Source organism: Lissotriton helveticus, chromosome 3_1, assembly GCF_964261635.1.
Source record: "Lissotriton helveticus chromosome 3_1, aLisHel1.1, whole genome shotgun sequence".
Classification (NCBI taxonomy): domain Eukaryota; kingdom Metazoa; phylum Chordata; class Amphibia; order Caudata; family Salamandridae; genus Lissotriton; species Lissotriton helveticus.
Genome location: NC_136061.1, coordinates 1,996,861,378 through 1,996,933,466, shown reverse-complemented (window position 1 = coordinate 1,996,933,466; position 72,089 = coordinate 1,996,861,378).

Here is a 72,089-nt window from a genome sequence, read left to right as displayed (position 1 = left end):
TCATCCAAGGGATCAACATCCACTGATGTTTCAATTACGAGTTCAATGATGAGGTCGAAATCAACTGATTGCTGATTGTCGCTCATGTTGATGTTGTCTTTATCTTTAAAGAAAGATAACAACAATGAGATGTTGCAGAGTAAGAGACAAATCTCAGAGATTATAATAGTAAAATTGTTTAACAAGAGTAACATTTTGCAGCTATTATTTAACCATGTCCAACGATGCTGAGGAGGCAGCCGCGGGCCGTGGAGGGAGTTACGGTGGAGCAGGGAGGCGGGGAGGGGGAGGGGCAGGGTGGAGGGACCTAAAAACTGGCATATGAATAATTGCAGGTAAGTACACAATTTAATTATTCAAACGAATTTCGTAGCGCGCACAGCATCGCAAAATGCGATGCTGTGCGCGCTACGAATTTCGTTTAAATAATTAAATTGTGTACTTACCTGCAATTATCCATATGCCAGTTTTTATGTCCCTCCACCCTGCCCCTCCCCCTCCCCGCCTCCCTGCCCCACCGTAACTCCCTCCACGGCCCGCGGCTGTGAGGAGGTGAAGCCTATCTCCAATTTTTCACTGAACAGGACTCATCTCTTCTTAACCTTGGATAAACCTCACCGACTCTGTGTCCCCTGCACATAATTAAATGTAAAGGGGCAGATTTATATTAACTAGCACATCCCCAGGGATGCACCAGTTAACGTGCACCGCTGCTCTGCCACCCACGGTGTGCCGCATTTACAATCAGATAGGACAAAGCTGCATCAAAACCCTGCGCCTGCTTGAAGCAGGCATAGATCTTGACGCAGGTAGGCTGAAAGCTAAAGCAACAACTAAGTGTCGTGTGCAGAAGTTGCAAAAAAGGAAAAATGGCGTTTAAACCAGTAATGAGCCCATGCTAACTTAACACAGTGTAAAGATATCCAGGATCTACATCAGTTTGGGGTTCACGAACCTGGCAGGTACAAGGCACTGAGGCTTTGCACCGTGCATGTCTCATCCCAAATCATATGTTGTTTGTGAATGAAACAATTTCCCAGACCAAATGCTTTGGATTGGCTACTTCTAAAAAATTAAACACCCCTACTATCCCGGAGTTAGAGGAATATGATGGTTGGAGTAATTTTACTCGGTTGTCCATTAAAGATTTACAGGCCCTACTCCGTAATTCTTCCTTTAACATTTCCAGTATAAATCCAAAAGGTTGGCTGCTTTGGCAACGTGCCTTATCCATGGTTTAATAACGCTGCATTTTGCTTTATATAAGTTTTCAAATTGTATGAAATATATACCAATAGGTCGTTATGAACCTTTAGGTAGTGGTTTTCTTCATGAGGTCTGGTCGCTTCCATACACATACAGATTTTCAAAGATGATCAAGAAGTTTATCTGAATGGAGAGGAATGCACTGAGACGCCAGATCATTCACTAATGTGTAGGCACATACAGTTACACGGTTCATGCAACAAACACCGACCAAATATGGCTTGCGTGTTGCAAGGCACGCCAGTTCCTGCTATCATCCCCACGTTCAAGTTGTTGGAAAATGGTAGTTATTTGATGCTCAATAATGAAGATTGTTCTGGGTTAATTAAAAGTATTCCTTTTATCGTAACAGTAAGTGAACGGGTTATTTGCTGCAGAAATGTTCTATTTCCTCCCACACATGAACATAGGGAGTATTCAATCTGGCCACAAATACCAACCTTGGGAGCAGATTTCAACGGCATGGCAAGAATAAGAGCTCTTTTGTCTCAGAGAGAGGTGGCCTTGAGTTCGGCCCATGAAACTTTCATGCTTCACATAGCGAACACCCGTACAGAGGTGCAGACCCTTTTAAATACTGATTCGCCTTTCCATTTCAGCAAGATGGTTCGGACTATCTTTAACACGTCCTCCACAAAGGGCCTGGCGCACTTTTTTAAAGTTGTTACCAGTGGTCTCGTGACTTCATTTGAGAAAATCTTTGGAGTCATCCCTGCTTTCTTTCATTCTATTTTTTCCACTGTGCTTGGTGGATTCCCATTTTTACTTGCATTACCAGCGGACGCTCTTGTGCTTTTTTCATTTTAAATATGGATGTCCCTCCTGTGCAAGCTCCCGCCCTGTAGCTGCTGACGCTGTTCCGCAATCGCATGCTTGAATATTATGGCACAATGCCGTTGGCGATATTAAGCACGGCATATGGATTATCTTTTCGATTCTCCTACTTCACCTGTGTCCAGCCTGTATTTCACTGCCTGACCTGTGATTTCGATTGGGCCATTGATTTGTGTCTCTGCGGACCGGTTTCTCCTGACGTCGACTTTAATCAGCTGATGAGTCCTATCATTACTCACAAGTTGGTTTGTCCTGGCGAAAGGATTATGGCTGTGGCATTGATGCATGGACTAATTGGTCCCTGGAATTTACTGGCGGCAACACAGTCTTTCTTGGAACAGAGCTTTCTTGAAAACCCACCGAGCTGTCTTCTGATGGTGATAGAGGATCCGGTGCTAGGAGAGCACGTATGTTCTTTTCCGCTTTTAAATTGGATGGCTGAACTCTTTTCGGATGAAGACGGTGACTTCCTATTGGAGGCTGTTGCAGCTTATTTTGCATACACAGTTATGTCATAGACCTTTTTCATGTTTGATATGCTGAGTACTAGCATTTCATTGACAATTCATTGACTTATTTGTCAAGTTTTTATTATTTAGCTTGCCTATTGGCTTAAGCCTCGATAAAGTAGTTGGCTGTTTTATTTTTCTTTAGCATTACATTTTCCTAGTTTTTAATGTTTTACCTTGCGGACCGTCCACATATAAAGTTGCAATCTGCTCTCATGAGATGGCACTTCTATTATCTTATTCAGTTCGTTTCCGGATCATGGGGAGGTGTCATCTAGATCCTGGATATCTTTACACCGTGTTAAGTTAGCATGGGCTCATTACCGGTTTAAACGCCATTTTTCCTTTTTTGCAACTTCTGCACACGACACTTAGTTGTTGCTTTAGCTTTCAACCTAGTAGTTCATCGTGGTTTACATGAGAATAATATGTTATTGCTCTACTATCTGCTTTGCTTGTTAAACTATATCTGTACAGCGAGTGCTGAAGTTTCAAAGAACAACACGATACAGAATTGTTATGAGGTCTGATCTCCACGACTTCATACTCATAACATAAGTGCAGCTTCTGCCAATTCTGGGCATGAGGCGGGTTTTATATTGCTTTGCCGAACACACATACACAACACTTGATGCGGTTCACATGAAGAGAGAGCTGGTGTATGCTTATGTGATTCCTTCAAATCTAAGACACTAAAGTATGGGCACGCCCTAAACCAACACAAAGAGACCTTCTTAGCAAATAATATAATATGTGTATTAGGGAGGGTGAGATATAAGCAGCCGCGGGCCGTGGAGGGAGTTACGGTGGGGCAGGGAGGCGGGGAGGGGGAGGGGCAGGGTGGAGCCCTCTCCACCCTGCCCCTCCCCCTCCCCGCCTCCCTGCCCCACCGTAACTCCCTCCACGGCCCGCGGCTGCTTATAAGTGTTGCTAACTCTTATTCATTTACAGCATGTTAACATACTGTCACCATTCGCTTTTTATGTACTAGTAACTATGCTGGTAATTTTGCTACTGATAATATGTGTACTTGTATTATCTAAGATACTACGCCTGAGAAGACGGCATTAGTAAATAAACATTTCAAATACACATGTGTTCTTCTTAACTCCATGTTCTGGTTTGTAATAAATATATAACGACCGAGTGTTCATGAGTTCCACGTATCCTGAGGTACTATAAGTTCATATTCTGGATTGTCTAAACATTGAGAGTTTGTTATATCCAATGTGACACTGTACCTAGCTTGCTAAGGGGTTTTTGATTACTAAGGTGAGTTTTGGGGCACCCTAATTCGCCAAGGTTCCAATCCTCTGTCCACAGTTCTGTCTGAGAACAGAAACCCTGCGACAGGGGCACCCCTGAGCCTTGCTGGAGCTTCATCACACTTGCGATACAACTCCAGCAATGCGCCACCTTTACGGCACAGATACGTCACGCATCTGTGCTGTTTTTGCCCCATGATGCGCCGCATTGTAAATGCAGCACACCATAGGTGGCGGAACAGCGGCACAGGATGACTAACACATCCCTGGTGATGCGCCAGTCATCATAAATCTATCCCTATGCTTCTTATCTTGTTAGAGATGAACCGCCATATGTATCATCAAAGTTTTTTGCATTTCCTAAATAGCAAACTTTAAGGAATAAATAGCGATTCTTTACCATTCCTAGTTTGCGATGAGCTATTTGCTAATTACAAATTACCCATTCATTTCCATGGAGCAGGAGGCCCATAGGAATGAAGGTGCAATTTGCGATTAGCAATTACCTCATCGCAAATTACGAATTTTTCCGAGGGTGCAGGGGTGTCTCAAGAACACCCTGCTGCACCCCTGAAAAAGAAATTTGGGGGCATATGGCGCACATACATTTTGAAAACATTCCTTTACCTCAAAAACGATTTTCAACTCATAATTTGAAAACACTGCCCACGGGGAAATGACTTAAAATGTCCTCAAGACACATGAAAGTGTTTTTTTAAAGCCTTTGCAACTTTTTTGGGTCACTTTTAACATGACTATGTAACTCAAACAGTCAAAATCTAAATTTACCATGCACAGGTGGGAGCATATTTACAAGGAATTTGCTCCACGGGGAAAGGTCTTTTAATTTAATATTGGAAAAATAACATCAGAGACACTGAAATGCCTTATAAAGAACCATACACCATTATGTCCTTGTCATAAATATTAAAACCATTGCTTTTCCTCAAAAACGATTTACAAGTCATAATTTGAAAACACTCCACAGCTCCTATGCACATAAAAACCCTGTCAGTACTAATACTTCACATTTTCTCCAATTACAATTTCTCAAAGAAACAAAATCTATTTGTAAAACACTTGAGACAAACCAACATTTGAAAAACACAACTTTCTTCATAATTTTCTCCTTAAAGCACACTATTTTCTATCTAAATTAAAGAAATCTTTTCTCACCTTAGCAAATACTTTGAGTTTCAAAACAGTCTCAGAAACACACCAATTTGTCTTCAGCAGAGCAAAAGGTATGCACTCCAGAGTCTGCAGCTATCAAAAGCACAGAAATGCAGTAATTCTTCACACATATCTCTCATGTCACCCAATCAAAACTCTTCCCTCACTTTTTTTCAAATCAAAACCCTTCTCCCCTCTGCCCCCTCTCTGCTTTTTCTGCATAGCAACCACCTCTTGCAAGACCTCTGGTGTTTCCAAGTTCACACAACAATGTTGCAATTGAACTCTGAACTCTCAGTGCACCTGCATATCCAGTGCATACTTTCATTTAATGATTTTTTCTTCGCCACTCAAAATACATCTTTCAACGAACTCATCCATGCACCCTAACTTTCTGTTTTCAGCAATCAAAATCCACCAATCACTCTTACTGCTTCATTAACACAGAAACTCCTCAGTTTTTTTCATTTTACACTCTCATTTTTTCAACTGCCATTTCATTGCCACACTTCATCTGACTGCAGGAGAACCTTCTCTCGCCATGTTTTCTGTCTGGATTGTTGGACATAGTTACATCTATTGGGCTAAGAGGTACGCTGAAAACAGGAATTTACCTAACCTCAATTTACAAGATGTGGAAATTAAGTGGTTTGGCCACAGAGGATTAAAATGTCACCAATTGATACCATTGGTGAAAACCTTTATGCATTTGCCAAAACCTGACCTGTTAATTGTGCACTGTGGAGGTAATGATTTGGGCACTTTGACTGGGGTAGGTCTGGAAATGCTTTTAAAGGACACCTTTGAGCAATTGATGGCACTTTTTCCTCAGACTGCCTTGGTATATTCAAATATATGCCAAAGACAAAAATGGAGGTGGTCGAACCAATTTTGTCCACAAATTGAGAAATCGAGGAAGCATGTAAACAAATCTGTTTCAGCTTACATGAGAGACCATGGAATGGGCTCCCTGTACAACAATAACTTGCGTTACTACATGCAAGATATCTACAGAGGAGATGGAGTTCACTTCTCAGATGAGGGCAACAGAATTTTCACTCTGAATTTAAGACTGTGCATTGGTACCTACTTATAAGTACCTAAATGTACCATAAACCCAAAAGCTCTTCTCAGAGCTACCCTACATCTGATCACTCACAATTATTATTTTACTCTAACTTTTTTCACTAATTTTCAAGAAAGTACGCTCCCCAGAACGCTTCCCGGTTCGCGAACCGGGTGCACTCCACGCAAAAAAACTAAAAAAACGATATATTTTTTTTTTGCCCTGCGAGACCCTTTTAAAGCCTCCACATCAAACCTAGGGGGTCAGGGAGGATCTACTATGCCCCCTTATGGTCATTTGCCCCTTCGCTTTGGCCTCCTCTTGTCTCTCGATCCTACCGAGAGACAAGATGGCGGCCGCTACGGACTGTTTGGAATGTTTACAGACGCCGAAGAACCAATCAGCTTCGCAAAGCTCCGTAACGCGAAAAGTACGCGAAGCGGAGCGCTGTTACAGATATATATCTTTTTTTGAACATTAATTTCTCAAAATCCACTGGAGCACATATATTGAGACCTAGCAAAGGCACATCGGGCTACCAGTCCCTACAATTTTGCCAATTTCGTGCGAATCCATTCAGCCGTTCCATTATTATTATTATTTTTTTTTTTGCCCCACGGGGCCCTTTTAAAACCTCCACATCAAACCTAGAGGGTCAGCGAGGATCTACTATGCCCCCTTATGGTCATTTGCCCCTTCGGTTTGGCCTCCGCTTGTCTCTCGATCCTACCGAGAGACAAGATGGCGGCCGCTACGGACTGTTTGGAATGTTTACAGACGCCGGAGAACCAATCAGCTTCGCTTCACAAAGCTCCGTACCGCGTAAAGTCCGCGAACCGGAGCGCTGCCCGGTCCGCTGTTACAGATATATATCTTTTTTTGAACGTTAATTTCTCAAAATCCACTGAAGCACATATATTGAGACCTACAAAAGGCACATCGGGCTACCAGTCCCTACAATTTTGCCAAGTTTCGTGCAAATCCATTCAGCCGTTCGGGCTAAAAGTGAGGCCAACCGCCCTATGGAAAACTCAATGTTAAAAACACATTTTGGGACCCCCCTTTTTTCTCGGCCCCCCCCTTGATGAACCCCCCCCCAAATTTTCAAGGGCTGCTCAGAAACAAAACGTGCCATTTTCCTGAAAATTTCAGCCAATTCCGTCCACAAACGCCAAAGTTATTAGACATAGAATTTTCAAAAATCCCATAGAGAAAAAATCCTAACTATATATACCTACTGGCGACCGCCAGTAGGTAATATATATATATATATATATATATACGGTCCACACCATATTGAAGTTAGGGTGCTCTCACAATGAAATAAAACCCTGAAACTATTTCACAGTTTAGACCAGGCTAGACATTTTCTTAAATAGCTAGATGGGATTAAAATCTTTATCACATAGTCCTTTGACTTCCCTTGCATTACCTACCTGGTTTACCAACAGTGTTCTGGGACTTGCAGTTTACAGGCATACGGTGGTCTGCTACAGGTGAGCATAGGGGCGAAGCTGATTACGTTGCATCAGTTTGAGGCGGGACATTTAAATGTGAGAATGACGTGCTTACCACACAAAGACTGCTGGCGCTGAGGAAGTCTGAATATGCCGAAATGTATTCGCCATTGCTGTTTGTCTGCCGAATAAAGGTGTCCGCCAAAGTTTCCCCTGCTGTGGCCTCTTCTCTTCCCTGGAGGAGTTTTGTTTGGATATTACACCGCGGTGACCGGAGACGCGCCTAAGAGGCCACCGCATTGTCAAGTGGCTTGGCTTTTCTGGAGACTCTGCTGCGGCAGATTATTTCTGTACCATGGTTGTGGATTGCCAGTGCCCACGCCCGGAGGCAGGAGGAATGGAGGCGGTGTAGGAGTCATTGACTCTTTGCTGGGCGACATGGATTTCCATTTCTGCCCCCGCTAATTGGAATCCTGCACTGGGGGTTGATGCGGTTGGGGACCTGAGGGGGCGCCTAATTTGACATTCACACATGCAGGAAGTATGGTGACACTTACATCGGAAGTCCCCGCATATCGCATAGTCCTTTGACTTCCCTTGCATTATACCTGGTTTACCAACAGTATTCTGGGACTTGCAGTTTACAGGCATACAGTGATCTGCTACAGGTGAGCATAGGGGCGGAGCTGATTTGACATTCACACATGCAGGAAGTATGGTGACACTTACATCGGAATGCCCCGCATATCACATAGTCCTTTGACTTCCCTTGCATTATACCTGGTTTACCAACAGTATTCTGGGACTTGCAGTTTACAGGCATACAGTGATCTTCTACAGGTGAGCATAGGGGCGGAGCTGATTACATTTCATCAGTTTGAGGCGGGACATTTAAATGTGAGGATGACGTGCTTACCACACAAAGACTGCTGGCGCTGAGGAAGGCTGAATATGCCGAAATGCATTCACCATTGCTGTTTGTCTGCCGAATAAAGGTGTCCCCCAAAGTGTCTCCTGCTGTGGCCTCTTCTCTTCCTTGGAGGAGTTTTGCTTGGATATATATATATCTATATATATATCTATATAATATATATATATATATATATATATATATATATATATATATATATATATATATATTACCTACTGGCGGTCGCCAGTAGGTATATATAGTTAGGATTTTTTCTCTATGGGTTTTTTGAAAATTCTATGTCTAATAACTTTGGCGTTTGTGGACGGAATTGGCTGAAGTTTTCAGGAAAATGGCACATTTTGTTTCTGAGCAGCCCTTGAAAATTTGGGGGGGGTTCGTCCAGTGGGGGCCGAGAAAAAAGGGGGGTCCCAAAACGTGTTTTTAACATTGAGTTTTCCATAGGGCGGTTGGCCTCACTTTTAGCCCGAACGGCTGAATGGATTTGCACGAAACTTGGCAAAATTGTAGGGACTGGTAGCCCGATGTGCCTTTTGTAGGTCTCAATATATGTGCTCCAGTGGATTTTGAGAAATTAACGTTTAAAAAAAGATATATATCTGTAACAGCGGACCGGGCAGCGCTCTGGTTCGCGGACTTTTCGCGCAACGGAGCTTTGTGAAGCGAAGCTGATTGGTTCTCCGGCGTCTGTCAACATTCCAAACAGTCCGTAGCGGCCGCCATCTTGTCTCTCGGTAGGATCGAGAGACAAGAGGAGGCCGAAGCGAAGGGGCAAATGACCATAAGGGGGCATAGTACATTGTCGCTCACCCCCTAGGTTTGATGTGGAGGTTTTAAAAGGGCCCCGCGGGGCAAAAAAAAATAAAAATAATAATAATCGAACAGCTGAATGGATTTGCACGAAACTTGGCAAAATTGTAGGGACTGGTAGCCCGATGTGCCTTTGCTAGATCTCAATATATGTGCTCCAGTGGATTTTGAGAAATTAACGTTCAAAAAAAGGTATATATCTGTAACAGCGCACCGCTTTGCGTACTTTTTGCGTTACGGAGCTTTGCGAAGCGAAGCTGATTGGCTCTCCGGTGTCTGTAAACATTCCAAACAGTCCGTAGCGGCCGCCATCTTGTCTCTCGGTAGGATCGAACAGCTGAATGGATTTGCACGAAACTTGGCAAAATTGTAGGGACTGGTAGCCCGATGTGCCTTTGCTAGGTCTCAATATATGTGCTTCAGTGCATTTTGAGAAATTAACGTTCAGAAACAAGATATATATCTGTAACAGCGCTCCGCTTCGCGGAGATAAAATTATATGTGTATTACCTAGCTGTTGCTAACACCAGTTAGCGACGGCTAGTAGAAGATAGCGACCATCTTGGGCCCCACTTTGCATGTGAGTGATATTTATCACTAATGACATGCAAAGTGGGCATGCCAAGATGTTAGCGACTGGAAACAGTCGCTAACATCGCTATCTCCTATTATCAACTTTTGGAAATATTCGAGATAAGGGCGAATATCTCTAAAAGCTACCACCTGCCCTGAGCAGTTCTTAGCCATGTTATCCAATGGGAGGTGGATAACATGCTAAGAGCATTAGCTCGGTAATGCATGAATATCGCTGAGTTTTCAGCGATATTAATGCATTGCGGTCGTTTTTTATCGTATTTCCGATAAACCTTGATAATAGCAAGGTTTATCTGCGATAATTTCTGACGGTAAAAAAATCGTTGCTAAGCATCGTTAGGGATAAATATCGCTTAACTTTGGTAATATGCCCCAACGTCTGTTAACGTTCGATTAGAAGGAAATCAGGAAGTGTTGAAAAACATTGTCTGTGCCATCTTGTCTTTTTTCAAATGCCACACTTTTGTCGTGCACGGCAGCCATTTTAGATGCCTTGACCAGACCCACTCTGTGCACGCTGTCGATCCTTAGCATGGCTCCCCACCCTCGCAAACATCTCCCCCAGGCAGTGGTCACCCCCGCTCTCTGTCTTATGCATGGGTAATAAACCTCCCCCATCTGCGCTGCTGTTCCCTGAGAATCACACCCTGTGCCCGCCCAACACCTCCCTTTCGCCCTATTCACTACCGCACCCTCTGACACTCCTTTTCCTCTGTGTCCGATTGTCCAGGCTGGTCCTAGGGTATCAGCTAGCCCTGCAGATGTAGTTTATGGCCACAGCTGTAAAGAATCACCCCTCTTCAAAGGAGTTATAGTAGATCAAGGCCCACACTCGATGAGATTCGTCACAGCAGAAGCGTTGCTATTATCTGAAAACCATCCTGTATTGTGATTGGGGAGGGGACCGAGCCTGAAGCGGAAGATTCCAGGGATGACTGTTTGTACATCAAAGTTTTTACAATTATGTGTCACATTAAAAATATATAGCACTCCGACAAAGTAGTAAGATTATAAAACTTTAATAATTTATAAATATATACAAGAAAACAAAAATAGTAATAACATATAAACATTTTTAGGGAAAAACAACGAAGTAGCGGTCGGCTGTGCGAATAGTCCCAACGCAGCACAACGTCCAGATTTCCGGCGTGGGGCGTCGCGGGGGGTGGGTCATCAGTAGCAAACTGTTGTGCGAATAGTTCCAAGGCAGCAGAACGCGTTGAAATCTAGATGACACGAAAGTGATGTCTAGTAAGTTGCCACCCAGCAAATAACGGCATGGGGCGTCGCGGGGGGTGGGTCATCAGTAGCAAACTGTTGCGCGAATAGTTCCAAGGCAGCAGAACGATGGCACCAAGGTGATGTCCAGTAAGTTGCCGCACTGGTTTTGGTATCCTACAATGCTGCTCCGAATAACGGCGTGGAGCGCCCCGGGGGAGGCGGCGTGAACGGGCCTCTCCAGGTGGAGTGTCATCTGTTGTAGTGGGGCGCCCCTTTACCGTTTCAGTTGCCATTCCGTCCGTTTTTGGTCCACTGTGTCAAAAGCCGCAATTCAGCTGAGTTGCGCCCACTCTTGCGGTGCAGCGATAGGCGGCTGTCACAGGACTCTCAAAATGGCGGCAGGCTGTTTCCTTTTTGGGCCTGGTCCACTGAAATGGCCCTGGGACACCTTGGAAATCGGACGCTTGTCTGCTAGGTCTTGGACCTCATTCTCGAAAGCGTCCCCTCCGCCTTGAGAATTCATCAAAAGTTTTGGGGGCTCCGACTCCTGCAGGCTTCTGGTGGGGAGCGGCTGCCATAATTGCTCGCGGAATGACCACGACTGAGCTACGAGATGGTGGTGCTTTCATGCTGACGCCAGCTTCAGTCTGAAACATCCAGAAACAAGGTGGGGCTTTCATCGTTTGGGGGAAAAAAAAAGTTTTCATCCTATGAAAAGTGTTGTTTTTAGGTCACATGATCAAGCCTTCCATCATTAGGAAACCAAAAGTAAAATGAACCAATGAAAAGTTTTATAAACAAGTCACATGACCTGTTATGCGGCATAGGGTGTAAAATTAGGAGAAAATACGTTGGCACGTGAGGCGGCGTCAGTAGCGGACCGATGTGCGAATAGGCCGAAGGCAACACAACGCGCCAAGATCTGGATGGCACCGAGGTGGTGTCCAGCAAGTTGCAGCACTGGTGTGGCCATCCTACAATGCTGAAAGTCGGCGTGGGGCGCCCCGTTGGCCTGTGAGTTTGCGTCAGTAGCGGACCGATGTGCGAATAGGCCGAAGGCAGCACAACGCGCCAAGATCCGGATGACACCGAGGTGGTGTCTAGTAAGTTGTCGCACTGGTGTGGCCATCCAACAATGCTGAAAGTCGGCGTGGGGCGCCCCGTTGGCCTGTGAGTTTGCGTCAGTAGCGGACCGATGTGCGAATAGGCCGAAGGCAGCACAACGCGCCAAGATCCGGATGGCACCGAGGTGGTGTCTAGTAAGTTGCCGCACTGGTGTGGCCATCCTACAATGCTGAAAGTCGGCGTGGGGCGCCCCGTTGGCCTGTGAGTTTGCGTCAGTAGCGGACCGATGTGCGAATAGGTCGAAGGCAGCACAACGCGCCAAGATCCGGATGGCACCGAGGTGGTGTCTAGTAAGTTGTCGCACTTCTGTGGCCATCCTACAATGTTGAAAGTCGGCGTGGGGCGCCCCGTTGGCCTGTGAGATGGCGTCAGTAGCGGACCGATGTGCGAATGGGGCCAAAGGCAGCGCAACAATATTTTCTGATTTGAAGACACCACAAGGCGCTGAGATGCCAAGATCCGGATGGCACCGAGGTGGTGTCTAGCAAGTTGTGGCACTGGTGTGGCCATCGTACAATGGTAAAAGTCGGCGTGGGGCGCCCTGTTGGCCTGTGAGATGGTGTCAGTAGCGGATTGATGTGTGAATGGGGCCAAAGGCAGCGCAACAATATTTTCTACTATATTTTCGGAGTAGAAGACACCACAAGGCGCTGAGATGCCAAGATCCGGATGGCACCGAGGTGATGTGTAAGTTGCGGACGGATGTGCGAATGGGGCCAAAGGCAGCTCAACAATATTTTCTGAAGAGAATACACCACAAGGCGCTGAGATGCCAAGATCCGGATGGCACCGAGGTGATGTCTAAGTTGCGGACCGATGTGCGAATGGGGCCAAAGGTAGCGTAACAAGATTTTCTGTATGGAAGATACCACTAGGCGTTGAGATGCCAAGATTCGGATGGCACCGCGGTGATGTCTAGGAAGTTGTGCCACTGGTGTGGCCATCGTACAATGGTAAAAGTCGGCGTGGGGCGCCCTATTGGCCTGTGAGATGGTGTCAGTAGCGGACTGATGTGCGAATGGGGCCAAAGGCAGCGCAACAATATTTTCTGACTGACACCACAAGGCGCTGAGATGCCAAGATCCGGATGGCATCGAGGTGATGTCTAAGTTGCGGACTGATGTGCGAATGGGGCCAAAGGCAGCGTAACAATATTTTCTGTATGGAAGATACCACTAGGCGTTGAGATGCCAAGATTCGGATGGCACCGAGGTGATGTCTAGCAAGTTGGTGTGGTCATCCTACAATGCTGAAACTCGGCGTGGGTCACCCCATTAGCCTGTGAGATGGCGTCAGTAGCGGACCGATGTGCGAATAGGCCGAAGGCAGCACAACGCGCCAAGATCCGGATGTCACCGTGGTGGTTTCATAGTTGAGAGGCACTTCATCTGCAGTGGGGCGCCGAGATCCGGATGGCACCGAGGTGATGTCTAGCAAGTTGCTGTACTTGTGTGGTCATCCTACAATGCTGAAACTCGGCGTGGGTCGCCCCATTAGCCTGTGAGATAGCTGTTCTTTGGATTTGGGCCTGGTCCACTAAAATGGCCCTGGGACACCTAAGAACTCGAACGCTCGATTTTTTTTTCCTTTCCTGTACATGCAAAAAAAGGTAAATGCCCGGTATGTTACACGCTTCATCTGCCACGATGAACTCTCCAGAGGAACCGAAAAAATATATAGTTGTGGTAACTATACCATGCATCGTCATATGGAGAGGTGGCACCAATTAATTATAGTGCTGCATAAAAGAGAGATTTGGAGGAGAACCCCTGACCTGCTAGTACATTCATCAAAGAAGTGGCACTGAGAGCTTCAGAGGCAAGGGAAACGGTCCCAAATATTTAGAAGAACTTTGGAAAGATTAAAATGACATGTTTAGATTGTGGTAAATTAATTTCATGTGGGCAGATGAGTGTTACTCTAATAAATACAGCATATGAACATCATCATAGTCGATGGTTGGTAGAGACATTTTGACTATATCCTGGACCTGCCCGTCCTCGCCCAAAATGGCGCCGGAATAAATGGGACTCGTAACTCCTTGTTGTGTACTGGTTGCAGAACCTTGAAATCACGAGATACGTATGCAGTTTTGAAGCACATGGCGGGCGGGGACGAGAATTGATTGAATATTTCGACATCCCTATTGATATTAAGTTCTGATGTGTTATTGATTACTGTACTGTTGAAAATTCGAATTAACGTCACCCATGGTACTTGCCCGCAAATGTATATCTAGATAATTTTATTGTAACTGGCCCTGTCGTATTTTAATTATAAAATGTACGTCCACCGATTCCGTAACTGTTAGACACCTTAGTTTTTGCAACCTAATGGCCCGCCCGTTACGTTCCTCTACAGTGTAAATGTCTATTCATCATATACGATTACAGTTTGCTCCGTGGCAGGCCCACGTGGTTATAGGCTCGTATTTGTATAATGAAATTTTCACAATAAAGGTTTTTAAAAGAAAACATGGTAGTAGTGTATACATTGGTAAAGTTTTTAATAATAGTCACTGTTTTAGAATCATTAAAAGGCAAGTGAAATAAAGCAGACCAATTACATGAAGGGTAAAAGGTATAATACGAAGGAACGCAGTAAAGATAAATGGTCAAGGGCTGTTGTGTTTTCTATTCCTGCAACATAAAGTGATCGATAAGAATCTCATATTCAGGCGTATCGGCGACTAAGACAGCAGGTCGACCCTCTTTTGCTCAACGGCTCCGTCATGGGACGAAGAAACGCTCTTTTTCTCGAAAAAAGAATATATTTTACTTGCAGGACAGTTGTAAAATTTCCGGGAAAGTACATTAGCCTGGAACATTATAACATATATTTAAGAGAAAATAATGTTCGGAAGTAATTAAAAGCGTAATTTTTAGGTGATATGACCAAGGCTTTCATCATTAGAATAAGAAAAGTAAAATGAACCAATGAAAAGTTTTATTAACAAGTCACATGCCTTGTTATGCTTACGTTACGCGCTGCGCGCCCCGGATGACTTCCGGATGCGCTAACGCGGCGCGTCATATGACGCATTACGCGACAACGCAGGTCCAGAATATAGTCAAAATGTCTCCACCAACCAGCGGTCGAAACACAACCCCTTTCAGCAGGCTAAATAGTTCTGTTAAATGACAACAGAAAGGACAGGCAACAAGAACCATCAGTCAAAGAGGGGAGGGCTAGTTCTTCTCTACCGGGTTACATTGGGGCGCTACCGGAACTGATCGAATTGGTAGTCTACAGTGTTTCTGGATGTTTCAGACCGAAGCTGGGGTTAGCATGAGAGCAGCACCATTTCGTAGCTCCGTTGTGGCCATTCCGCAACCAATCATGGCAGCCGCTCTTTATCGTTATTTTGGGCGGGGTGGGTGGCGGAGCCGAGCTGTTTTGCAGCCATCATTGTGTGGAGTTCAGTTCATCTCACTAGTTTTGTATTTGTCATGAGGGGTTGTTCCTAATGTTTCTATTTTAGCGAGGTCAAAAAGAGATCCCATTAGTGGCCTACTGATTTTGCTCGATTCCTTTTCTTTTTTTTTACACGATTTTTCGTTATCTGCAAAGACTAAACAGAGTATTGCGACTCTGTGTTTGTTTGTAAATAGAGAATGAACCAAAGAGAACTAATTCTAAAACAGTAAATACTTGGATAACAATCAATCAAATGGAGAGAGAAGCAGGCACGACGGATTACAACGGGGGCAAAGGCCTGCGTTAACTACCTTTCACTATCTGCAAAGAGAGAGTACTCCTAATAGAAATGAGGGGGGGGGGGCACCATTCAAAGCAGATCAGTGTGCATAAACACGAAAATGTTTTCATTTACCACGTACTTGACATTCGACAGCTTATGATATTTGCTATTAAAAAACCATTGAAATTCACTGAAAAAACCATAGGTTATAGACCATATATAGTTAGGAATTAGCATTTACAAAACCTTGAAAATTCACTGAAAAAACCATAGGTTATAGACCATATATAGTTAGGAATTAGCATTTAAAAAACCTTATTTTACTCACACAAAACCATTGAAATTCCATATATAGTTAGTTGCACTAACTATATATCGCGCACCCGCAATCCACTGCTGATCATGTCACATATTACATCATTCATGACATGGTCAGTGACATCACTGATGACATCACTGATGACATCTCAAATGACATCACTGATGACATCACTGATGACATCTCATTTGACATCAATGACCACATCACTGATGATATCATTCATGTGACAATACAATGCATCTCCTCACATTTTAATATAACCTCTGTTTCACCCAGTGTTAAATACAGAGTATAATTTTTGAAACCATTGACACACCAATACTAGTTACTACATACGTACTCACTGATTCCTACGTCTACACACACATTCACTCATTCACCCATACAATCATTCATACATACAATCACTCATCTTTACAACACTATCATATGCACTCATACACCTATACAGACACTCACACTCTGCCACTCATCCATGGAGTTACTCACACACCTAGTCAGTCCTGTAAAGAATCAATCACACTTCCATTTTCTTGTCTATACAGTTAAACATAGAGCACCTTACATTTTCAAACATATAGTAACACATACTTACTTTCTTATACAATCATTGATACAAGTACACATTGATCTGCACAGAGTCACACACCTCCCAGCCAGCCACACACACACTCAGTCTCCCATACAAATACTTGGACAATCAATCAATAACCCATATAGTTAATTATATAGCTACTGATCAACACATGCAGTAGTTTACAGAACAACAGACATAATGATGCACAAATTAAGACAGTTTAGTCACTAACCCATGCACTCAGTGAGACACATTTAATCACTCACTCATACATTCAGTCATGCACCTACTAAATCCTTCGTCCAGACAGTTATACATCTACTCATTCTTCAATATCTAAAACATATTTAAACTTTACAGAAACACACAGTCACTGGATGATGTCATCAGTGATGTCATTTGAGATGTCATCAGTGATGTCATCAGTGATGTCATTTGAGATGTCATCAGTGATGTCATCAGTGATGTCACTGACCATGTCATGAATGATGTAATATGTGACATGATCAGCAGTGGATTGCGGGTGCGCGATATATAGTTAGTGCAACTAACTATATATGGAATTTCAATGGTTTTGTGTGAGTAAAATAAGGTTTTTTAAATGCTAATTCCTAACTATATATGGTCTATAACCTATGGTTTTTTCAGTGAATTTTCAAGGTTTTGTAAATGCTAATTCCTAACTATATATGGTCTATAACCTATGGTTTTTTCAGTGAATATATATATATATATATATATATATATATATATATATATATATATATATATATATATATATATATATATATATATATATATATATATATATATATATATATATTACCTACTGGCGGTCGCCAGTAGGTAGTTATAGTTAGGACCTAGTTTCCATAGGAAATCGTCAACATTCTATTTGGATTAACTTTGGCCCTGGTGGATGAATCTTTGCGAATTTCTCAAAGAAGATGGCTCGGTCCGCTGCGCTCCTTCCCTGAAAATTTGGGGGGGATTGGTGAAGTGGGGGCTGAGATAAAAGGGGGGTCCCAAAACGTGTTTTCTCCATGTTATTTTCCATAGGACGTTTAGACACGGCTACAGGTCGAACGGCTGAATGGATTTATAAGAAATTTGGCAAAACTGTAGAGTCCGGCTCGCAGATTACGCTTTTTGTGGAATGGTGTAAATCCGTTCAGCAGTTGTTGAGAAAATTAAAGTTAAAGTCAATTATATATCTATAAGCGCGGACGGGTGCGCGCACACAAGCGGCTGCGCGCGCGCGGATTTTTTTTTTGCTGTGTGACGTCTGTTAACGTTCGATTCGAAGAAAATCAGGAAGTGTTGACCGCCATTTTGTCACTGCGAGTAAATATATTGTCATTTCAAAGCGTTGGAACATGGAAAGGGGAGAAGGTATAGATTGTTTTGCTGCGTAGGTTTTCTCAGGGTGTGCAGTAAGGACCTTAAACGCGAAAATATATATATTTTTTTTACGAAAAAGGTTGCGGGGTGCGCGCGAGTAAATATATTCTCGTTTCAAAGCGTTGGAACATGGAAAGGGGTGAAGGTAGAGATTGTTTTGCTGCGTAGGTTTTCTCAGGGTGTGCAGTAAGGACCTTAAACGCGAAAATATATATATTTTTTTTGTCCGAAAAAAGTTGCGGGGTGCGCGCACTCGGGCGCGCACAACTATTTACAAAAGTGTGAAAATGGAGATAAATCAGAAGTTTGAGTGCTTTGATATAAGGTGGCTCTGAAAAGAGCCCTTGTGCTAATTGAGTTGTTTCTGCATTTATAAGAAAGTACCGATGCAGAGTCTGATATAATATTGTTGGCAGCATTTTGAAAGGAAAGACAGGGGCCCATTTTCTGGTTAACAGGCGACCAGGCCAACTTTTCACGCCAGGCCCATTCCTGCAAAGTCGACCGCCATTTTTAGGAGATCTGCAACCACCGGCAGTCACTGGGTTGCAGGAGCAGATGGACTCAAGCCTGTCGGGCGAAGCATCGTTGCACCGCCACAGTGGACGAGACCCTGCTGGGTGAGTGGAGCGTCGCTGTACCGCAACAGTGGGCGAGTCCTTTGCTGGGCTCGTGGAGCGTCCCTATACCGCCACAGTATGCGAACCCTTTCCTGGGCTCGTGGAGCGTCCCTATATCGCCACAGTGGATGAACCCTTTGCCGGGTGCGTGGATCGTTGGGGGTGCAGCTGAGGGGCCTCCACCTGGGGAGGCGGGAGAGGCTCGTCCGCGCCGCCTCTCCCTCCCAGTGCACCCCACGGCGTCTTGCTGACATTTGTTATGGCCGGACCAGGCGATGAAGAGAGGGGGGGGGTCGGAGGCATATGCAAGACATTCCCCCCTCGTGGCCTGCAAGGCGCTGAAAAAAGAAGAGAATGGGAAGACAACTACATCTTGGGTAGGGCCCATGCCTTCTCTGGCCGATGGCGGCCGGCCGCTCTTTGCCACGGCCCCAGGAACGGATCCCTTGGTTCATCCTGGGGACAGGCCTTGGCGAGTGGTGTCGCCTCCGGACTATTCACGTAATGGTTCTCCACCCCAGGCCGTTGCCGACGGCTTTTGTAGACTTTCTGACGCTCAAAAACCCTACTAGAAAGCAGCCCAAAAGTAGCCCAACATTGCTACTTTGGGGAAGGAGGGACAGGGACGGCGTCAAGTAGACGGCGAAATGCATTGTGGGTTTGTTGCTGCGGCCGTTTGTCATGTAAATAGTTGTTTTAATATATTTTTGTTCAAGAATAAAAACGTTTTAACCTGTTATTTTGCTGTCGTGTGGTATATTTCTACTATTTGTCGCTCTGATGTCGTTTCCCCTCCCAAATGTAACATGTGATTGTAATCTACAGCCGGACATTCCGACAGGACATGAGAGCAAAAGGGGGGGGTCAGATCTGAAGTTGGGCAGGCGATAAGATCACGTTTTGCTATGTGGGGCTATCTATGTTCGTGATGGGGCCTAAAAGGGGGCAAGATGGCGGGGCCACTGTGCCGTGACTTTCGCTTTAACTCCAACAGTGGTGAGGGTGAACACAAATGAACGCCGCTTATGTACATATACATTTTCATTTTCTACACCACATGAAACCTGCGTCAGGTTTCATATAGGCGTTTTGTTGCAGGTGGGCATTCATTTGCATGAAAGCCCTGTAAAACTAACACAGTGAAATTTAGAAGATTTCACTGAGTCAGCTTTATAGCATTCCTGAATCAAATACTTACGCCTGTTTGAAACAGGCATAAGGAGTGATGCACCATGCAATGTGTGGCTTGCTCCTGTGCATTGGAGTAGACATGTCGTGCTTACGACGTGATTCCTGCAACGTGCTGCTTTTGCGGTACAGGTGCGTGACGCATCTGTGTTGTTTTTGCTCAATGGTGCTCCACATTGTAAATGCGGCACACCATGGGTGGCAGAGCAGCGGTGCACATTAACTGGTGCATCTCTGGGGATGCGCCAGTTAACATAAATCTGCCCCTTTACATTTAAGTATGAGCAGGGGACACAGTTTTGGTGAGGCTTATCCAAGGTTAAAAAGAGATGAGTCCTGTTCACTGAAAACTTGGACATAGGACTCACCTCCTCAGCATCGCTGGACATGGCTAAATAATAGCTGCAAAATGTTACTCTTGTTAAAAAAATTTACTATTATAGTCTCTGAGATTTGTCTCTTACTCTGCAACATCTCATTGTTGTTCTCTTTCGTTAAAGATAACGACAACATTAACCATGAGTGATAATAAGCAATCCGTTGATCTCGATCTTATCGTTGAACTTGTCATTGAAACGTCAGTGGAAGTGGATCCCTTAGATGAATTAAATCCTGAGGATGATGAAGAACATGATGAGGATGTCGATTTGTCAGAATTGTATGACATAGGGTGGGAAGCTGACGTGCTTCAGCATATGGAACTATAAACATTTATTTTTAAAATGTACTGGAAATAAAAAGTGAAAATGTAAACCGTTTCATTTAAAATTAAACATAACTTGAAAAACAGGTTATGTGTAGTGTTTTTAATAAAATAGTCAAATATGCTCATAAAAATATTTCTAAACCAATGAAAAGCTTTAATAACAAGTGATATGACCTGTTATGCTTACGTTACGCGCTCCGCGCCGCGCCCCGGATTGTTGGTCATTCAAACTGAGGCTGGCGTCAGCATGAGAGCGCCAACGTCTCGTGGCTACGCCATTCAGAAAATATTGTTGGCAGCATTTTGAAAGGAAAGATCTGCAACCACCGGCAGTCACTGGGTTGCAGGAGCTGAAGGACTCAAGCCTGTCGGGCGAAGCATCGTTGCACCGCCACAGTGGACGAGTCCTTTGCCGTGTGCATGGAGCGTCGCTGCACCGCAAGAGTGGACGAGTCCTTTGACGGGTGCGTGGAGCGTCGCTGCACCGCAAGAGTGGACGAGTCCTTTGACGGGTGCGTGGAGCGTTGGGGGTGCAGCTGAGGGGCCTCCACATGGGGAGGCGGGAGAGGCTCGTCCGCGCCGCCTCTCCCTCCCAGTGCACCCCACGGCGTCTTGCTGACATTTGTTACGGCCGGACCAGGCGATGAAGAGAGGGGGGGGTCGGAGGCATATGCAAGACATCCCCCCCTCGTGGCCTGCAAGGCGCCGAAAGAGGATCGTCCGCGCCACCTCTCTCTCCCAGTGCACCCCACGGCGTCTTGCTGACATTTGTTATGGCTGTACCAGGCGATGAAGAGAGGGGGGGGTCGGAGGACTATGCAAGACATCCCCCCCTCGTGGCCTGCAAGGCGCCGAAAGAGGAAGAGAATGGGACCACAACTACATCTCGGGTCGGGCCCATGCCTTCTCCGGCCGAAGGCGGCCGGCTGCTCTTTGCCACGGCCCCAGGAACGGATCCCTTGGTTCATCCTGGGGACAGGCCTTGGCGCGTGGTGTCGCCTCCGGACTATTCGCGTAATGGTTCTCCATAGTTGTTTTAATATATTTTTGTTCAAGAATAAAAACGTTTTAACCTGTTATTTTGCTGTCGTGTGGTATATTTCTAATATTTGTCGCTCTGATGTCGTTTCCCCTCCCAAATGTAACATGTGATTGTAATCTACAGCCGGACATTCCGACAGGACATGAGAGCAAAAAGGGGGGGTCAGATCTGAAGTTGGGCAGGCGATAAGATCACGTTTTGCTATGTGGGGCTATCTATGTTCGTGATGGGGCCTAAAAGGGGCAAGATGGCGTCGAGCTCGGTTTCTCTCACTACTTTCATATTTCTCATGAGGGGTTGTTCCTAATGTTTCTATTTTAGCAAGGTCAAAAAGAAGATCCTATCAGTGGCCTACTGATTTTGTTCGATTCCTTTTGTTTTCTCTAACGATTTTTAAGTTAAAGTTTGCTAGTACGATACATCGGCTAGTCCGCATTTTATATATATGTCTTTTTTATTAGGGGTGTCCTCCGGTGGAGTCGGACGATCTACCTCTAATAAACGGTAAGTGTTCCTCTGAAGGAATGCGTTTTGAAAGTGGCTGACTGTAATGTATGATATTTCACTCAGTGACTTTCAGGCCCATGCTGTTTCAAAACTGTGCATGTGTTTGAAGCAGGCGTAGGTATTGACGCAGCATAGAAACTACTAGGAACCAATTGGAAGTGTTGTTTTCAAGTCACATGACTTCACATGCGCGTCTCAGGACGTGTACGCGGTGATAGTATCTGGTTGGAAGTAGCGGTCTAATTCAGGGAAGTTTCAAAACGTGAAAAGGAGTAAATCTAAACACATCCGGATTGAATATATCTTCTGAGTAGTATAAGTTCTATGATGGGTCTATGAAGAAATTTAATAAGTTACAATCGCGAAGTTTTCCCGAAATATATCGGCGGGTGCGCGCACACGGTCGCGCACGATCGAAAGCCAAAAACGGGGAGATAAACGCCCTTCATAATATGCTCCTGGAGCTGTTTTTGGTACAATGAGTTAGTTCTGAAAATAACTTTTTTTTTTTTTTTTTAAAACAACTGTTATGTTGTTTTTTAAATGAAATGAAGAAATTTATCTTTTCTCGGGGCATTTATGACTCTCAATTTTTAGTTTAGTAAGAATGAGGCTCTGCTCTCCGTACAGAAGAATTTCTCCACACTCGTTGCATTTCATGTGCACCTTTGCAAGATATGGTCTCAAGTCCATCACAGCACTCGATGGAGATACAGGTCGTCCACCAGAAGATGTGCTGGCCACCTCTGATGGTAATAGCGTGGCCAGGGCTCTTGTCGATGCCTTTGCAAATTCCACAGGGTGCACTTGTTTGACATGCCGCATCATGGTATGTATGGAAAAGGAATATTTTTTTCTTGGATTTCCTCTTGAGAGAACCGAATTGCATATCGTGCAGGTAACTTTTGGCGCATTTACTTTCTTTAATTCTTCAGGATAAGTAAAATTTCAAAATAAAACATTCCTTTTTTCTTTTTAAAGGTAGTCGCTCATTTCCTTCAGATTCGGACGATGAATGCGGGGCGGCAGCCATTTCAGCAAAGTCTTCCGAAGGGTGTTGAACGTTGTTCTCTTTTGAGAGTACAAAAGATAGTGAGGGAAGTGGGTGAAGTCCTCCGTGTAAATTGCAGAATAGAAACTACTAAGAACCAATTGGAAGTGTTGTTTTCAAGTCACATGACTTCACATGCGCGTCTCAGGACGTGTACGCGGTGATAGTATCTAGTCACGTACGTCATTTGGAAGTAGCGGTCTAATTCAGCGAAGTTTCAAAACGTGAAAAGAAGTAAATTCAAACATATTCGGATTTAATATATCTTTTGAGCTCGATTCAAGCATACAATTGTTAAAGTATAAAACCTTTTATATATTTTTTTAAAATACCAAGGTGTGTACATTCGGTCACACACGAAAGTTTAAAAAGACATTCGGCTCCATTTAATGAAAATGTTCATAATATTAAAAAAGAAGCCTAGGTTTAGTCTGTTTGACGTATTATAAGTTCTTTGATGGGTCTATGAAGAAATTCAATAAGTTCAGATTGCAAAGTTTTCACGAAATATATAGGTGGGTGTGCGCACACGGTCGCGCACGAAAGCCTGGAAATGCGCTATCCATTTTATTGAGAACTGTTGCCGAGAGTGCGCACACCGGGTCGCGCACGAAAGTTTAGAAAGGCTATTTTTATTTACAGACAAATTTTAATGCGTTGAAAAAAAGGCAAGGTACAGACTTTCTAATTCTGTATCGCTTTACAAGGAGTCTCTATGCAACTTGAACAGTGAAGAAAACGGCTTGTTTCCGAAAAAAATATTGCCAGAACTTTATGGACAAAAGTATAGGTTGTATACACGAGATATTTTTGAATTAGCATTTTAAAAACCAATGAAATTCACTGAAAAAACCATAGGTTTTACACACGTTATAGTTAGGAAGTAGCATTTACAAAACCTATGAAATTCACTGAAAAAACCATAGGTTTGACACCAGTTATAGTTAGCTGGAAATTTTACTGATATAAAACCAATGAAATTCCACGTTATAGTTAGTTGGACTCACTATAACTTGCGCGTGTAATGCACTGCTGATGACGTCACATATTACATCACTCATGACATCACTGATAACACCATCCTTGTGACACAGTGACAGACCTCCTTTCACTGTAATCTAACCCTTGAAACGCATATTCAAAAATAGAAACTAAAATGTTCAAAAAAATGGAGATACTCATACCAGTTACAACAACCAATTCAATAATTCCACCATCTATATACACATGCACTAATTCACCAACAGTTCTATATAGTCACTCATACATATATTCACTAATCATATGTAGTGATACACCTACACATCCTGTTACACACCAACAGTCATCCAAAAGTTATTCACACACATACTCACACATGCAAATAAACTATTGAACATCCATTTATTTGCATAAACAGCTATACACACACTACCACTTTACTTCTAAGGAAACTTACACATACTTACTCTCTTAAAAATCACTTATAGAAACACATACTAATTTAAACAGGAACTCTTACAATACCTCACTCTCACATATAGTCACTTATATACATCAATATTCACATATACTACATTAAAACATATGTAGTTACTGATAAAGACACTAATAAGACAGTCATTCACTCACTAACACAGACATATGCACACTAATCCACCCATACAGTCCTGCACATATGCTGTCTTCAAAACACATACAAACAGAGACTCAGTCATTCTTGCATCTATGTACTAAGTAATACTCCCACCAAAGCATGCAAACACTCATACTGATACTAAGAAAAACATCTAATAACCTATATACATACACATGTATTTACTCATCAACCCATGCAGCCACTTATACACAAAGTGAAACACTAATACATATATTTAAATATTACTCAGTAATATATGTATTCACTAAGATATTCAATAATATATACATATGTAACACATATTTATTTTTGAGAAAGACACACATTCACTGGATGGTGTTATCAGTGATGTCATGAGTGATGTAATATGTGACGTCATCAGCAGTGCATTACACGCGCAAGTTATAGTGAGTCCAACTAACTATAACGTGGAATTTCATTGGTTTTATATCAGTAAAATTTCCAGCTAACTATAACTGGTGTCAAACCTATGGTTTTTTCAGTGAATTTCATAGGTTTTGTAAATGCTACTTCCTAACTATAACGTGTGTAAAACCTATGGTTTTTTCAGTGAATATATATATATATATATATATATATATATATATATATATATATATATATATATATATATATATATATATATATATATATGCCAACACACACGGTCCACACTCGCAGGTCCGTTCCACAATGAAGGGCACACTCAGCAGTTACTCCGTCGTTTTAATGCCAAAGTTTATTATTTTTGGCGCTGCATAATCAAATCAACAAACGCGTTTCGGCGATCCCGCCTTCGTCAGTGTCGATAGATGAGCGTTTTGAAAACAATTTAAATAAAGTTACATTGCAACTCAATCACGTGATTAAAATAAACATAAAAGAAGGCACAGTGATTATTTTCCATTACTGTGGGGGCCATCTTGGAGTGTTCAAGAAATGCTTGTTACAATCACAAACATCTATTCAAAATCATATGGAAACAGATTATAGTTCCTATATTTCGTAAATATTATATTTATACATGAATTGTAGTCTGAAATCTATTTCATTAGTCATAGATTACATAATTTTTTTATTTTATGGCTTTACTTGTTGAATCACAAGATTGTTTTTAAAGCACTATATCTCCACTTCACGTGGCCCATGTTTGTGCCAGTTAATCTCACATTTCTTAACAATATTGAGCCCTGAATGGGCGAAATTGTGAAATCTTAGTTGTCCGTTTGGAGAGAGAGGTGTCTTAACAGGTTCAGATCATATAGCATTATTTTTCAGCCTATGTGAATCCACATTTCCTCCTCATTATTCAGACCTACCGGGGCCTTGGTCTGTAGCATTATAATGTACCGGGATTCGAGGATCCTGAGCTTCCTCACCCAGTCCCCCCCACGCTCTGACTTGGTTAATTGGTCAAGGATGAAATAAGAGAGCAGGTTGCTATTGCTATGATGCATCTGCTCATAGTGGCGAGCTACTGGGTAGCTTTGATCCTTGGTGGTGATCGCCCTCATGTGTTCCAGCACTCTTAGCTTCGTCTGTTTAATTGTGCTGCCCACATATTTTTTGCCACATGGGCACACAAGGCAGTAAACTGTGAACTCTGAATGACAGTTCAAAAGTTTGGGGATGATCTTATTCGGTTTCCCTGGTACCTTGAATTCCTTTACCTTCCTTGAGTTTTTACAGGCCTTACACTTCATGCAGGGGTAGAACCCCAGAATCGGGGTCTTCTTTTTCTGTTTGGGGTCATGGTGGCTGCTCACCAGTAAATCCTTCAGGGAATGTCCTTTCCTATACGTAACTAGAGGGTGACTAGATATTAATTTACCCACTGTAGTGTCGGACTGTAGTATATTCCAGTTCCGTTTAAGGATCTGAAATACTTCTGGAGACTTTTCTGTGAAGTTAGTTATCAGTCTCACCTTTGTATCTTCCAATTTCGCCCTGTCTATCAGTAGTTCATTCCTGGTTACGGTATTACTTCTCTGTTCTGCTTCTTTCAGCACACCTTTACAGTAGCCCCTTTTGAGGAACCTCTGCCCTGATTCTGTTCTCGCTCTTGCAAATTCCTCCTCAGTGGAGCAATTTCGCTCAATTAAGCATGAGGACGGACTGAAAGCGATGAAATACTTCCTTGATAGGAGGGCACTGAAGTACAGGTCACATAATTGTATGCTAATTGAACTTACAGAATATTGTTTGAAAAATAACATTTTCCTGTTTCTAGGACAGCTATACTTGCAACAACAGGGGACCGCGATGGGAACGTGCTTCGCCCCCAGCTACGCGAACCTTTTCGTGGGCTGGTGGGAGGAGCATGTGGCCTGGGCGGATGACAACAAGGAATGGGTGGAAAAAATAGTATTATGGACACGTTACATCGATGACCTGTTCATAGTATGGCGTGGAACTGAAACTGAGGCAGAACAGTACATCGAGACTCTCAATGACAATGAACTTAACCTAAAATTCACCAGCAATATAAGCAAACAAGAGGTGCATTATTTAGATCTGAAAGTCTATGTCCAGGGAGATAAGATTGAGACATCCCTGTATAGAAAACCGACAGCAGGGAACTCCATCCTACATGCCGGAAGTTACCACCCAAGGAGTGTAGTCAACAATATTCCCCTGGGAGAATTTTTGCGTATAAAGCGAAATTGCTCCACTGAGGAGGAATTTGCAAGAGCGAGAACAGAATCTGCATACTAGAGAATGTTAGTTAAAATAAACATTTGAAACTGTCTTGTGTTTCTGTCAGATATTATTGTGGACGGGTACAAGAGGTGTGTTTGCAAACGCGATTCCTGAAAGAGTCGGGAGTGTTGTGTTCTTGGGTGAGTGAGTAGGAGGGCAAATGAGACACTATAGCTAGTCGGTCTCGGGTACTAAGGTGGCAGGATAACTAAGTCCCAACCTACTAAGGCCCCATAATCCCAAGCCTAGTTCTGTGATCTCGCAGAATCCACACAACATGGCACCGCTGACGTTCGGTCTGTTACTTATAGGCGTGTCACCTGAGTAGTGCTTGTGCTTATCCACGATACCCTCTCACCGGTTACCAGAGATGTCCGTGGTGGGAGGGCTTTGCCTCTTCAGTTTGTAGGGTACACCTATTTGCTGTAGGTTTTTCAAGCTTGAATTATAGAAAGGTTTTTGACCCATTTTGTGCTACCATTTAGCTTCGCTTTTGATCTATTTGTAATGGTGCAACTGGTCACGATTCCTGCACATACTCCTGAACACTCGGTCTATTAAAAAACTTGAATCTCAACTATATGATCTCTTACTTGAAACCGACCCTGACTTAATGTTTGTAACAGAGACATGGTTCAATGAGGGCTCCAACCCCACGATTGCTAGTGCCATCCCACCTGGCTATTTGATTATAAAGAAGGATCGGCTAGTGGGTAGAGGGGCGGAATTGGCATCATTTAAAAAAAACTTTCCTGTGGTCTATCCTACACGTGGAGGATATTGACGATGCTGAAAGTATTGGCTTCCTGTTTATCACTTCTGACCATCAGACAATTGCCGTGGTCCTTGTTTATAGGCCACCTGGCCCAGTTGGAATATTTTCAGAGTCACTCAGTCAAGCCATTTCTCTAATTGGTACCAAATATAAGCTCTGTTTGGTGTTAGGAGATTTTAATATATAAATGGATGATCCAACCGAGCCTGAGCCAATAAGTTTTCAGGAATCCTTCGACATTTTTGATCTGTCCCCCTATGTACACCTTCCCACCCATGAAAAGGGACATATTTTAGATCAGATATTCTCCAATGCCATAGTTGAAATAGACACACCGCTTCCGCTGGTGTGGTCTGATCACTTCCTTTTGGGTTTTAAGATACCTAAGACCCCATCTCACCCACAATCTCGGAGTAAGCCTCGCTCTTACACCTTTAGACCCTTCAGCCAGATTAAATCTGATGCCATGAGGGCAGCCATGAGTCAGTATCCGATTCTCTTTAGCGGCGATCCTGAGATCAATGCTCTCAGCCTTGAGAATTGACTTGAGAATCGTGCCTCGGAGTTGGCACCCCTCACTACTCGTAAGGCCAAATCAACTCGCTCCTCTGTGCCGTGGCTTACTGAAACCCTTAGGAAAAGCAGGAGTTCCTGTAAACGACTAGAGAGAGTGTGGCGTAATAAGTTTAATCCTGAGGACAAGGCAACCTATAAACAAGCTCTGAAAGCCCACTACAATAAAGTCCGTATTGAAAACAAAAACCTTTTCTCTTCTAAAATCAAGGTAGTGGCTCATAAGAGCAAAGAAATCTTTAAAATTGTTAAGGACTTCTCATCTCCCATTGCAGTGAGTATCCTGTTCACCCCTACTTCCGCCTGTGTTCTGCAGATGGCCAGTTACTTCCCTGATAAAATCTGTTTGATTCAACAATCTTTTGTTCCCATGGATATACTAAAAGAGACTAAGCGCAGGTTTTAGACCCGCATCCTCTGGGGTTGGTTATTCAATCACTCAATTTCCCCCATCTCCTTAGAAAAATCCTTTAAGATTATGATGATATTTAAGTCGGGCTCCCCTTCAGAGCCATGTCCCATGAAAACCTTGATGAGCATTGCGGAGACTATAAATCCTGCTGTTCATTTGGTTTTCAATACCTCGCTACAAAAGGGGACGGTACCAAGCTGTTGGAAAAAGACCAAAATCATTCCCTTGTTGAAGAAACCTACTGCAGACCCAGCACTCACCTCCTGTTACAGGCCTATATCATTGCTGCTTTTCTTCTCTAAAGTTCTCAAAAAGTACGTTAACTCAGTAATGACGGAATATGAGGACGTGAACCACGTACTCCATGATAGTGAGTCTGGTTTCAGAGCCCACCTTAGCACTGAAAGTCTCAGAAATTAGCAAAACACAGCTCGATAAAGGGGGAAATGTTGTGTTGATATTACCGCACTTGTCTGCGGCCTTTGATACAGTGCCCCATGACCGGCACCTACAGAGGCTGCTGGACTGTGGTATTGGGGGCACGGTATTTAAGTGGTTCACTTCCTTTTTGAGCGAACGGCAGCAGGAAATTTGGTCAACTCCTTTATCAGCCCCTATCCCATCCATGAAAGTGGGGGTCTCCCAGGGAGCGATTTTGAGCCAGACGCTCTTGAACATTTATATGGCCCCCTCGCACTTCTAGCTGAGTCTCACGGCGCCAAGATTGTATCATATGCCGATGATACGCAACTGCTGTTTTCGTGCTACAAAGGGGCTAATTTTAGAGGTAGCGAGATCAACATCTGTCTGACGGAGGTCTTTTTTGTGGTTGAGGCACAACCAACTAAAGTGCAACCCTGAAAAATCAGAAATCATCTTCTTTGGCTGCCCCCCATGTGAGCCATGGCACCCATGGTGGCCCAGTGACATGATTCCCCCCACTGCTCCAGTCAGTCTGGTAAACAACTTGGTGGTTAAACTAGACGCTACCTTAACAATGAGGACTCAAATTCAAACTGTTCCTGGCTCCTGTTTTGGTTTGCTAAAAATGTTTAAAAACTTTCTTCCTCTGTTACCGGTCGAATACCAATAGACTGTACTGCAAGCCTTAATCACATCCAGGTTGGATTACGTCAATGTTCTGTACCTTGGTTTACCTGAATATTTACTCAACTGGCTGCAGGTAGTCCTGAATGCTGCAGCAAGAGCTATTCTTATGGTGGAACCCAGAGTTCATATGACACTCCACCTGAAGGCATTGCACTGGCTCTTGGTTCAAAAAAGGATCCAGTTTAAGGCTCTAGTACTGGCTTTCTGAGCTCTCCATGGTGTGGGGGCTGTATATTTGAGGAGGAGGGTCCAGCACTATGAGCCTCAATGCGTCTTGAGGTCCTCAGGAAAGTCCCTGATGCTCATCCCTAAATTTGCCCACTCTCGGGCAGGTGGCTGCTCCTTTCAAGGTCTGGCGGCCCGCCTGTGGAATCGTCTGCCTCTTCATATTAGACCTTGGGGGCGAGGTTCGAGCTCTAGTTGTCTATGGTTTTGGTGGGTCTTAGGGCCGGGACACTCTCTGTGAGTAGACGTGCGCTCTACAAATACCAATTTTCATTTAATTGACATCGGCTGATGTCAATTTTGTTTTGGATCCTTCTTTACAGGCACAGGAGTTTCTTCAGTATGAACATGTTCATCCACTTCCTTGGTCTTTCCTTCCTCTTGAAAAGTACAAATGTACAATCTATACTGATGGTGCCTCACAGCTGGCCATTGGTTCAGAACAAGCTTATTCTGCAGCTTGTGCTATTGTGGCAGGCACAATTGTGGATGGTACGTTTCTGTCATCATTGGCGCACACACAGACACTTGGTGATTGCACGGCACAATTGGCTGAGTTGCAAGCTCTACTTTTAGCTCTTGAATTTTCTGATCCGGAGTTGCCTGCTCTTGTGGTGTGCGACTCTATATATTGTGTACAGTCTTTTAATGGCAATTTGTTTTTTTGGAAACCAAATAATTTCAATTCTAAAAGTAGAGTAAATAAGCATAAAAAGCTTTAGGTCTGAGTTGCGGCTCTTAAAGATCGCTTGCCAATTACACATGTTGTACATACGTTGGGACATCAGGGTGCAGGAGCGCACGCTGTTGGTAATTCTATGGCTGATGAAGCAGCCAATTCCGCAGTAGCCACAGTTAAAGTAGCAGCAGTTACAAGGTTCATGACAAAGATTGATGATGGCATTTTGGCGGCTGTTGCTGCAACAAGGAAGGGTACACCATTTCCCTGTGGGTTTCCATTACGTAACACTTATCACTTGCTTACTGACAATATACCTGTGGTAACTATTCCTGGGGTTGATGATCGCTTGATTCCCAATGAAGACCGCAGACTTTCATTGATTGTGGCATCCCTTAAAAGACATGGCTTCTGCTCATGCTGGGGTGCCGGCTACAGTTTCGCTTTGAAGCAACGCTATTGGCGATGGGGTTTATACCAGCAGACTCGTAAATATGTCCTTTCATGTGCCATTTGTCAACAAATTAAGAGTTCTACTGTATCTCGCCCAACACAGACACACCTTTACATTTCTAACCATCCATTTGGGTGTATATATCTTGATCATTGTGGTCCTTTGACATCTGATAATGCTTTCAAATACATTTTGGCTGCAATGGATTCGTGCACTAGGTTCCTCTGGGTTTGGTCACAGTGCTATGCTGACACTCATACTGTTAAAAAATATTTGCATGTCTTTGTCAGAATTTATGCCTGTGGCGCCTTTCATTCTGACCAAGGTCCGGCTTTTGCCTCTAAGGCATACCGTTATTCGATGAAGTCCATGGGGGTGTAAGTATTCTTGTCTCCCTATAGGCCTGAGGGCAATTATGATGTGGAGCAGATTAACAGTGATTTACAGCAGTCTTTATCAGCAAGGGTATTAGGTACATGCCATGGCTGGTTAACTCATATATATATGGGGTACAACATGCACTTAATAATCTCCCTTGAAGATTTCTGGGTGGACGGACCCTATACAAAATGCTTTTTGGCATTAAGATGTTTGTGCCAGACCTTGATGGTGTAGACATTGTGACGGCTGCTGCAACATTTGACTTAGATAACCATTGTGTTATGTTACAGGATCTACAAAAGAATTGTGACTCTTTGGCAAGAACACATTTGCTATCACCGATGAATGCAGCAGTGCTGATTCATATTACTGGATGGCTACTGAAAGTAGGCAATCTGATCTGGGAGAAGGAGACGCACAAGAAAGAATTGAGTCCCTCATACTGTGCTCCGGTTCAAGCCCTTGGTCTGAAGGGCACCCAAACTGTGATTTTACCTCCATTGCCAGGTTCTAAAGATAATTGATTTATTTCGATTGACCATGTCAAGTTACACCATCTGGCTGATACTCAGTAGTGTGCCTAGGACCATTCTGAGTCAGGATGTTTTACTACAGCCTATGAATTCTGTTTCTTCTGATTCATCCAGGTAGTCTGAATGGGTGACCAGTTCAGATCAGTTGATCAGTTATCAGTTTTACCTTCTATGTATTCTAATATGAAACTTATGCTACCCCGCCTTTGGAATCCCCTGGGGCAGTACCAGTTTACACTTCACCTCCTGAACAGCCTACATTATTTCAACTGAGTTCGATCAGGGTAATTTCTCTTCAGATAGTTCTTCAGTATCTTCAGTTGTTTCTCTTTCACCTGCACCGATGTGTGTCTTCATTGCTTGGTTGAAATTAACTTATCTGGTACCACCTTGGATGTATATCTGGATTGTTTTTTCAATGGTGTTTCTATTCATGTGGATTGGATTTGTGACTGTGCTTTTCCTCTTGATAAATGTCCTCTACCTCTCTGAACGCTCTGCTGTGGAACGAGTTGAGGGAGTATTGGCACCACATTGGTCCTCACACAAAATGAATAGAGACCAAGCCCTTGTTAACATTTCAGCTGTTCCTATTGTTGATGGCATTGTGTGGGATAAAGTGCCATTTGATGTTTATGGTCCTACAGAACCCCTACAAATACCATATGTCTTCCGTGCTTCATGCTGTGAATTCCTTGTTTTCTGATCTGCAATGTTACACAGTGTTTGATACGGAAGATTTTTATCTAAATACAGCTAATTATACTGAATTATTTTGTTACCAACATTATGGGCATCATTTTCTCCATATAACTAATGGACAGCGTCTAAATTTTAATTTTGCACAATGGAAACATTGCCCTAATCCATCTAAGGGCAGTTCTGGAAGTATACATACCTCACCGGTTATAACCACACTGACCCTGCTTCATATTACTTTAAATTGCGTACCACCTCGTTGAACAAAGATCTGCTTACACAAACTAAGTTAATTTATTCATCATCCTTTCTTGAAGATAAGGCTATGATTTTTGAAGGAAAATGTGAAGTTGAAATCCATTTGGGGCACTAAGGTCTGGCAAGTATGAGGTACTGAGTCCATGCACCGTGCATCTCTCATACCATCACAAATGATATTTCTTAATCAAACAATCCAGCGAATTACTTGTTTGGGATTGGTTATGGTTAAAAATATGAATAATCCCACCATTCCTTCCCTGCCCCTTTATGAGACTTGGCATACAATTACCAACTACACTGCTGATTAACTAAATTTTGTGATGAAAAAATGGCTCTTTTAATCGTCCATGATAAATTGATACGGGTGAGTATTGTGGCCAACGGACAGGAATGTTTGCCATTTATCTTTATGAATCATATTAGTGGTTTTACACTACATAGACCAGATCCACACTACCCGACTTCCACCAATTCCAATACAGTTGCCACTTATTCGGTTGGTAAATTGTGTCAGCAATGGTTGGAACATTCAACACTGTCTTCTGTAAAACAACATCTTTCCCTTTGATCAGGAGACAATGACCTATCTGACTACCTTTTGGGTCCAAAGTCCCCTTGTGGTAAACATTTTGTTTATGCAGCATACAATTATTTTTTGAAATTATCTCAAATGGAGGCTGCTGTACTTCTGCGTCAGGTTGATCAAGATCATTTTGATAAAGTTGTTGCTGTGGTGGGTAAGAGTATACACACATTATCATCTCATATATACACTGTAGATAATGTAACATCAGTTATTGATATTGTTCAAAATGAAATGTCTACATTGTACCATGGTCACAATCAACTTTGCTCTGTTATGAAATTTGGGTGGACACTGCAAACACCTACAAATAGAAGGGTACCATTGGATTACCTGAATGCGTCTGCTTTGTTTCTACATTTTAATTTGAAAGATAAACAGAAATTAATAGATATGAAAGACGCAACATACACTATGTTATATATTGAAAAACTTGAACAATTACCATTCACTGTGACAGAGACAGATTCAGCAGTATGGTTACTACATGGAGATATATCATTGCCAATCTCACTGTTTCAATTCTCTGGTTGCATGAAACATTATCTGGTGGGTAGATATGAACCACATGGAAGAAGTTACAATCATGAATTATAGTCCTTGCCATTTACATTACGTTGTCAGCGTGCTGAGAAAGAAGTTCTTACGGGGGAGGATTCTGGCTCTACTGTTGAACATTCCTTAGTGTGCTGGCAGATAAAACTTCACTGCTCATGCAATGTTTCTGCCCCTAATTTGGTTTGTTTTTAAATTGGACACCAGTTCCCACTATTATTCCAACTCTTACTTTGCTTTCCAACTGCAGTTATCTCATCCTCAATGATCAGAACTGCTGCAGTTTGTGGGCGGGCATTCTGTATATAGTAACAGTTTCACAAAAAGTTACTTGTTGCAACAACGTCCTATTCACCCCCCCCATCACCACCACATGGGAGTGTAGATAGTTCGCTGTGGCCTTCCATTCCAACTTTGAAAACAGATTTCAATAAGCTAAGCAGACTCAAAGCGCTATTGTTTCAACAGGAAGAGTCTCTCACATCAGCTCTTGAGACCTTTAAATTGCAGGTGGAATGAACGTCCAGTAAAATTCTCTCATTGTTGAATACAAATCTCCCCCTTCATTTTGGGGAATTAATACACCAAATATTTTATGCATCTGATATGGCAGGCCTTGCCCATTTTTTCAAACTTGTGGGTTCCGGCCTTGTAACCTCTTTTCAAACTATTTTTATTCATTCTATTTTTCCAGTGTATTTGGAGGCTTTCCTCTACTGCTCCTCCTGGTCTGTGGTGTACTTGTTCTACTCCTACTAATCCACAATGGCTGCTCAATCTGTGGTCCTACCAGGCCTGGGACAGCTGTAGTTGTACCGTGATCAGATGTGACAACTCTTTGGTTTGTTACCATTGGCAGCTCTGGGCGTCGTTTTTTCCCAACCTTCCGTTACGCTTACTTTACCTGTGTGCAACCTGTGTTTCATTGCATCTGGTGCACCTTACAATGAGCCCTGGATGTCTGCCTGGCTACCACATCACATGCTGTCCTGGATTTTGCACTGTTGATGGGTCTGTTGATGTCCCATAGCCAGGACTGATTCTTGGGTGTGCGACTTGTTTACAATCTGTCATTGGGGCCACTGTCATAAACCAGTACCTGCGCCCATGCACAGCAACCTCTTGGTTCTAAGTTTCATCAAAGTCGACACAGGTTTATCGGGTATGCGTCTAACGACAACTGGCAATGAAGAACATGTCTGTTCAATTGAATCGCTTAACTGGATGGCAACTCTCTTCTCTATGAAAGATTCCGAGGCCTTGTTGGAGCTTATGGGTTTTCATTGTGTGACCTATATATTGGGCACTTCCAATATGTTGTAATTGGACATATTTTTGCGTGCACATAAAAATGACTCATTCACCACAATTTCCTTTTTTCTGTATTTGGCCTCTTTTACATTGGACGCTATCCTGAGATGCTTTGGTTCTGCTTACCTCTGACTTCTGAAGCCATTTGGCGGTGGTGTCCTGATCAAAGGGAGGATGTCACGAGGCCCATTGGGGTATTGTTTTCTTCCCTATGTTACCATGAGATTATTACTGCTTGTCTCCTGTTTTGTACACATTACTACACAAATTGTTTTTGCTTGTACTACTCTGAAACTTTCACATGGAACATGTTGTTGTTTTCACGCCTTGCTCATTCCTGGGATCTAGTCTTCACATTGTGAACAAGGTCGAACAACACTACCCCTTTTTATTTTGTTCTGGTCAGGCCATAGCGCCTAGACAAAACATGCAGATACCGCTGTTGCTTGGGAACATGTACTTTGGTCCTATGGGGCCACATAGATAGGTAACCGACACTTGGAGAGAGATCTTTCTTGGGAGAAGAGCATGAAAGCACATGTGATATAGAGCTACCGTCTATAGACTGAGGTAGGGGGGTCTGCTGATGACACCCAGAGATCTTCTAATATAAATTAATTTTGCTTTTATCCAAGGTGTAGGCGGTTAGGCTACTCTGTCATTTATTATGACAGCTCCTGTAATGATTTTTGAACTACTGACCGTATTTGTGTTAGGCATTTGTCTACTGATTGTGGCACGTATACTGAATACTAGATCATGTTAGTTAAAATAAACATTTGAAACTGTATCGTATTTCTATCAGATCTTATTGTGGGCAGGTACAAGAGCGTGAGCGATAGGGTGTGTCTTGCAACCGTAATTCCTGATGATTCGGGAGTGTTGTGTTCTTGGGTGTCTAATCACTTGTTTCTCTGTGAGTGAGTAGGAGGTCAAGTGAGATTCTATAGCTAGTCAGTCTCTGGTTCATGGGTACTAATGTGGAAGGATAAGTCAGTCCCTGCCAACTAAGGTCCCATAAACTCAAGCATAGTTCTGTGATCTCGCAGAATCTATGCAACAGCTTCATTGAAAACTATGTCAATGAAAAGTTGATTTTGATATACCTGGTACTGAGTTGACACGCCAAAGAAAACAATTTGTTTGTATTTTGCTTAAAGATAGCAATCAATACTATTCTCACCCTAACTCTTGGCCTTGCTCTTACATTGACACTAAGGGTTGTATCATATAAAGTGAGCACTCAGAGTGCTATGTTAAAGCTCATTGTTTGTCACAGTTTTGGGCTGACTGTTGTCTCAATAGTTGAAGTGCTGGAGCAGTGATATCTCACCACCTTAGATAGGGGTAAATGCTTGTGTGCCACAGGAACTTTCAAAGTGGTGCTGCTTTTGACTGAAGATATAGAAGCATGTGTTGAGATGCGTAAAACAAAAAAACAGAACATAACAAAAGCACAATACACAAAGCAACATAATAACACATTTAAATCATAAAAGGGCACATCACAACAAAAAAGTAATAACAGAATGTAACACAACAACCCCATTACAATATAACAACATCACCACTTCCAGAATCCTCTTTCTTAACACTTTTGTGTGGGTGTCAGATGCTAGGGAGGGTTTAAAGGAAATGTATGATGCATGCACTGGAGGTTTCCTTTAAAAAAAAAAAAATATGGGTGGGAGTGAAGCAAAATCGCTTTCACTTTGGCAGTCTAAGAAGCTGAGAAAATGTATGGGGTTTGTCAACACACTCAAAGTCTTTCTATAACACAGGTCCCTAGGTTAACCATTTAAAAAAAATATACATCACAAAATGTACATGCACAGATATGGAAGAGGCACAACATAAATAATAAAGCAACTCTCAGTCACAGGAAAAAACTAAAATTACAAATGTAGGTTCCAAAACAGTTATTCAATCTCACAGATATAACAATACTTGTTTATAATCAACACCTTTCATCCTAGAGACAATAGACTTTCTTCAGGGCTGGTAAAAGCACATAAACCATGATGAACAAATACTAAAATCTGTTACACTATTTGGCCTCACTCCGAGGCACACCAGTGGAATTCCACTTCACTTGGAGAGTCGAAGAAGTTTCTGGGCCTTACTTTCAAAATGGGGATAGTGCACAAACCAAGCACGCAGTCCTATGCGTCTACCTGCATGGCTTGGATAACACCCAGCTTTCTCATCAGACATGAGCAGAGATCAGTTTTTGCTATTAGAGCATATGCTGAATGTCAATGATAATTCTCCTGCATAGCCCAGGACTATTGAGACTGTGAAAGGTTGTTCAAAATTCAGCCTGTGTGGAAGATTTGTCTGTCAGGTTTCTAAAGATTGATACTCTGGGAAAGAATATATCCCTTGATCCTGTACAAAGTACAACTGCTGTTCAGGCAGTACATACCGAGCAAAAGAGCTCATATGGCATCAAAATGTACATGCTGTGTGAGCGCTTTACAGATTATGGGGCCGATTAGGATGGCGGTTTTTCCGCATCCTCCGGGCCGGCGGAAGTGTCCGCCGGCCTGGAGGATGCGGAAAAACCGCGGCGGAGACTCCAAAGACCCACCGCCAAATTAGGATGGCTGGTGGGTCTGGAATTCCGTCCGCCGCTTTTCCGCCGCGGTCGGAGCCGACCGCGGCGGAAAAGCCATAACATGGCAGGCGGTGTCTATGAGACACCGTCCGCCATATTATGATGTGTGTGTAAATATGCTTTTCCACGGCGGCATTGCCGCCATGGAAAAGCATACGGACCTTCACTTCGGGGGCCCGTTGCGGGCCCCCTGGGTGAAGGGGTGGTGGTGGGTGCACATGGGGGGTACCTATGGTACCCCCCTGCATTTGCGTGCACAATGCAGCAGGCACCGCGCGGTGCCTGCCGCTTTGTGCACGGAAATGCTGTGCATGCATTTTTTACATTGGGGCGGGTGCAGCTTGAAGCTGCACCCGCCGCAATGTTAGAGATAGAGGATGTGACCGCCACCCTGGCGGTCACATCCTAATCAGATCGGAGGGAACGCCGCAGCCCATGCGGACGTTCCCTCCTCCTCAGGGGTCGCGGACGGACTCAAGTCCGTCCGCGATCCTAATCGACCCCTAAGTATATAGCCTGAGGGAATATACTGGGAAGAACTCCCCTCTAAATCCTATATTTTTCTCTTTCACGCTAGGAGTCACAACATAGTTTGTGTGGGAGCTTGTACAGGCACTCCTTTATAAAGGTTATAACCTTTGAGTGGACAACTTCTGTTTGGGAGTATAGCTGTTCAACTCACTGTACAAAGCTGGCACTGAAGCATGTGGTACAGTTTGATGTCACTACAAAGGATTCCAGCAGGATCTTGTTTGTATGAAACTCCAAAAATCCCAGAGCATTGGCTTGCATTCCAACAAACTGCTTGTGGTCAAATTCTCTGATAGGCGGGATGTGTACATACTCACTTCTATCCATGAGGAGAGCGCTTCTCTGGTCATGGTTTGGGGTCAGTTGGCCAATTTTCCCAAGCCCACCTGTATATTTAATTGCAAGTATATGGTCAGAGTAGATAAATATGGTAGTACTTCAGCCATACAGCATGCATCATAAAATGTGCACATGGTATAAGAAGTTGTTACCCATCTGATCTGTTGGCAATATACAATGTGTATATTGTTTACCATCAGACGACTGCAGGAAGACCAATGTCTTTCCTTTACTTTTAGTTGATCGTCGTTGAAAGTTTTAAAGCTGAAGAAGCAGTGGCCTCCACTTCATCTGCTGTAGAGGACGTGGTAAGGCTGCAGGATTGCCACTTGGCCAACCGTATCCCCACAGCAGAGAGAAAGACTTGATCATGTTGACAATGCAGAGTCTGTTCTAAGCAAGAAAAGCGGCCAGAGACTTGTTGCAACTGCCCCCAGTGCACATCTCAGTCATGTCTATGTTTTCCAACTTGCTTTTAAAGTACTGGAAATTGACTGAGGTGGAGCTATCCTAGTAAATACCTTTCAATGGCTGTGCATGTATACATACCTTCCATTGGCTACTTCACTGGGCAAGCAGCCTTTCAAATTGTTTCCTTTAGTTGATAACATCTTAAACTTGCATACGTCCTGTTTGACACCATTATCTGCCATCAGAATGAGGCTGATGCTCAGTTTACCATATCACAAGTGCATTATAGTCTCAGCACTACACGTAGCAGTGGATGAGACATTTGCCACATTGCCACTAAGAACCCTGTGGGCCAAACACTAACATCCTTAGTAGTTTTGGAGGTGCTCTTTAGGGAACTTAGAAGGGTTTTTCCCAGTATCCTTAAATTTCCAAGGTAGATATGCTCACTCAGTTTGAGGAATCTAGGCCTCGAGGCATCTTTGGACACCCCCAACTCACATCCACAAACTAGAATAGTTGGATTTAGCACTGCAAGTGCACTAAAGATGCACGAAAGCTAGAGGCAGGTACTTAAAATGTAGTACAAATGTAGTCAAAGTTGTTTTAATTATGTGAAGCATGTTGAGGCACTAACCGTCACATGTCTGGGCATATGTATGTAGGTGTTTGCTTATGATGTGTCTGTATGCAAGTTGCTTGATTACTGGACGTTTGATTAGTGATTTTGTCTAGTAGCGTATCGCTTTCCCACAATCGACTGCAAAACTTGAAAGTTTGCATAAATGGCTATGCTCACTACATGTTTTACTTTTTGCGATGGATATTTCTGGAATCTGTTGCAATTCACAAATTGCTAAACATTCAGTGTTCCCACATGTCTCTATGTAAAAATGGAACCCAATTTTTTAGGTGGGTCTAGCGCCCATGATACGAAAAGGCACAAAATGGAATATGGAAAAATTAAAATGTTCTACTGAAAACCACACTGTTTTCACAGTGTGGGTCACTGTGGATTTTGGGCCTTGTCTGTGCCGCCACTCAGGGAAACCTATCAAACCCACATATGTCTGAAAACTAGACATGCAGGGGAGTCCAGGATGGTGTGGATCTTGCTGGCTGTTATTACCCCGAAGTCCTTGCACACACATTTTCCTCATATTTCTGTGGGGTAAAACTTTTAAATCCGTAGGGATCTACGAATTTCCTATCACCCAGATTTCCCACACTTCCCTTGATAACAACAATACCCCAATTTTGTGGGTGATCCAAGAGACCATGGCACAAAAGACCCTAAAGTGATACTTTGTGAGATTAGAAATATGGGTAGCCAAGGTATTTTGGGACGTGCTCAGCCGCTAATTATCAAAACTTACCAACCACAGATATTTAGGAAAACTAACCAACCAGGGAATACCAGGGTGATGTGCCTTACCATGATCCTACAATATTTTCTTAGCCACAATGATCTGCAAACCTCAAACTGTGCCTAAAATCATGTATGTTCCTTAAATTCCTTGGATGAAAACTTCCAGAATAAATCCATAAAATTCCTAGCGCCCAACATTACCACACTTGTCTCACTAAAAACACTGTCTAACCTGTGTGGTTAGACCTAGCGCCTGCGACAAGAGCAGATCACAACGAAGGTCAATGAGAGTCCTTGCATTTTTTACTCTTACCACATGAATTGCTGTATAGTTGGTACACGATAAAAAACTATAGTAAGATTCAGCTCAGTTGTTTGCTCTGGGTATCTTAGGTTCTTGGAGAACCTACAAACCCTATATACCACTGTGACCAGAAGAGTCTAGATGTACCATTGTATTGCTTTTTATAAATCAGCTATCATTACAAAAAATTACAGATGAAAAAGTGTCACAAATTATGTATTTTTACTACCCATGTTTTATATTTTTTAGATTCAAAAGTTTTGAGGTCTCCACACACACAACCCCTTGATGAATTCTGAATTTTGCCAACTTTTCACAAATGTATAGTTTTCCGGCATTATGACTGGGTTTCATAGATATTTCCCCTCCACAACCTGGCAGTAGGTGGTAAGTACAAAACATCAGAAAAATTAGGTACATCAGAAAATGCCAAAAAAGTTAATATAAGCAGCAAACATATGTTTAAAAAAGTCTGACAAATCTGATGTTTCAGCAAATGCATCTGTCAAACTGTCTCCTTCTTCGTTCTTATCCTACGAATAGTTCCTAGTCCTACAAATATTATTCCTCCGACTTCATATCATTTTACTACCAAACTAAAATGAGCAAAGTCACAAAACGTGAACCTTTACACAGATAGAACATTAATGCAGATTGAGACTTGCCATTGTGATCCATACATCACTCTCTCAACTATACTGGGGTTTTCTCCTTTCATTCTTTCCAAAAACATATCTAAATATTGAATAAAAACATATCAATGTTCCTGTCACTCTTCCCCTAATTCTAAGCATGTTCAAATATTAAAAAAAGTATACCTGACAATCTGCCAGCTCACCTCACCACCCTCAGTGACCTTATCGACTGTCTTGTGAAAATATTTTTTACAGTTAAAATACTGGGTGTGATGAGCTACCACCCTCCTTTAGTTCTATCCGTATGATCTCTACCGTCCTTTGCCAAACTGTTGTGCAGACAGCACCTGTGAGTCTGCACAGAGGGCACAGAACTACCCTTATTGCACCACTTCCTCTGGTATTCTGAGGTCAGAGAATCCAATCCTCATCCACCAACCTAGAAATTCACTGTCATCCCTGGAGACCTGGGAAAAGGGAAGACTAGAAAGTGGGAGCTCCCATTGCAATGTTACAATAATTAAAAATAAGCTTGTTTTCACTGACAAAATAGGAGTGTTACTTAATTGGAATTACAATGCAGAAATCCATTAGAAGCCATACATGACAAGTGAATCAAATAATTATAAAAATTAAGAAATATTTAGGATATCTGTTGCAAATGAATGTCCTCTGCATGGTACACGGATGTGTTCCTCTACTCTGACTTTGTATCTCCATGAATACCTTGGGCCTCATTTATGAGGCCGCGCGTCACTTTTACGCCGCTGGTGCGTCACTTTTTGTGACGCACCAGCAGAGTAAAAAATGTGCCTTGTTGTACCATATTTACAAAGTGACGCATCTAGGTTTATGCGTCACTTTGTAAACCCCTGCGCTACATTATACCTACGCCAGGTATAATGTATGCAGGGGGGAGCGTTCTGACGCAAGACAGGGCCATAAAAGTGAAGCAGTGAAATCTATAAGATTTCACTGCGCCACTTCTAGGACACAAATGCGTCAATTTCTTACGCCTGCCTCACAGCAGGCGTAAGACTGATGCAGGCCCTTTCACATGGGGCTTGCCCCATGTGAAAGGACACATTGCTTGAGTTGCGTCACTTTTGTGACACACTCCAGCAATGCGTCACTTTTGCGCCATACAGATAGGTCAGAAATACTGACGTATCTGTAACTCCTTGTGACATGATGCGTCATACTGTAAATATGACGCATCATTGGTCTCGCAAGGGGGGCGCAGTGAAAAGTGACGCATCGCTGTTTTCACGCAGCGATGTGTCACTTTTCATAAATGAGGCCCCTAGTATCCTGTCTTTTATTTTGGCCCTGATGTTGAGCTAATCTAAGCGGGAGTGAAGAGGCCTCGGCCTGATCCTGATCATGAAGGGACCTGTCCTGTGACCTGGAGGGATGCACCAACCATACCCTCATTGTAGGCAGTGGACAACTGTTCTTACCCTGGGTATAGATCTTAAAGCGGTGATAGCAGCATACCATGTTTCTGAAGGATCAGTAGAGTGACCAGACCTTTTTCTCTGTGTCTCATTGTGAGTGTGGCCTATTGGCCCCACTTGTGTAACTTTCTGCTGTTATGTCTATGCCTAGAACCATGCACTGGCATTCCCTGGTTAGTACATGTATAGTTATAGCCCTGGGTATGTGTTATATTGTATTGAGATGCTGGCTGGAATGGCACATCTCTGTGATGCACTGTGCATTCCAGCCTGATGTCACCTCAGTGGCATAATTGACAGTTGGTCCAGCTGTGTCTGGCAAGGACATCGTTTGGGGTCTTACATGAAGATCGGCACCTGTGTCTTCCTGCATTTTATCATAACAGTTTTTACATTATTTTGAGTGCTGAAGACAGTGGGATATATTTCGAAAGTAAGCCCCTGGCATGGCAAAGTACAAGATCGAGGGTGAGGACTTTTCTCTCAGACAGTCTGTGTATGGCACACATTCATGTGGCTGGAGTGAAGAGATCCAGACACTGAAAGGAGGAGGATGGAGATAGGTCTACCTTTAGAAATTCCATTACACCTTTTGTTAGGAAAGGTCTGGTGTTTAGGCTTTCCAAGTACAGCATTTTGGGGTGAAAGGTGGGAGTACAGTTCTGTTATATGAGCAAGTTCCTAAATCAGACCTGCCCTTTTATCTATCCCTGATTACTACTTCATTTCAAATGATGATAGCCAGATGCAGAATGCTAACCCCTTATAATGCCTGTGCTATAGTTTTTTGGTAGCCCCAGTTCTATTTTCTGTGAGAAGTATCACCCTACACAAAAAGCTGTGTATGGATAGCAGCTTGAGGTGCACACTTAAAGGGAGAACCTCCCTAAACTACTTCTCCAGTTTGAAAAAGCAGATCCCCTCCCCCTGTCTGGCAAAGGTTTATATAAGTGAGACCGAAAATGCCACACTTTCTTCCATTTACAAGTCATTCATCACCAGGGAAGGAAGTGCTTGGCAGAGCATTCGAAGGACCGCTACCAGGTCTAGTGTATTCCTGACAGCCAGACTCCCAAATGTGAGGGAATATCAGCTGAAGTCTGCACTTTGTGCTGGAGGGACTGAAGATCTGACTGAAGTACCCAGAAATTTGCCTGCCTGCTGAGAGAGGGAAGGAGCCTTTGTAGCCCTGCAGGATGACAGACTGTCAAGGAGGAGAGAGGCCTAATGATTATCCCTGGGACTGTGGGACAGCCAGAGAAAGCTGCAGAGGATCTCCCTGGTTTCTCGTTATTGGTTCCTGGCAAGAGCCATTTACAAAAGCTGTGATTATGAACCAATCAGGAAGCACTTGCTGTGATGATTACCTTCCACTCGATTGGTGTTGTAACTTTTTTGGCCCGTCCTGGAGCACCCCTGCTTTGATCATTGCCTTCAGCCTGATTGTGATTATCATCTTTGGCCGGATTGGGGCTGCAACTACCATTAGCCAAGATGAGGCTGTTACTGCAATGATCATCCCTTATGCCGGTATGGGGCTGTATTTGATATTGGCTGTGTTGGAGGTCATATTATAGTCACCTTCTGAGGAATCCACTGGGGATAGAATCACATCTGCACCAGAGCTACTGTGCTGCAGGACTCAAGATGGGGAGTCATGCAAACCGAGACATAGCCTTTGCCTAGCCTACCCTTCAGTCTTTAACTTTTTCCTCTGCCTCCCTCCCACTCAGCAGAGTGTGGATGGGCTACCTGAGCCATTCAGAAGGACCTAGGATCACACTGTCAGCTATCCCCTACTCCACATCGGAATAAGACTTGAGAACAAATGTGAAGTAAGTGTGCATTTAACTGTGGGAGAAATTAAGAAACACATCTGAATCTGATCCATGCTTTAGCTGACTAAGTGCTGGGCACCTGTGAGAGAGCGCCAAACAGAAGTGAAAATTGTAGGGGTGCATCATATGTACAAGTAGTCAGCACCCGCATATATAAAGGGTTTACTAATCAGGTTCAAATGCAATGTAGGGTTGAGAACTGAAGTATCCGATGTTAGAACTACATGCAGAGCAAATGTTAAGGGTTTTGAAACACTAATGATGCCGTTTTAATAGATTACCATTGTATGTTTAGGTCTGTTTTATTAAAATTCATATTTGCATCTTATATACGTGATAAGCTTGCTTGAAATAGAAAATGTATTTTGCTTTAAAGTTGGAGGCCTAAAAGAACGAAAAGATTGTTCATGTAAGATGTTGAGCCTATAAAACGTGCAGAGGTCCAGTCCATGGAAATAGTGTAGGCCTGATTGGAAATGTTTGCTTAGCATTAAATGGTAGAAATGTTTTGTAAAAGCTGCCTTTGGCTAAAAATAATTGCAACGTTAAAGAATGTGTGAGCCGATTCACATGTCTTTCTTTGCAGGTGCCGGACTAAGTAGACAGTAGAGTAGAAGGGCCCATTGTGTATGAATGTTAGGATGTTAGACTCAGACATGGAGGAGTAGCCGAGGAATTTAAAGATACAACTTGAAGCGACGGAGAGTCTGGGACCCAAGGACGTTTTAACAGACAAGGATGGAGAGGTGCCATAATGGAAGATTCTGAAAACCAACACTTTCGAGAGGTGCGTACCTGAAGGCGTGTCACCCGTATTGTGGGGTTTTGTAATAGGGACAGCACCCCGAGGGTGGAAGTAGAGCAGATGGGCTGAGGAGCTAGAGAGAGCGGTTGGATTGGCAAAGAGCTTAGCTAGGAATGAGGATTCTCTAGACTAAAAGAGAAAGTGAGTGAACTTCTTTGGAAGTCACCACGGCTGACACCTTTTGCTAGGGTGGGCTATTGCTGAGTAGGGATGTCACATAGTATAGTGTAGGGATAGACTAACTTGATTTTATCACTTTCTAATGCATACCAGAACTCAAGTTACAGCAATTTTTGTTAGCCTGATGATTCTTGAATTGATTCTCATATTATTCATAAGTCGCCTAAGACTTTTCCGTAGGATTATGTTTGTATTAGTGCCTGTTTATCTTCTGAACCTCGTGTTGAGGTGTTTGTATCCTTAGTTGTTTTCGGTTATGTAATAAATCTTCAAACTTAAGTTCTTAGTCAGTGGTTTTTGGGGGAAGCAAACGGGAATTGTTGAAAGTATTGATTATTGCTAAACAGGTTGCCTAATTCACTCTATGACAGATAAAAAGGTCCAGTCGACCTGTGACGGGATTTTGGAAAGTGACAAGCAGGCTCTAGAATGAAAATCCCGCCTTATCAGTTGGTAGCAGAGTAGGATGGTTTATCTTCTGGAGTGAGGGTAATCTAGAGTAGGTTGAGATTTCCCCGAGGCCCATAGAGAACCAATGACGAGTATCTAGAAAGTCGCGGACGGAGGATGGCGTTCCATGGAAACTGACGGAGAGTGACGGTGCGGCTGAAAGCAGCAGGTCGGAAGAGAGTGAGTATGAAAAAGGGTCATGCGTGTTAGATTGCGGTGATACGTTTGTATTGTTGTGTTGTATTGTCTTGCGGAGTTGAGTGCCTGTAGTGTGTGAGGAGATCAGGTTGTGAGCGCGCGCAACCAGAGAAAATCTTAGGCTCAAGTGGAGCTTAAGTGGTTCGGGTGTATCGAACACCTATAGTAATTGTCGACCATTGTTAAAGGGGGCCATGAGGTACCATTGATCGCCCGCAGGACCGAGATAGGGGGAACGGATGCGTGAGTGTGTGGGTAACGGACGCTGGTCGGAAGTTGCCGTGTGTTTGTAACCTATCAGTGAAGCAATTGTCCGGTCGTTCACGGACAGACATTTGCCAAGTTGGTGACAATTACAGTCAGACTGTGGACGTACAGTCAAGGAGGTGGTTGCTTGGTCAGAAGCGATCATTTCTAGTGTATGATTGGGACGCATGCGTGACCGAGAGACGAGCGGAGGAAGGAGGGGAACTGCTGCGAAACGGAGGCGAGTGACGTCAGAAGGAGCCGCGCTGGGATAGGGCGGCTAGTGAGGAGCCGCGCTGGGATTGGTGGATTGTCATTGGGGAGTAAAAGAGCGCTGTAAACAAAGAAACGTTGCCGTTTTTCATCATGAAATGTTTAAAAGTGTTGCGAGATTGTTTTAGAGGTGAAAAGACGTTAGAACCTCGGGGTGGGGAAGAGGCTCCACCCGAGGATACCCCAGCCTATTATATGGCTACGAATGTTGGGTTGCATACCATATTGTGGCTTGAGAACTGGTGTAAGATGACTGACGGAAAGGAGGAATTGACTTTTCCTAAATATGGAACATTTAGACAGGAGGTGCTGTATCAGTTAAAAGCGATTATGGCTTCTTTGCGGCCTTTGCCCAGACCAACACAGTTTGAAGCATTAAATGCGTGGATCAGGGCAGCCCATGAAAGGAACAGAGATAGGAGACAAGAAAGAGTGAAAAGATCAGTTAGGGCGGTTCAAGATGCGAGATGGGATGCATTAGCCAAGAGGTGAAGAGTGCAGACCATCGAAGGAGACAGGTTGTACCCATTGTTGGTCAATGCAGAGGACGTGCAGAGAAGGAGTACCGAGGATGAGGACAGTGAGACAGACGACAGCCTGATAGAGAGACTGTTGTCGGAGAGACCACCTCCATATAATCCAGAAAGGGGGGGGGGGGTCAGCACCGGCAGGGAACAAGGAAACCCCTGTCATAGACGGTGGCATCCCGATGAAGAGCGGTTTGAGCTCCTTAGGGGACAAGTTTGGCCCGGCAGAGGGAGAAAAGGCACCTCAACCATCTCCCACAACGAGACTAGTGGGAAGATTCACGGTGCAAAAGGTGCAAACCGAAGAGGGTGTCGATTCTCAGAGATTGCCAGACGCCCTTACAGTACCTGTTACAATAGGTCCCATAGTATCAGTATACAATCCAGAACAGACACAGAGCGAGGGTCCGCTACAACCAGAGAGAGAGAGAAGTGTCAGTGAAGGAAGGAGTAATGTGGCGGACGGATGGGGCCAATGGCCAAGGCCGGTAGAAAGGAGCACCCCTTTGGCCACATCGGCAGATTCCTCTGGAGAACAGGGGGGTTTGAGAGGACCGATGGACTTGAGAGGACCCCGGCCAAGGTCCATTAGAGAATTAAGGCCTGATTTGAGAACTTGGGATACGATTGTTGATACCCAGAGCAACAGGTCGAGGAATGACTTCGGCAACGGAACCCAGGAAAATAGAGGGGTGTCTCACTGCGCGCCTAGCGAAAGCAGGCAGGAATGGGAGCGCGGAAGTGTGGGAAGTAGGGGGGTGTCCCACCATACCTCTGGCGATAATAAACAGGAGTGGGACCATGAGGGTTGGGAAAACAGAAGGGTTCCCCCTAACACACCTGAAGAAAAAAGACGAGTGAGTCAGGACGGTGACGGGAGGGACTCTAATGGAAATTCTAGCCAAGGAACATTGAGGGCGGCAATAAAAGCAAGAAGGATTGATGTGTTGAGACTAAAATCAGAAGTGGAGGAAATATTGCAAGGTACATTGCCACTAGAGAGAATCGAACTTTATGAACCAGATGAACTGTTGTTTGTGGCAAAAGATGTCACTCGAAGGGCTAGGACAGCACATGAGAAACTGTCTGAATCAGCAAACAAGTATGTTGTGGATTTGACAAAGATGAAAGCATTACAAGGTGGCCTAAGGTTGCAGTACTCAGACCAAGACCTAGAAGAAAAGAGGGTGATCAGATTAAAAACCCACATCAGGGAATCCGAACCTGGACCCAATTGGATAAATGGGAGGAAAGGTGGTCAAAGAGAAAGAGCGTTAGACGAAGCGCTATCGAGACATCCCCGGGAGGAGGGTTGATGCATGCAGAAGCGTACCCCTTACGGGAGGTGGCTCATGGGGGATATGTACATGTACCCTGGAGTAGGGGAGATTTGGCTGCCTTTACGAACTCATTTCCAAAGCTGTGAGAGAGTCCAGTGGAATGGTACAAACAGGTAGAGAGGTTTGTTATGATCTCAAAAGTACTGTGGATTGTTCTAAACACACTGTTCGACATTGTAGTTCCAGGAGACCTGTGGATAGCATGTAAGGTTAGTGTCGAATGGCCCACAGATGAGCCGGATCGAGATACTAGCACAAATGGACCCTCACCCAAGGTGATGATAAAGTATGAACAGGTGATCACGTGGTTGAAGACTAAGGTACCACCACAGGACATAGACTGGGTGAAGATAGATCGGACTAGGCAGGAACCGAAGGAGACAGTCCATGAGTACTATGAGCGGCTCTTGCAGATTTTTAAGCAGTACAGTGGATTGGATGTGATGGATCCAAAGGACATGGGACAGTTTGTGTCCAAGTTTGTTCTGGGACTGAGACCTGATATCTGTCTCATGATACAGCAACATTTAATTTGCTGGCAGAACAAGCCTCTGGAGGAGATCTTGAGGTACGCGAGGTATTGCAGTGACGAGATAGACTCCAAGACAAGGAAGCTTAGGGATAAACTGATGTTAGTGCAGATGCAATCGGGAGGTTGGGGTCAGTCTGGCAATGGCACATTGGGGAGAAAATCAGGGGGACAGAAAAGGGACAACGAGGAGGGCCCAAGGCCAAGGATAGACCTGGCGACTCTGAAAAAGACGACCAAGTGTCAGCAGTGTCACGAGGTCGGACATTGGAGACGCGAGTGTCCCCATAACCCAGACAATCACGTACAAGAAGAGGAGGAGGAGGTTCAACCCCCTCCGGAACCGAGAGTAACAGTAACCAAATTCAAGACGACAAAAGGGTGGACTTCAGCCCCTAGGGCTCCGGTTCCCCAGCCACCGAAGATTACAACAGGGAACAAGGTTTACAAGTAGATGCCCTTCATAGTTGAAGGGGACGAGTATTATTACTTTGACCCAGTGACAGGACGGTGCCTGAGTGGGAAGGAGGACTGCACCCTCGGGCAGTGCTGGAGGTAAATCAGAGGGGACCATTCGTAGAAGCCGATGTAGCTGGACACCCCACCACCTTTTTGGTTGATACTGGTGCTTCCCGTTCTACTGTGCGGTCTGCAATTGTCCCTAACTTACCCCTTTCAGGACAGACTATCCAAGTGGTAGGGGTTGCAAACAGAAGAATGACAAACCCTCTGACTGAACTGTTCCCAGTCAAGATCGGGAGTTTCAGGGATAACCATCAATTCGTGGTGTGTGATTCCACTCCCGTGTGTCTGTTGGGGAGGGATATCCTGTGTAAACTCAATTGTACCATTTACTGTACCCCACAGGGAGTAGAATTACAGACGAATGATGATGATGCTGCCTTCAAGGTTGCAAATACACATGTGTGTATAGAATTGTATCCTGCTTTAACTGTGGAGGAACTCCCGTGGGATTTGAGGGAAACAGTCTCACCGGAAGTGTGGGACTTTACAGGAGAGGAGATCGGGTTGATCAAAGGAGTAGAGCCAGTTAAGATTCAAGTAAGACCGAATGCTGAGTTCCCAAGAACACCCCAATACAAGTTGACTCCAGAGACTATTGCAGGAATAAGACCTGTGATCGAATCCATGATTAGACAGGGAATTTTGAAGGAAGTCATGGGCAGTCCATGTAACTCCCCGATCATGGGTTTGCAGAAGCCTAGCGGGAAGTTCAGGATTGTGCAGGATTTACGAAAGGTGAACAACATAGTTGTTCCATGCTGTCCAGTGGTGCCGAATCCATCAGTGATACTGTTTCAGATACCGTTCTAAGCTGAATGGTTTTCTGTGGTTCACTTGTGTCAAGCTTTCTTTTCGATCCCATTGCATGAGGAGAGCCAATTTCTTTTTGCGTTCAAACTGGAGAACCGCGTCCTAACATGGTGTCGTATCCCTCAAGGGTATACGGAGAGCCCATCGATCTTTAATCAGCTACTGAAGAGGAATCTTGAGAATCTGGTGCTGCCACAGAACTCCGTTCTTGTACAGTACATAGACGATCTCCTTGTTGCGTCAGGCACAGAAGATGCTTGTAGAATTGACACCATTGCTTTGTTGAACCATTTGGCCGAGAATGGACATAAGGTATCCCCAAACAAGTTACAGTACTGTTTGTCTGAAGTACAGTATCTGGGTCACAGGATAGAGAAAGGAAAGAGGAAAGTGTCGCCAGACAGGATTGAGACGATCATGAAAATGATGGTGCCTTCGACCCAGCGAGAGGTTAGGATGTTCCTGGGTATGGTTGGCTACTGCCGCCAGTGGATTGCCAATTTTTCCCAGAAGGCGAAGCCAGTGCAGAAACTGACGCACAAGGATGTAAGTGATCCAGTACCATGGGACAAAGATGTATGATGGCTTTTCTTGAGTTGCGAGAGGACTTGTGTCGCGCTCCGGCTCTGGGAATACCCGATTACACCAAATCATTTTCATTGTTCTGCTGTGAAAAAGAAGGGTGTGCTTTGGCAGTTTTAGTACAAGATCATGGAGGAGTCCGTAGACCAGTTGCTTACTTCTCGGCTACCTTAGATCCAGTAGCCGCAGCGTTGCCCGGATGTCTTAAATCAGTTGCTGCAACAGGGGTCAGCATTGAGAGATGTGAAAGCATTGTGATGGGTCATCCACTGACAGTACATGTGCCCCACTCAGTGGAATTGTTGATGACCAGGACCAAAACACAACACCTGACCAATAACAGGCTCACACGCTACGAGCAGGTTATACTTGCCGCGGAGAATGTGACCCTTAGGAGGTGTTCGGTCTTGAATCCTGCTACTTTGTTGCCATTACCAAATGACTTGGATGATGATTGGGAAGACCATGATTGCCTTGATGTGACTGAGCTGTGCACCAAACCCAGACCGGATATTGTCGATGAGCCACTGGTAGATCCAGACGAAATTTTCTTTGTGGATGGCTCATGTGTAAGGGACAATACTGGTCAGTTGAGAGCAGCGTTTGCTGTCTGTACTATTTCTGGAATAGTTGAAGCGGCCTGCCTGGAAGGAGTACACTCCGCGCAGGTGGCTGAGATAATTGCGTTGACCCGTGCCTGCTTGGCAGCCAACAAGATTCGGATCACCATATATACTGACAGCCAATACGGGTTCGGTGTGGTTCATGATTTCGGTCAGTTGTGGTCTCAAAGGGGTTACATGACATCGTCAGGTTCCCCTATCAGGAATGGAGAATTTATCAGGTTGCTGTTGGAGGCTCTGCAAGGTCCAGCAGAGATTGCCGTTGTGAAATGTACTGCACATACCAAGGGTACTGATTTTGTGTCCATGGGTAATCGTTATGCTGATGAAGTCGCACGTTATTGTGCCGAGCAGGGATACTCATTTACTGAACAAACAGTTGAGGGGGCGCAGGAAATGACCGAGTTAAGCATGATGCTTGAGGTAGCAGATACCTGGGAAGAATTGAAGAGCATGCAGGAGCAGGCATCAGACTATGAGAAAAGAGTGTGGGAAATGGCTGGTTGTGTCAAAGGAGAGTTGGGCTTGTGGGTTTCGGCTGATGGGAGAGCGGTGTTGCCGAATGAATTGGTGCGTCCGATGGCACGACAGATACATGGTCCTGTACATCTGGGAAGAGATGCCATGATGCGTGTGTTCAGGCAAACTTGGTACAACCCAAAATTCAGGACGGCTGTGGAAGCAGTGTGTCAAAGGTGTGTTACATGTCAACAAATGAACGTTGGGAAAAGAACACCAGTTACCATGGGTCACATTGGAAGGTCCGGTGGACCTTTCTACAGGATGCAACTGGATTTCATTGAGATGCCGAGGTGTAATCGCCTTAGGTATGTCCTGGTGATCGTGTGTGTGTTTTCCAGGTGGGTTGAGGCATACCCAACTCGTAGGTGCGATACACTCACAGTAGCAAAGTTGTTGTTGAGGGAGCTAGTGCCACGTTTCGGGGTTCCGACCTCTTTGGAATCGGACCGAGGGACACATTTTAATAGCGAAATTGTGAAAATGCTCTGCTCTGCGCTGAACATTGACCAGAGACTGCATTGTAGTTACCGACCAGAGGCTTCTGGCATAGTGGAGCAAATCAATGGAACTCTCAAGGCCCGAATGGCGAAGGTGTGCTCATCCACGCCCCTGAAATGGCCAGATGCTTTGCCGTTGGTACTAATGAGCATGCGTAGTACACCAGACAGGAGGACAGGACTCTCACCTCACGAAGTATTGATGGGGAGGGCTATGAGACTGCCATCTATTCCGACAACCGCCTTGCTAAATATCACAGATGATCTGATCCTTGATTACTGCAGGGGACTTTCTGATGTCATCCATTCTGTGTCCCTTCAGGTGCGGGCTGCTGAAATTCCGGCTTCCAGAGACCTTTGTCATGACCTGTGCCCGGGTGACTGGGTCCTGGTGCGGAAGCACGTCAGAAAAAGCTGCCTGGATGTGCGCTGGAGAGGACCTTTCCAAGTTATTTTGGTGACGAATACTGCTGTGAAGTGTGGAGGGTTGCCAAACTGGGTCCATGCTTCTCACACCCGATGAGTGCCAGCACCCTTGGAAGACACAGCTTCTCACGTAGAGGAAAATACTCATGAGGTGGAAGACCCACAAAAGGGGACAAGTCAAGCCTGTGGGGGTGTCTGAGGAAGTTAGTAACTCCTCCGATAGAGTTGAAGGAGATCACGACAACAGTGACACTGAGTCTGCCTCTGAAGGGGGAAGTGGCTGTGAAGGTGATCTGAGCGCAGAACAAGCTGAAAGTGGTGACGAACAGGGTGTGCAAACGAGAAGCAGAAGAGCGAAGAGTGCAGAGGCTCATTGGCCTGAAAGATGGAGGCGCCTGAACGTGCGATTGGTCTCAGAAAGGGATCTTGCCCCTGTGTCTGAAGAGTCCGAACAGGAAGAGGGAGAACAGGAGACGGAGCAAAGAGGTCCGAGGAGGTCAAGGAGGGTGAGAGTACCTTGTCGAAGATACGCCACTCCCGAGTGGATCTACCCTCTGACAAATGCCAGGTGTACTGAGATCAGGGAGGGTGAGGTCAGTGGCAGTGACCAGTACAATCCCAAATGTTAAGTTGGAAGTGATACTGTTGGTACCTGGACTTGAGATTGAAGGCGTACTGATACTTACCATTCCTAATCCCCCTTACCTAAGCAAGATACGTGATCTAATCCTGGATAGACTGATTTTTCCTACATTTGGTCCAGAAATACCATCTTATGAAGCGGTAGTCCTTCGCATGGAACTGTTGGATTATGTGCTTTGTGCAGTTGGAGCAAATATCATCATTGATTATTAAAGACTTTGTAAATAGCTGTTGAGACCAACCTAGAGCTGAGTGGAAGAAGAAGAAATTTAGGGACTTTTCACAGAGGACGGAGAAGGGTTAGGGTTGTCTATTGTTGCTGCAAAAGAAGAGCTGAACGGGGATTTCGGCTTTCAGAGGTGTGGTTCGAGAGACTCAAATAACCAAGAAAAGAGACTTTGAATAGTTGTTGAGAACGAACTACCCTGTTCCGAGACCATGGAGGCTGGAAACCCGACTCGTAGAGCTAAGTGTATTATAGGCACCCTTTTAGGAGGAGTGATACTCCTTATTTCCTTAGTAGTTATAATTTTCTATTTAGTATCACATGAGCAGGCAGTGAAGATTGAGGGATCACCGATACCTACCACTTCTAGCAAAAGAGAGGCCAAAGCAGGAGTAGAGAAGGCTTTGCTAGCAGAGGAGAGTCGTAGGTTACATACAGATCTGTCTAAAGGAAATTTTGGACAGAATGCGTATGCAAAATTGTTGTATGAATACATTGATGCGATGGATGCGAAAGACTGCTATGTGTGTATGCAATTGCCGGCTTCAGTAGATGAGGGTATTATATATCATCATCTTCCATTGACATATGGAATTTCATGTAGTTTATTGCTTAGCATATTTTATGGGCGTAACCATTTTGAGTATTTCTTTTCGAATTATGATGCTGTGGTACCGGAAGTCCCTGCTTATAAACACTTGAATACGTTTGACTATTATAAGTCGGAGGACAGACTTGGATATTTTTTCATTCCGACACAAGAGTTAGACAGCTCATATGCTCACCGACACAATTTAACATGCTTATTATCAGAGACAGAGAAAAAGTTCATAGAACAGATTGAGGACAGGTACACGAAGCAAAAACAGTTGCGAGATTCAGGGCAAGGTAAAGTTGATTGGACGGATGAGGAGAAGCAGCACAAGTCAAAAAGGAGTTATGGTCCGATAGCTCTAGATGAAGTGCAGAAAGGGAAGTTATGCCTTCACAGACCACAGACGTATTATGAAAATGTGTATGTGGGTCATACTACATGCGAACATACTTTCACGCTGGAGTATTATACGAACGATTTCTTGAAGAGTGTGGTGCAGGTGATTCCCACTGTGTACTTTGTCTGTGGAAGGAATGCGTATGTAAGATTGCTGGAAAAATGGTATGGAACGTGTTATTTAGCGATCATTTTTCCCAAAATTTACCATACTGAGGATTTTGCTCTCCTAGAGGGAGGACATCAGACGAGGGTAAAGCGAGGAGAAAGTGCGGGTGCGATAGTGGGAGTTGTGTTTGGAGCAGTGATACCCATGTTGGGAGTCATTCTGAATGACGTGAAGATACAGCGGTTGGCAACTGTGGTGGATGAACTGTCAATGAATACAGCAAAGTCACTAGTGTTGGTTGAGGGTGAGATGTTGTCGATAAGGACAATGGTTTTACAGAACCGTCTTGCTTTAGACGTCCTTCTAGCCAAAGAGGGAGGAGTCTGTAAACGTTTGAAGGTCCAGGAATGTTGCACATATATTCCAGATAATTCTAAGGATCTGGAGAAATATATGAGTAACATTACTGCAATTCATTATGAAATTGAAGATTTGACACAAGAGAACGAGTGGGAGAAGGTTGGCAAGGGATTTGGAAACATGGGAAACTGGTTTGCAAATCTGGGAAGGAGTTTCCTTGGGTTTGTACTGAAACCTCTCATCATAGTTGTGGCATGTGTGATTGGGTTGTGGGGTTTGGTGAGACTGTACAAGTGGTATAGGTCAACCAGATTGCAAAGATCAATGAGAGTACAAGAACAAAGGATGGAAAGACTGCAGGACGGCCAACATCGCAGCTTGAGAGCGTTGGAGATGCTCAAGCGAGGGAAAGTGGCAACAAGCTCTGTTTAGCTCGGTTCTTACCCTGAGGGATGGTGTGATGGTGGTGATGACACAGGTCATCAAAGGGGGGAACTGAGAGAGCGCCAAACAGAAGTGAAAATTGTAGGGGTGCATCATATGTACAAGTAGTCAGCACCCGCATATATAAAGGGTTTACTAATCAGGTTCAAATGCAATGTAGGGTTGAGAACTGAAGTATCGGATGTTAGAACTACATGCAGAACAAATGTTAAGGGTTTTGAAACACTAATGATGCCATTTTAATAGATTACCATTGTATGTTTAGGTCTGTTTTATTAAAATTCATATTTGCATCTTATATACGTGATAAGCTTGCTTGAAGTAGAAAATGTATTTTGCTTTAAAGTTGGAGGCCTAAAAGAACGAAAAGATTGTTCATGTAGGATGTAGGGTCTATAAAACGTGCAGAGGTCCAGTCCATGGAAATAGTGTAGGCCTGATTGGAAATGTTTGCTTAGCATTAAATGGTAGAAATGTTTTGTAAAAGCTGCCTTTGGCTAAAAATAATTGCAACGTTAAAGAATGTGTGAGCCGATTCACATGTATTTCTTTGCAGGTGCCGGACCAAGTAGACAGTAGAGTAGAAGGGCCCATTGTGTATGAATGTTAGGATGTTAGACTCAGACATGGAGGAGTAGCCGAGGAATTTAAAGATACAACTTGAAGCGACGGAGAGTCTGGGACCCAAGGACGTTTTAACAGACAAGGATGGAGAGGTGCCATAATGGAAGATTCTGAAAACCAACACTTTCGAGAGGGGCGTACCTGAAGGCGTGTCACCCGTATTGTGGGGTTTTGTATTAGGGACAGCACCCCGAGGGTGGAAGTAGAGCAGATGGGCTGAGGAGCTAGAGAGAGCGGTTGGATTGGCAAAGAGCTTAGCTAGGACTGAGGATTCTCTAGACTAAAAGAGAAAATGAGTGAACTTCTTTGGAAGTCACCACGGCTGACACCTTTTGCTAGGGTGGGCTATTGCTGAGTAGGGATGTCACATAGTATAGTGTAGGGATAGACTAACTTGATTTTATCACTTTCTAATGCATACCAGAACTCAAGTTACAGCAATTTTTGTTAGCCTGATGAATCTTGAATTCATTCTCGTATTATTCATAAGTCGTCTAAGACTTTTCCGTAGGATTATGTTTGTATTAGTGCCTGTTTATCTTCTGAACCTCGTGTTGAGGTGTTTGTATCTTCAGTTGTTTTCGGTTATGTAATAAATCTTCAAACTTAAGTTCTTAGTCGGTGGTTTTTGGGGGAAGCAAACGGGAATTGTTGAAAGTATTGATTATTGCTAAACAGGTTGCCTAATTCACTCTATGACAGATAAAAAGGTCCAGTCGACCTGTGATGGGATTTTGGAAAGTGACAAGCAGGATCTAGAATGAAAATCCCGCCTTATCACCTGCAAGCAAGGGATAATTCAGGTGGGGTTAGTTAGAGGAGCCAGAAGGTGAAGTGAAAAACTAGAGAGACTCCCACAGAACCTGTATTTCTTCTATATAGGCCCAGTAGGGCATCATGGGCTAACTAAGACCAAAATAATTAAATCATGAACTTTGTGTCATAAACTTATACATGCTGTTATTTGTCATTTTATTGGGAAAAGTGATTTGTTTTTCAATAGTATAAAATTACATGATTAATAACCTATTATGAGACCACATATACACCAACGATGTTACCATACAGTATTCCCACATAATGACACATAGAATGACAACAGAACAAATTGAATAAACATATATCTATTGTTACAACAAAGTATACCCCATTTGGTCAGCTACACCTTGCCATTCTCACCTCATCCACACCAACACACTATCACACTCTCATCACATAGCCCCAACTGCAACTTTCCCCCCTCATAGCCATCCTGCCCATTTCTACAAACACTCAGAGGACCACCCTGACCACCTGGCCCACGACCCCGACTCAAGAAACCACAACAACCAAGCAGTCTATACACTCCAGAGCACCATTTAACCCCTGCCCTCACCATGCCTTCGATTCAGAAAAGGGGGTGGTGATGAACAGAGTGCCTGAATTAAGCAGACCACTCTTACCCAGTCCAAAGATCAGGGCTTGATCCATCACCGTTTTTTAGCTCACTGCACCATCCCAGCTCAGAACTTGGCTATATGCAAATTAGTCTGTTCCTGTCCCAGTGCATGATGGGAACAGGGCAAACCAAACTACCAAGCCAATTCTTGTACTGGGAAGGAAACAAGCTTCCGGGGACCGGTTTCTGCCATTTCAGGCGTCATCGGCCCGGCTTGCTTGAATCCTGATGGTGCAATGAGCAAGGGACTCACATCTGAGTATACCCTTCCACGCTTATGGTGGACAAAATGATTCAGAAAAGGGGGTGGTGATGAACAGAGTGCCTGAATTAAGCAGACCACTCTTACCCAGTCCAAAGATCAGGGCTTGATCCATCACCGTTTTTTAGCTCACTGCACCATCCCAGCTCAGAACTTGGCTATATGCAAATTAGTCTGTTCCTGTCCCAGTGCATGATGGGAACAGGGCAAACCAAACTACCAAGCCAATTCTTGTACTGGGAAGGAAACAAGCTTCCGGGGACCGGTTTCTGCCATTTCAGGCGTCATCGGCCCGGCTTGCTTGAATCCTGATGGTGCAATGAGCAAGGGACTCACATCTGAGTATACCCTTCCACGCTTATGGTGGACAAAATGATTCAGAAAAGGGGGTGGTGATGAACAGAGTGCCTGAATTAAGCAGACCACTCTTACCCAGTCCAAAGATCAGGGCTTGATCCATCACCGTTTTTTAGCTCACTGCACATCCCAGCTCAGAACTTGGCTATATGCAAATTAGTCTGTTCCTGTCCCAGTGCATGATGGGAACAGGGCAAACCAAACTACCAAGCCAATTCTTGTACTGGGAAGGAAACAAGCTTCCGGGGACCGGTTTCTGACATTTCAGGCGTCATCGGCCCGGCTTGCTTGAATCCTGATGGTGCAATGAGCAAGGGACTCACATCTGAGTATACCCTTCCACGCTTATGGTGGACAAAATGATTCAGAAAAGGGGGTGGTGATGAACAGAGTGCCTGAATAAAGCAGACCACTCTTACCCAGTCCAAAGATCAGGGCTTGATCCATCACCGTTTTTTAGCTCACTGCACCATCCCAGCTCAGAACTTGGCTATATGCAAATTAGTCTGTTCCTGTCCCAGTGCATGATGGGAACAGGGCAAACCAAACTACCAAGCCAATTCTTGTACTGGGAAGGAAACAAGCTTCCGGGGACCGGTTTCTGCCATTTCAGGCGTCATCGGCCCGGCTTGCTTGAATCCTGATGGTGCAATGAGCAAGGGACTCACATCTGAGTATACCCTTCCACGCTTATGGTGGACAAAATGATTCAGAAAAGGGGGTGGTGATGAACAGAGTGCCTGAATTAAGCAGACCACTCTTACTTAGTCTAAAGATCAGGGCTTGATCCATCACCAGTTCTGAGCTGGGATGGGGCAGTGAGCTAAATAACGGTGATGGATCAAGCCCTGATCTTTGGACTGGGTAAGAGTGGTCTGCTTAATTCAGACACTCTGTTCATCACCACCCCCTTTTCTGAATCGTTTTTGGCCACTATAGGTGTGGCAGGGTATACTCAGACATGAGTCCCTTGCTCACTGCTCCATCATGATTCAAGCAAGCCGGGCCGACGAGGCTGAAATGCCAGAAACCGGTCCCCGGTAGCTTGTCTCCTTTCTGGTGAAGAATTGGCTTGGTAGTTTGGTCTGCCCTGTTCCCATGATGCACTGGGCCAGGGACAGACTAATTTGCATATAGCCAGGTTCCGAGCTGGGATGGGGCAGTGAGCTAAATAACGGTGATGGATTAAGCCCTGATCTTTGGACTGGGTAAGAGTGGTCTGCTTAATTCAGACACTCTGTTCATCACCACCCCCTTTTCTGAATCGTTTTTGGCCACTATAGGTGTGGCAGGGTATACTCAGACATGTGTCCCTTGCTCACTGCTCCATCAGGATTCAAGCAAGCCGGGCCGACGAGGCTGAAATGCCACAAAACCGGTCCCCGGTAGCTTGTCTCCTTTCTGGTGAAGAATTGGGTTGGTAGTTTGGTCTGCCCTGTTCCCATGATGCACTGGGCCAGGGACAGACTAATTTGCATATAGCCAGGTTCTGAGCTGGGATGGGGCAGTGAGCTAAATAACGGTGATGGATCAAGCCCTGATCTTTGGACTGGGTAAGAGTGGTCTGCTTAATTCAGACACTCTGTTCATCACCACCCCCTTTTCTGAATCGTTTTTGGCCACTATAGGTGTGGCAGGGTATACTCAGACATGAGTCCCTTGCTCACTGCTCCATCAGGATTCAAGCAAGCCGGGCCGACGAGGCTGAAATGCCAGAAACCGGTCCCCGGTAGCTTGTCTCCTTTCTGGTGAAGAATTGGCTTGGTAGTTTGGTCTGCCCTGTTCCCATGATGCACTGGGCCAGGGACAGACTAATTTGCATATAGCCAGGTTCTGAGCTGGGATGGGGCAGTGAGCTAAATAACGGTGATGGATCAAGCCCTGATCTTTGGACTGGGTAAGAGTGGTCTGCTTAATTCAGACACTCTGTTCATCACCACCCCCTTTTTCTGAATCGTTTTTGGCCACTATAGGTGTGGCAGGGTATACTCAGACATGAGTCCCTTGCTCACTGCTCCATCAGGATTCAAGCAAGCCGGGCCGACGAGGCTGAAATGCCAGAAACCGGTCCCCGGTAGCTTGTCTCCTTTCTGGTGAAGAATTGGCTTGGTAGTTTGGTCTGCCCTGTTCCCATGATGCACTGGGCCAGGGACAGACTAATTTGCATATAGCCAGGTTCTGAGCTGGGATGGGGCAGTGAGCTAAATAACGGTGATGGATCAAGCCCTGATCTTTGGACTGGGTAAGAGTGGTCTGCTTAATTCAGACACTCTGTTCATCACCACCCCCTTTTCTGAATCCTCACCATGCCTTCATCAAAGGTCTGGACCCCATCAGTGCAGGCCTCACCCCAATCCTTCTCGGACACCTAGAACACGTCACAGTACTCCCTCTCCTCAAGAAACCCTCAGCAGACCCCAAGACACTAGCCAACACCTGGCCTATCTCCCTGCTAACCTCCCAGGCACAAGTCATGGAAAAAATCTTAAACAAACATCTAGACACCCGATACAGCTCCCGGGTGAGTTGTGCACTGAACAAATTCACATATCGCGATATAACAAATTAGTGCCAGCCTTAGTCCAGCCAAGTACTACAGTGCCACTTACAAAATGTTTGACCCACTTGCATTCAGCATACACGTCTTGGGCCACATGTCACATAACAATGATATCTGCATCTCAGGACAGTTCAGGTCAGTAAACAGATGTAAGGGAAAGGTACAGGAGGTATTTTATTATTACAAAAAGGAAGCCAAATTCGGGATTTTGCAAAGAAAAGCAATGCGAAAAAGCTAATTTCTAATAGGACAACCAACGTCCTACAATGTAAGCAATTTTTGCAGTGATTACCTGTATACACTGGTGGAAAAACTATGCAATTTCACCCGCAACTACATTATTATTATTGGAAGAGTCAAAGTTCATGCATAGAAAACAACCAATCCTACGTTAAAGCAATGATCGATTAGGCTATTCTCTACCATGTTATTCATTTCTTATTAATACTACTCGATTTGTTCGAGTGTCATTCAAGCGTCACCACACCCAAATGTATAAATACTTGATTTACTGTACCTCTGATTACGATCTTTGAGCCTGATTCTGAGTTTTTTGTGTTTATGGCAGGTTACCCATCAATCAAAATCTAAATCAGGCCCTTAGTGCAAACATTTACTTAGGATATTAGTGCTACTGTGTTCTTCATTCTGAAGACCAAATTCAGGAGGATGGGTAAGGAAAGGAACATATAGAATGATGCTGTAGATACCGAGTTACATTGGTTTCGCCATTTTGTTATCCTCCACAACATATAGGTGACCTGATTTCTCAACAACTGTGCTACCCTAGTCAAACAGGAAGACTTCAGAAGTTATCCCAGAGTCATTGGATGACATAAAAAGTCATTTTCACATCATCAAGCTCCTGAAGTCATCAGCAGAGTTTAGAAATATGTGCTTGATGATTTGAGGGTGACATGAAAATGAGCATCCAGTGACTTCACAAGATGTGATTGTTCCTGATGACTTGAAAATGCTTTAAAATGACTCTTTGATTACTTCACAAGCACTACCATTTTGTCTTCAGTTAAAATATTACCTGATTACTGATTACTTCAAAAGCACAGCCACTATTTTGGTTTTGATTTTCTTAGCAAATTAGAAATTGCGCTAGGTGGTTTTTGAATTATCTTCTGATTACTTCACAATAAACACCATTTTGATATTTAAGAAATTGTGTGTTGTTTACAAAAATAAAATGTGCTTTAGAAAACACTATGATAATGCATGTCGCAGGTTCCCATAGTGGGAAAAACTGTGTGTAATATGCAGTTTACACATTTTCCCCAGCTAAATGGCTCAGGAAGCTGACAGCCTGTTGCATCTGTCTATGTTTATCCTGCTTTCACACGCTCCATTTACAGAAAGACTGATGAATGATTAACTGCATCTGTTGCAGAAAACTGTGTGTAAGCTGCAGGTCATGTTCAAATACCAACAAAACAGCTCAGTTGGTTTAGTTAGTGCCCTAGCAATCTGTATGTAACCTGGAATCGGCAGGTTCCCGCTACTGTAAAGGAGTTAATGCACCTAATGCAGAGAGTTACTTGTGTGTAACAGGTTTATTTCAATATTGTTACAATATTTTATTTGATTGAGCCTCTTTTGCAAAACGTTAATGCACACTATGCAGAGAGTTACTTGTGAGTAACAGGTTTATTTCAATACTGTTACAATATTTTATTTGATTGAGCCTCTTTTGCAAAATGTTTATTCCTATCCAGGCAAAACACCGGATGGATTGATGTGTCTGATGCCGAAATCTCACTCTGATGATCCCTGACTAAATAATTAAAATAAGCAATGACAGAAAGGTCATGTTAAAAGTGGCTAACGGATATTTTGTATTAAGGTCTATTTATGTATCTTGGAGAATCTTAAAGTGAAGAAATGTCTCCTATCTTTCTTTGGGAAAGGTTGCAAACCATTCCTGGCTACATTTACATTGTCCCAGGCCATCCTGCCTCGGAGGTGCACTATTAGGCTTGTTTCGGGCTGCATTTGGTTGGATCTGGGCTACCATGCTGTTCATAACTCTGGTAAACTTTATTGGGATGGAAGTGGAAGCAGAGTTACTGAGTGAGAAAAAAAGTGCTGTTGCACCGGACTCTGTACAGATTGATTGGCTGAGAGGGAAAGAAGACAGCATTGCTCCGTTTCGTCAGTATTTGTTGGTGGGGTGTGGGTGAGACATGGGAAGTGATGTGGGTGTAATTTCCTGCTACTCCTCGCACTTTGGGGTACTTTGCAAATGACGTACTTTGGTTGGAAGATGCCCATCTTTAACATGTGGTGCTTTAATGTAATGATTTATTTGAGAGCCGTGGAAGTAGCATTCCACCTCTAAGTTAAATGTACCGAGTGTGGCTTCTTTTTGGAGAGTTGGCAATAGGATCCCACCATCTGTGGGCTTGCATCCATATGGGACTTTGTTTGGGACACTACAGGGCACTGACAAATGTGGCTCTTCCAATTGAGGCAGGGTATCTGAGCTTGCCTTTCAACATCAGCGCTGCAGGCTCAGTTGACTTACGTCCCCGGAATGAATGCCCGGACCGGGGCTCTCTGACGCCACGGCTGTAAGTTGACTCTCAAGTGTGTTGGCTTATTTAGGCAAGGGCCGCTGGCTCAACCCGTGCTGGGAACGTAGCGGCGCGCCGGCTGGGCCGTGGACCTCTTGCGTTTGGAAAGAGTTTGTTGGGGACACGCACATTTTGTTAGGGCGGTGTAGTAAAGGACCACTACATTTAAGGGTTTCCAAGTACAACTTTATTCTGTCATAGGTAACAGGTGCTTCCAGCTTGGCGGCAGCAGCTCATCTCAACATTCTAACCCACACTCCAGGATGTGGGGTGGTTCATACCAAGAGGCCGGGGAGGAGAGGGGTGGACGGGGAGAGAGAGAAGGAAAGAAAGATTACAACACACCTCCCTCCTATAGAAAAGATAGAGAGAGGATGGGCGAGGGGAGGGTACACAGGGAAGGCGGGGATGGAGAGAAAATATAGGTGTGTTCCCAAGGCACATGCTGTATCAATAGGGTGGGGGTCCCTGCTCTGATATACGTTTGCAGAGATATGGTAATACTCTATAAAACATTGCTCAAGGGAAGGGAAGCGTTAACAGATTGCATTTCCTATGTTAATCAACTGTAACTGTAATATGAATTTGAAATAGTTACGGGGTTGCATTACTAACGTTAAACAACTGTAATAAGTCTGGTGCCTTTAAAAACTCAGGACAGGAGTAAGAAGGCTATGCGGTTACTTTGTCAAACATTAGGCAACCGGAACAGTTTGGGACCAACAGGGAGTGTCACTCATGACAATGGAAGAAGCTAATCCATGTGTGCATTATGTAACACTACGGGCCTTCCCATGTTGGTGAAATCAAGGCATCATAACCTTTTCCATTTAGCTCTCCCATGTCCAAGCTTACTACTCCGTCTATTTCTCTCTGGGATTCCGAACTCCTACTGCTGGAATTCCCCTCCCTTGCCCGAAGATTTAGCATGGCTGTACAATCCTTTTCTCTGGGCAGTAGACTGTGCCAGGACGCACCCCTGATGCTACCACTGATGAAACCAAACTTCCCTTTCCATGTACTTATCGATACCGGGACTGGGCCTCCTTCTGCTCCCACTTCCTTGGTCATGACTATAATTGCCATCTTTGTCGCGTTTCGTTTTAGACGACCCCCGATCATTTGCATGATTCTCCTCAGGCTTGAGTGTGTCCTGCTGTTCCCTTTTGGGTTTGCCATACATGAAATCAAACGTGTCTTCTGAGCCCTTGCTCTTCGGCTTCTTCCACATACCATATACTGGACCCCTCTTCCCTTCCTTAACTTCTAGTGGGGATCCTTCTAGGTCTATCGGCTTTATGTTGCACTTCCTTTCCATCACTCCATACTCGTTCCCTTGTATGTATTCATTTTTTATTTCTCCTTTAGGCTTGATGTATCTCGCATCTCTCACTCTTTCTAGCTCACTATTGTTCTTAAGCTCCTCTGACCACTTGGTTTGGAACTCATCCATCTTCATTCTGTGCTGCATCACTTTGCAAACGGACTGGTCGGTTTTATTCATCTGCCATCTCCGTTCATTGGTTGTGGTATCTACACTCACCACCAGTCTTCCCAAATTTCCAGCCATCCTCATTTTTTGTTTACTACTGTCCATTCTGTCTGGTTTCTTACGTATTTCTCTTTCCTCCACCTGGCTTTGATATGTGTTTTTTTTCTTGTTGTGTTCATCCCTACTAGCTTCACTCTCCCACTTCTTTTCCTTTGCCGTTTTTTCAAATACTGCCGTGATATTAGGTGGTTGCATGCGAACGTCAACAGTTTCTCCTCTGGTATTTTGTTTGCTTTGATACTCTGCCATCTCATTTTTGTGTCCTTTTATTCTTCTTTCCCATGAAATCCTCAACATCTGTTGATCTCTCCACCCTAGTGTGTTGATACTACCTCTCGTTATGTATATAGTACTCCTCGTATTTTTTTCTTTATAAACTACATCCATGACTTTATAACCTATAATCTGCATTTCCTCCCCTGCATATGTTTTCAGGACTGTGTTGGTCTCTTTAAGTTCACTGCCATATTTTTTTGCAAATTTTCTGTCCCAATCTTTTTTGCTCACCATACTATATCTCGAACCAGTGTCAGTAATCATTTCCATCTCAACTTCTTCTATTAAAACAGTGCATCTCAGAGCTACCATGCTGGCACTGATATCCTCTTTGCCCTCCTTTCTTTCCTTGAAACCTTCATCCATATGTGCTATACCAGTGGTGGCTAGTATATAATATTCATCCCACACGTTCAGAATATTTTCATACATGTTTCTGTCAGTGCCTGACATGAAAACTTTCTCCATGTTGTGAAACATTTTCCTTCCACCCTTACCTAAGCTGTGGAGTAGAATTTCCGCTTTAGCTTCCGGTGACAAGGATGCTACTTCTTCTTCCAAAACGGACACATAGTTTTCAAAATACACTTTCCACTCCCTCCACTCTGCAATGTTTTTATCTACCTCCTCCATGAACGGCTCAGGTGGAGAGAGATTGTACTTTCGACCCCACTCCATGTTGAGTGTGCTGCAATACCTCTTCTCTTCCCCGGAATGTGCCACCTCACCACAAATACTGCACTACAGTGCCCAAATGGCACGGAACTGATAAACTCTGACTGGATTCTGAAATAGGAAGGTCTGGTTACGTGCTGCTAAACTCCAAAGGGTGAATATTGATGGCAAATACTAGACTGTTTTGACTGTGTGCTTATTGAACAAGGGCTTGAGGAATGAAAAAGGACGTGACTGTATTTTCTCACTGCAGCGCTATGAGATACTCACAGGGTGCTGGGTACTTCTCACGCTTACCCCCTGCAGACCCCACGTTCCTTAGAGGATTTTCCTAAATTATCGTTGCCCAATCTGAATCCTGGTGCCTTAATAAATCAACCGCCTGTCCTTATGGCGATCGCCTCCACACATTGTCGTAGTCTTTACACTCTCCCCCTTCGCTCCAAACTGCCCCGTCAGGCATTCGACTTTGAATAACACACACACCTTAGAATGGAGCCAATGCACCTTTAACAACTGAGGACTGGTCGGAAGCTGGGTGCCCTGCACGACCCCCGAAATTCAATACCTACTCCTTGACAGGTTTACCCTGCTGCATATGCACTAGGATATAGAGACAGGGATCCTGCGTCTGAACTCTAATGGGGTGCTACCACTGATGGGTGGTCACTTAATATATCACCTAGCACTCCCTGCTCCACCGAGATATCCTCACACAGTTTCTATGCGTTGCCTCACAGATATCACCAATGACTCAATATGCTGCCTCAGTTAGTTTAGACTCACGGGAACTGGTGTTCACTGCACCCTCTGTTCACTCTGTTCCACTTGGATCTCACTCTGTTCCTCTTGGATCTCCTCACACTGCTTCAATACACCTTTTCAGTTCTATTTTCCGCTGGGCCAGAGGTGTTACACACCCTCACTGATCCTCTCAAATATTTCAAACGGCTCAATCAGTTGCCGCTGTTAAATTTCTCTCACAGGAATTAAGGTTCGCTAAACCCCAATACCTCGGGTGTGTCCTCACACCTATCACACGCTGTCACCAACTCCTTTCACTAATCACTTCACGCTGGATTCCGTTGTACACTCCTCCCAGTGTTTCCACTGCTGACACTCACCCTTCTCTCGTGCGTCGCACGCTCCGCCTCAGATAAATCCGCTTCACAGAAATAGCAATGCGACTATTTCCTTGCTCTGCACCCTTTCTGCTCCCACAGCTTCCACGGCTCACCTCTTGGCCTAGTACGAATCCCTCAGGTGCAGACCGGTCTTGATTCCCTGCGCCTTCACCTCTGGGCGGCGGAGTCCTTCGTCTATTTCTCGCTTGCAGAACAGGAACTTCCTGTAGTCAACCTTGCGGTTCCTTAACGCCAGAGCACTGTTCCATTCTCTCCCGATTGTATACCGCCCCTCCCTCCGTGAAAGGCAAGCACCACTCAATGCCGTATTTAAACTTTTACAAAGGAGATTTATTCTGCTGACAGTTTTTTTTTTTTTTGAGCATAAAAAGATTCTCTGCTCAGCCTCGGCTCCCGGACGATCCGGTCTGGGTAGAGCCTGCCCCCTTTAATCACCGGGACGGCTAGGTAAGAGGGCGCTGCTTCAGTCGAATTCCGTTTTCGACCCCTCAGACATCGCAGGCAAGGTATGCCTGCACAGCGCTGCCCCCAGCAGTCACGCTCCCAACCAACAGCAAACGAGCCTCCTCACTTGCTCCCCTCCAGAGTCAGCTTTCACTGTTGTGGGAAATCCGTGTTTCGCTGCCTGACCATTCCTTCACCGTCACTTCACAACCAGCTGTCCCGACTCTTCTTGCGCTGGTTCCCGCTATGCTGCTTAATCCTCCACGGAACGCTCCCAGGGAGCTCTGGTTACCAGATCCACAGACGTATGTCAGACCTCAATTGAGGAAGGAACGTTCCTCTGCTCCACACGGCACCCTCTCACATTCACCGAGGCTTCACACCCGACTTCCTTTTCTTTACTTAGTCGAGAAATTTCACGTCCCCCCACGGGAACACCTCGATGACACAGCCTGGGTTACCGGTTTGCTCCACACGGTACCCTCTCGCCTTCACCGAGGCTTCACACCCGACTTCCTTTTCCTTACTTAGTCGAGAAATTTCACGTCCCCCCACGGGAACACCTCGATGACACAGCCTGGGTTACCGGTTTGTCCGTTGTCCTGTGATCCGCTAATCAACTGGTGAGTACTTCATCTATGTTCAAAATTCCGCACAAGCATCAACTTTTCCAGGGAGGAAAGCACCCAGCCGACCCTGGCTCAGCTCCCCGTCCTCGTCGCCAAGAAATGTAGTAAAGGACCACTACATTTAAGGGTTTCCAAGTACAACTTTATTCTGTCATAGGTAACAGGTGCTTCCAGCTTGGCGGCAGCAGCTCATCTCAACATTCTAACCCACACTCCAGGATGTGGGGTGGTTCATACCAAGAGGCCGGGGAGGAGAGGGGTGGACGGGGAGAGAGAGAAGGAAAGAAAGATTACAACAGGCGGCCTAGTCGTGAAGGGCACTACGTTATTGCCCATTCATTTGTGATGCATTACAGCAACTAACTTAAGAGTTTCTCGTTGCTCAGATAGGTGTTATTTAATGATATTTGTGTTTCCTTCGTCTTCATTCCTTGATTTTGCTTGTGAAAGGTGTCACTCCTATTTGTGGTAATGTCACTAAAAATATGAAAATGTCACATATAGCAATCAGAACCCTTGGCAGCTAGAGCTAACTTAAGAGTTTCTCATTGCCCTTATAGGTGTTATTTATGATATTAGTGTTTTCCTAGGCTTCATTCATTGATTTTGCTTGTGAAAGGTGTCACTCCTATTTGTGGTAATGTCACTCATAATTACACTGAAAATATGAAAATTTCACACATAGCAATCTGAAACCTTGGCAGCTATGTATGGGAATGTATGATGTTACAATGCAAACATTTGCAAAGCATGCCTTTACAACGCAATTTTTACATCGCAACATCCATTACAAAGCATACCATTACAACTCATACCATTACAACGCATATTACTTTTAGGGCAACAGTAGGGTAAGAGTTGGATAGTATAGGGGTAAAAATGACTATTCCCACTCTAGTGAGTGCAACAGCAGGGTAAATGTTGGATAGGGTAGGGGTAAAAATTACTATTCCCCATTACTTACTTTATATTGTGTTTAAATGGCATGCGTTGTAGTGACATGCGTTGTAATGACTTGTGTTGTAGTGACATGCGATGTAATGGCTGCGTTGTAAACGCATGCGATGTAAGGGATGTTGCATTGTAATGACTGCGTTGTAAAGGTAGTGCGATGTAATGACTGCATTGTAAAGGTTATTTCTCATGTATGGCCAGAGCTGCTGACTTTGAAACGGGGAACCTGGGTTCAAGTCCTGGCGTCAAATCCACATCCTGTGATTCGAGGCAAATCCCCACTCCTAAATACATAACCTTTCGCTGTTATGTAAAACCGCAAAACAAAATCAGACGCTTTGTTTGGCGTGTCAGAGCTTGATATTTCAACCAAAACAAAATCCTTATGATATAAGTAACACTTTAATATTTCTTATCAAGTGTACCTATTGTGGTGCCAGGAAAACATATCATTGATGGCTGAAGAGCCAGTCACGATGAATGGATCACTATTGTGTGTCTGGACTCCTGAGCTATGCATTATGCAAAGCCTAGCAATGATATAGGTCTTTCACCCCTGAACTTTATATATTTTATTACTATGTACATATTGTAAAGCAGAGTTATACACCCTTTGTTCGTCCTTTTCTTCCTTCCCATTTCACCATGCTCCTATCCTATTATCCAGTGTTTCGTGCTCTGCTCTGTGTATGCTTTCTCTCAATTCTCCCCCCCACAAACTACTTTTCAACTTTCTCACCTACTTTCCTTTTCTCCCTTTACATGCTTCCCTCTCAAGGTCTGCTTTCTCCTTTCCATTCCCTTTATTCTTTAAATTCTCATCATGCCCCTTTCTTGCCCTCCAATTTCTGCTTTAACCAGTTCTCCTCACTCTTCTCTTTCCTTCTGCACCTTATCTGTCTGGCTCCCCCTATGAAATCACCACCTTCCTCACTCTGTCTTTTATCTGCTTTTCCTTCTTGCTACTACTTTTCATGGTTTCCCCCTCTGTCCCCTCTGTTTGTCCCTACACCTCCATTTGAGAAAGTGTTTGCACACTGAAATACAGGTTTAATACATTAGTGCAAAGATGGTTTATACACTGTGGAGATGATTTAATTTTGTGTGCAGTACTGGTATCTCCAAGAACTGCTTGTTCAGGATCCAGCTGCCCAGCCCAATTCTTACTCAGACTCCTGGCAAACCGCAGAATGCAGTCTTCTCCAAACAGCACACACAGCAACTAAAAACAATTTAAACCTGCCTTCATTACCCAGCCAGCATAGACCACGAAATTTAGAATCACTCTCTTATGATGATGCTACTGCTCGGCAATTGTCACAGCATGGTCACAAAGTGACAGGCTGGGCAGAATATCATGTGGTCTTGCACTGGCACCACGTCCTGAACTGCACTAAACAAAATGCTTACCAGACCTGTCATCACTGCCTGACCCCCCCTCAACGATGCGACCTGCTGATGTGTCCTGCTGTATACACCCTTCCTTATGATATTGAAATGTTGACATATATTTAGCTGTTTGAGTAAGATTTGTGTTCCTGGCTGGATTTG